Raw genomic sequence first — 72089 nt, forward strand, 5'->3', positions numbered from 1 at the left:
CCAAAGCTTGACTTCTCAGCAGAACACATAGCATGTGCAGAGTCTGCAGTGTCTGACATTGAAATTGTTGCCATGGGTATTGTTGACATTATTATGGGCGAACTTGATGTAACGGAGGCCTCAGATACAAAAAGCAAGTCTAGAGCAAGCCAAAAGAAATCAGAGTGTGCTGCTGGTCTCGTCACTGAGAATAAAGCATTTCCAATTTTTTAAAATGTTTTCCATTTAATTTTGAAATCAGGAATTGCAGTACAATTGGGCACAGCTCACAAATCTAATTCAGATCCAACTTTAAAGAGCCCTCTAGTAGTTCAGGATTTATCCTATCCAAAGTCCTCAGAGCTCTCTATGCAGTTGTTGTATTCATGTACTGAGAAATCAGTGAAAAAGCTGTTGAAGCAGTGCCTCAGTTTTCCTGATTCTCCAACGTTTGACGAAAATGAGAAAGATGTTTCACTTTTTCAAGATTGTGATACAAATACGGAATTTAAGTCTTCCCAAAGGATTTCAGAGAAAGTGTCTCTGACTACCAAGGATCACAGACCACAGAAAAGTACTGAACCATCAGTGCCCAGTTCACAGATGTACCATGATGCAATTAATCAGCTTTCCAGCTTGCTTGTAAAGTCTGTCATGGATGTTTTGTCTGCTGCATGTGATTTATCAATGGAGCCTGAAGACAGTGAAAATCAAGGTAAGAAGGAAATCAAATCAAATCATTTAATAGTGTATTAACCTTTTAGTTGTTATGAAGTACAATTTAAAAAATGTAGTGACTGTAATAAATATACAGTACCTTTATTTTCTATCTGTTGTATCTTTTAAATGTTTTTGATGTATTTAGACCAAGATAGTGTAGGCCATGACTATGAATGAGAGAATGAGTGAATATAGCCATATATTCAGTAGCCATATATACAATATCTGTGAATATGGCTGCTTCTTTGTATGTAGTTACCTGAGCTCCAAGATGTAATAGTTTTACAGGAACATGAAGCTTTATACTCAAATATTTTGTGATGCCTGTCATTCATTACTTCTCAATATAATTTAGTTTTTGTTTCAATTGTACATACTTTCTGATATTTTGTTTTACTATCATTAAATGAAAAGCTCTTTGTTACCATAGGTAATATACCAGCAGCCAGGATGACATCAGAAATTGAGAAGAGTTCTTCTGAAGAACTGAAAAGAGACTCCCACCTTGAAAACAGTTCTGAAATCAAACCACTCAGTGTCCCTGTAGAACCGTTGAATATTGAACTGGTTTCCTCAGTTGGGCTCCAGGAAATTTCTATGGCTAAATCAACAGAATCACTTAATATGACTTTAGTGTGTACTGAGACTGTGGAAAACATCAAAACACAGCTGCTATTGCAGATATACCCTACTTTGATAAAAGAGGAAACTTCTACAGAAATCCCAGGGAAGATGTCTGTGTCTTTGCTGAGTCAGCTAGCTGTGGACCTCTTTGACAGTGTGTTGCAGGACTTGTCCGAAAACCAGGAGATAACAGTTGTGAAACAGGATAATGATGTGTTTCATGAACCACACAAGATTCAGCAGGTTGCCAGCTCTGTTCACAATGAATTGCTGTGTCAAACTGGATCCCAACAGGTTCTACAGAAAGCTGTAGCCTCCAGAAATGAGACAGTGGTCAAAACCATAATCAGTTCTATGGTGACCAACATTTCCAAGCTGACACATTCAGCTTCCCGATGTTCATCCCTTTCACCAGAGACCAGTATTAGTAGAGAAGCAAGTGAGATCGTTGATGAGGTGATGGGTGATATTAAAATAACTAGTGAGCACAACAAAGAGGCAACACCCAGTGCTCAGTCTTCTGAAGTTTCTCTTGTTTCTTCTGAAATAGTACATGGAGTCACAGATAATCTGCTAAAGGAAATTCAGCTAAACTGTTCCAGCCCTGAGTCCAGTACTCCTCAAGTTGCCATTGATATGGAAACCTGGAGCACTGAGCAGCTCATGTGCACCAAAACGGACCAGTTAGAACCTTCACCTGTTATTGGTCGAACAGTCAGAAGTAAAAAACTGCAGTCTTCTATGACAAAGTCTCCAAAAGGCTTTTCTCCAACAGTCCCAAGTGGTTTTGAAAACAGTTTCCAGCCAGAAGACACTATGGATAAGCCCTGCTCATCACGTTCCCTAGGAGAAGCTGTTGGTGTGATACCTTGTTCTAATAAGAAAAAAGATTGCTTAGCTTCTGAGACCCCAGACAAGCCTGGAGATTATCTGGTTCAAAGAGTCCAGGATCTAGAAGGAGTACAGCAGTGTAAGGCTTCAGAGAAGACAGTAAAGAAGACTAAGAAGAGCTCCTTGAGGCCAGACTGTATGAAAACACAACCTCTGGAGTCCTCTTCGCATGATGTGAAGGTTGATGAGCTGATGAGTGATATTAGAATCACTAGTGAGCACAACAAAGAGGCAATACCCAGTGCTCAGTCTTCTGAAGTTTCTCTTGTTTCTTCTGAAATAGTACATGGAGTCACAGATAATCTGCTAAAGAAAAGTCCAGTAGAGTCCAGTACTGAAGATCTGAAGAGACCTCTGCAAACCTTGAGTGAAATGGTTATATTACTGAATCTGTGATCATGCAGTTATCAGCTGCTCCAGGAATTAATATAGGCACAGCTGAGCATGACAGATGCATCTTTCTTCAGCCTTCGGATGCAGACCAAATGATTGAAAAAGTGTACAATGACTTGCTGCAAGAAAATGGCTCCCTTATTGCATTATACAAAGCAGTAATGTCCAAAAATCAGGAAGTGTCCAATGCCATTTTTGTATCTTTGGTTAAAGAGCTCTCAAAGCTCTACTTTTCAACAGCTGAGTCTTCAGCCTCAGGTGTTGGACGCGTTGTGCAGTTGACTGTTCATTAATTGTATGTCTGGCAGGATGGTGGCACTACTTCACACCAGAGAAAATGATGGAAGGCAACTCAGGGGTAGCACTAGGTACCTGTACATCTGGGTTGTCCTGGGGTGGCACCCTTTGAGTCTGCTGAAGCTCGACAGGTGCAGTTGGAGGGAGACATTCTGTCTGTGGAAAACCAGGTGTCAAATAAGCTTTCAGACGGTTGTGATGAACAACTTGGGTAGGTCCATCAGGGGAGTCTTTCTGTCTAATGACATACAGCACCCCATCTCCATCAGCAGGACGTATTAACTGTATGATACAGTATGGCCCTTTCCAACGTGGCGCCAGTTTACACCGTAAATGAGCTGGATCGTTCAACCAAACTAAGTCTCCCTTGTGGTAAGGTGAGTACTTTACTTTTTTGTCATACTGGGTCTTTTGTTGTAGATGTGCAGCTTCACAATGTTCCTGGCTGGACTGATAAGCATGCTGGAGTTTACGACAAACAAATGCAGCATATTCAGCTGGTGTTCCTGGAGATGCAGATGATAGTTCAGCCTTAGGCAAAAATAACAGATGAACTGGCAACCGAGCCTCACGACCATGCACCAGATAGAATGGTGTATACCCAGTGCTAGCATGTACACTTGTATTGTAGGCAAACTGAATGGATCTCAGCAACGTGTCCCAAGCTTCATGTGTCTGATGATGGCCTGACACCTGCCGGTCCCAGTGTAAAGGCTCATGATAACCGTGGTGTTGTTGGTATGACCTGGCACCAGGACTGGGGCTTGCGAAAAGGTCGGCTTTGACTGATGCAGCTGTGTGAAGGAGATCTGCCTCTGCTGTGGTCTGGGGACTGGTCTCCTACGTGCAGCAGATGAAGACTGGACCTCCGGGAAATGAGAATGGGTACATGCCTGGGTGCGAGTCAGTGATGTTACAGCTGACTGCAATCTGTCCACTTGAAGTGTAAGTTTGTCTAGCTGGGCTGCTAGCTTGTCAACACTGGTATTAGTCAAGCTATGGACTGGGGTGGAGAGAGCAGGCGGTGGAGTAGTCATTGACACTGCTGCTGGGAAGATGCCATGGAATGTGGAACAAGCTCTCTCACACTGGCCAGCTACCTTAAGAGCTTCATCAAGAGTGGTAACGCCAAACTCGTACAATTTTGCTTGTAACTCAAGGTCAAGTCCAGCAATGAAATGCCTCAGGATTTCTCCTATAATGGCAGTTTGCCCATAATCTGAGAAAGCTTGCAGTACAAGGCGACACAACTCTGCTGCATACACCTCCAAAGGTTCATTAGGCTGACGCGGCCGTGCATTCAGATATGTTTGAAATGTCCTGAGTTCCTGTTTTTGTCCGAAAACGGATTGCATGTGCTTGCAAGTGTTATCATAATCACATTTCACTGTATCTGGGAGACTGTCCCAATAACTAAATGCAGCACCCGCCAATCTCGATGGAAGAATTTTAGCTATTTGTGTTTTATCCATACCTGAAGTCTCACAGCACACTTGAAAACGTCTAACCCACTGTGAAAAACTTTCGGTTCCTTCACCAGTGAAACCCGCCGGCAAAACGGCTTTCAAGTGCACCACAGCAGTGAATGTGTCATCGTCAGACATGTCTGTAGACATTCTCAGTTTCAAAACTGTGACTTTCTCCTAACGGATTCACTCCAATAATCTTCAGAAATATTATAGTGATTTTGGCCGGACGAAAAAAAAAACCCCAACAAATCCGTATGCAAAGTACAGAATAACACAAAGCCAAAAAAAAATATCCAAAATGTGATCGGAGATGGCAGTATTAAAGTTAAAAGTTCTTAACTTGAAGATTTTACTTGAGGCGAACAAGTAACGAATTGCAGTATGTTTCGTTTCAAGGTAATATTGATAAAAACATATATCCTAAAGTCATTAAAATAATCAGTCAGATAATGATGCTCATCCTACTGAATCCATGAAATGCCAAAGCAGTGTAGTAAACTCACGTGTAGTCCTTTTGCGAACAGCGAATCATCCAAAAGAAATGTCCAAACGGCAAGGCACGGTGCTGAAGTTTTTGTCCGTGAAGACCACACACACACAAATAAAATAAACCCGCCGCTGCCACCAAATATGTAAAATCCTGGGTTCGGTAAAATGTTTCGGGCATTCAGGTGAAGGACAACAGAGCTTTTACTGGCCGATTATCAAACTTTATTGGTAAAACAAAAAAAGTAAACTAGCCGATCAAGCAAGAAGAAGACAAAGAATCAAAATAACGGACACAGCGCGAGCCTGCATTCTGTCCTCAGCCGTCCACACCACACTTTTCCCTGGGTCAGAGATTAAATAAGACTTCACTCGCACCAAACAAACTACCACACACTGAACACTGAACATGTTAAACCAAATATGTCTCACATTAGACCCACCGTGGAAAAAGAAACGTCCACGTTTCTAAGTAACATTCCTATAAGTAAATAAAACCTTTATTTTATTTTAAAACCTAGGGGGGACCTAGGTGGCAGATGAAGAGCAGCCCTTTCTGTATGTAAACCATTTTGGGATCTCTTGGATGAAAAGCACTAACAAAGACATTATTTATCAAGTAATAATTGCAGTAATAGTAATTAATTAATGCAGAGCAAGAAAAGATTAAGTGACAGCCATATGGATATTAGAGCTGATATTGTTATGAAGTTCTCTGTATTATAACTTCTCCAGAACACTGTAATTTGAAGCTTAGGAGATACTCTTATCAAGGGTGACTTGATCCTTCTCCAGAAGGTAATTACTATACCGTATGTTTACTTGCTAGAGCTTTATTGCCATTGTCTCTTCAGTTTGACTTTTACATGTCCCATGGTAGCATCTTTTAATGCTTATAATGTGAAACAAATGTAGTGGTGACTTTTAAGTTCTATGCTGTTAAGATTTGTCTGTTCTGCCTCTTGCATTTTTAACATACATTTGACAAACATTGCTTTAGTATTAAAGAGAAGCTCGCTGCCAACACCAAGGTTGAATTTGATACTCAATGTAACTCAAGGTGATACTCAACGAGACATTTTCAAGAAAAGTCAGGAAAAGTCTCAGACCTCATAACCTCAGTGAGCAGGTGCCCTATCCCATCTGGACAAGAAGAACTCATACACAAGACTACTATTCATCGACTTCAGTTCAGCTTTTTACACTATCATCCCAGAGAAACTAGTCAAGAAACTCAGTGCACTGGGTCTCAACACCACCCTCTCCAACTGGATTCGGGACTTTCTGACAGGCAGACCTCAGGCTGTCAGGCTTGGAAACCACACCTCCGGCACACTAACTCTGAACACTGGGGTCCCCCAGGGGTGTGTGCTTAGTCCATTGCTCTACTCCCTCTACACCCACGACTGTAAGGCCAAACACAACACCAACTCCATCATCAAGTTTGCCGATGACGCCACAGTTGTAGGTCTGATCACAGACAATGATGAGAGGGCCTACAGGGAGGAGGTCAATCTCCTTACAACGTGGTGTGATGACAACAACCTCACCCTCAACGTCAGCAAAACCAAGGAGCTGATCGTTGATTTCAGGAAACTGCAAACCGGACATGCCCCTATCCACATCAACGGGACTGAAGTGGAAAGGGTCAGTAACTTGAAATTCCTTGGCGTCCATATCACCGAGGACCTCACATGGTCTCTCAATGCCACCTGCCTGATCAAGAAAGCGCAACAGCGCCTGTACTTCCTAAGACGGTTGAAGAAAGCTAAGATATGTCCCCAGATCCTCACTAACTTTTACAGATGCACTACAGAAAGCACACTGACAGGCTGCATCACAGTGTGGTATGGCAACTGCAGTGCTGCTGACCGCAAAGCCCTACAGCGGGTGGTGAGAACTGCCCAGTCCATCACTGGGGCTGCCCTCCCATCTATACAGGACATTTATGAGAGACCGTGCTTGAGGAAAGCTCTAAGCATCATCAAAGACCCCACACACCCCAGCTACAGACTTTATGATCTGCTACCATCTGGAAAACGGTACTGGAGCATTCGGGCCCGGACTACCAGACAGAGACAGTTTTTACTCCCGCACTATCAAACTATTAAACTCCCAGCCTCTCTCACTCTCACCTTACCTCTCACCCATGATCTGAACCTCACAGTGCCTTCTTTCTTTCTTACCAAAAACCACAAACACACATTGAAAATCTACCTCTACCATACATCTCAAAAGCTCACTCCCCATAATTTCTATCCCTTTATTTCATTCTGTTGATGCATGTTTTTGCACATAACCGGTTACCTTTTTGCTGTTTTGCACATTGCCTGTTGTTGTTTTTTTGCACACTGCCTGTTGTCTCTGTCTTTCTTTTGTTATACAATTGTATTGTTGTTGTTGTTGTTGTTTTTTCTTTGTACTACTTATGTCTGAGAGCTAGCTAAATAGCATTTCGTTATACCATATACCTGTATATGAGTATAATGACAATAAACTTGAACTTGAACTTGAGGTACTGAGGTTACATGCTGAGCAGTTCTGTACTGTATTTCATTATGTTTTCAATATGTGTATGAATCAGCAGAAATTACCCAGAATTGGGGAAACAGGTAACAGTCATGCCACTTGCAAAACACAAATGCCCCAAGATTAAATGATTTCAGAGCAGTGGCATTGTCCTTTTTAGTTATAAAATGATTTGAGTAAATTGTAAAAAGGCATGTTCCCCACCACTTAGAGCACCTGCTGGTCAAAGATGCTACCCTAACATTACTGAATCTCTTATGAATTAATTCACATTTGAAAGGTCCCAAGACACATGCCAGAGATTGATTTATACAGTAGATTTCGGATCAGCCTTTAGCACCATTCAACCATGCTTGTTAGTGGAGCGATTACTCTCAAATTTTAATCTGGACTTTAATATTGTAGTCTGGATCTTAGACTTTTTGACCAACAGATCACAAAGAGTGAGGGTAAGTGGTCTTGTATCAGGGCAGCTTTGTTCTTCCACGGGGTCTCCTCAGGGCTGTGTGCTGTCCCCTATCCTGAACTTTCTGTATACAGACAGCTGTAGAAGCCCTTTAGTGGACAGGCACATCATTAGGTTTGCTGATGACTTGTCAATTTCAGTCTCCTCCAAGACACAGACACTGATCATTGGCCTGTCGTGGGTTATTTTGTTGATTGGTGTAACAGCTCCTTCCTTCAGCATAGTGTGTCAAAAACCAAAGACATGATCATCAATTAGAGAAAGCAACCACCAGCTGCAAAACCAACAGTTATTGAAGAGCAAGAAATTGAAGTTGTCAACAGTTACAAATATCTTGGCACTGTTGTTAATTACAAACTAACCTTTGAGGAAAACACAGATTCCATATGTAAAAAAAAACAACAGTGATAGTTCCTCCTAAGAAAAATCTGCTCTTTTAATGCGTGTACTACAACAATGACTTTGTTCTTTAGAACTTTCTTTGAATCCGTCTTAACATTCATTCATACAGGTGTAATAAAACCAAACTGAGCAGGATTGTGAAGCTAGCTAACAAAATTATTGGTGTACAACTACAGCTTTCAGACAACTACATCAAGCAAATAGCGCTAAAGGCCAATATAATCATTGATTGTCATGACCACCCCTTGAACAGTGAATTTCACTTCCTTCCATCTGGATGTTGATTTAGATGGCCCAGATTCTAGACCAATAGAACTAAGTCATCTTTTATTCACACAGTTATCTACCTGCTTAATTTAGATAACGCACTGTACATTTATTTTATATATAATACAGTCCGTAAGTATTTGGACAGTGACAATTTTTCTTGTTTTGGCTCTGTACTCCAGCACATTGGGTTTGAAATGAAACAATGGATATGAGGTTAAAGTGCAGGATGTCAGCTTTAATTCGAGGATATTTACGTCTATATTGGGTGAACCATATAGGAATCACAGCCCTTTTTATACATAGTCCTCCCATTTTAGGGGACCAAAAGTATTTGGACATTTGGCTGCTCAGTTGTTTCTTGGCCAGCTGTGTGTATTTGCATCATTAGTTCATGCGCAAGAGAGCTAACAAAACGTCTAGAGCTGGTTCTAGATGTAGCATTTGCATCGAGTCTGTTGCTGCTGTCTCTCAACATGAGGACCAAAGAAGTGTTAATGCCATTAAAGTGGGTCATCGTGAGGCTGGAAAATCAGAATAAATCAATCGGAGACAGTCTTAATTTCAAAGTAACAATTTTACATTTCAAAATGAAAAACTAATTGAATACAGATGCAGCCATTCAAAGTTCACGGTACAAACCCCATACCGCACGCAACTATGCACAAGCCCCCGCGCCGTAGCGCGGTACGTGATTGGCTGGCCAAAATGCCCAACAGGGGCACTCGTGGGGCATTGATCGGTAGTGAAAAAATGTAATCATTTCATCTCTTTACTGTGCACGTTTTAATCCGCTTAGTATTGAATATTTATATGGAATTTAACCACTAAAGGGAAATTTTAGTAGCTGAGCATAAAAAAAATAGGAGCATAATGCATCTGGTTATAGGTCATAAAAGATATTAATTTAGTAACATAAACATTATGTAAAGTGTATATTGCTGGTACTGGTAGTTTAAAGAAAAAATACACACCAGTATTCCATTTCTCCCTAAACATTTTAAGCATCAAAGTCTTACATGTGGTTATTTCGGAAACGTTTTTACGTGCTCCTTCTGACCATATTGTTTATATACTTTGTGAGAAAAGTGATATTTTAACCTTTTCTGCGAATACGCTCGCTATCGGAGTAAACAAAAGCATACTTTCAGAATTTGATTAATAGGGAATATAATATGGATTCACGTATCTAAATAAATTAATAACTATACTCATGTACTGTTGCAGAAACAGTAGTATAAGACTTTCTATTGGTATGTGTATGGCTCAGAGCACTGGGGCCATGAGTTCGTCCTCAGACCTGGGGTTTGTATGTTCTACATGTGTTTGCTTGGGTTGTCTTCAGCTAATTGGCTTTTGTGAAAATTGTCCCTGGTGTGAGTGAATCCTGCATCTGGCTCCCCTGTGTTGGATAAAGCAGTTAGAAAATGGATGGATTAAAACCTTCATAACCTTTAGAGAATTCTTTCCTTTTAACACTAATTTTACTACTGGAAACCACTGTAATTTTAAATCATATCCATTCAGCTATCAACTATTTTACCACAATATTACATTTTACCTTTTGTACTGTATATCCTTCTGAAACAGTGCTGCTGTGCATTCCATTGCAAAAAACACCACATACAGTACATTCTGCTGCCCAAAAGTCTCATTGAAACACTAAAGAAAACATGCTCATTAAGTGCAATTTGAGACTTTACATCTCATTTAATATGGAGACCGTAGACTGACACTGACTCAATACATACAGTGAAAGTGGTTCAAGCTTTTAGAGACAACCTGTAAAATCTCACTGTCAGTCTCCGAGTCTGCAGATTGATTAAGACGCACAGTCTTTGGGGTGGGAATTCTTTCGTATTTGCTGACAAGGGAGAGTTGACACATTCAAGAACACCATCCACAATTCAGAGGCAAGGTTATTAGATCTGCAGCAGGTGATTAAGAGACTCTTCTCCGGCTCCTCTTTTCATTGTACAGGGAGATGGCTGGGAGCAGCACTCCGATAATGGACACTGCCACCCACGCCACTATATTCTCCGCCATGTCATTCAGTTCTTCCATTGTTATCTGTTTTAAAGCAACAGCATAAATGTTGTTAACCACGGAGGACTAACATTGTCTTTTATTGCTTTTAACAGGGTGTCAGCTGAGCATTAGACAGGATTCATCCATTCTCCCAGCAAACAGTGATAGGCTGATTTCTTTTTAAGGTCTTATTTTGTTTCGACTTCTCCTTGGAATATGTCATATTCTATTCACATTTTTTCTACAGCCTACAGCCTATTCTGGACTTTTCTTTCATTTGCTTTCCCTTCTTACCTCTCTCCCTCCTATTCCTTCTCTCTCCCAAAACCAAACCATTGTGCATTTTAATACACTGTATTACAATTAAAACACGAGATGAAAGGTTCTTATAAAATAGCTACAAATTATTTGTTTCTGGTACTAAATCTGTGTTTTGAAAATCATACTGCTTTGGGGCACATTGCATTCTCTTCTTCTGAGAAGATACCAAGGGTTTTGAGTCCCAGCTGGGTTTCTTCACAAGTCTTTTTCATAGGAACCCAATTCGAACAAATTACATACAGTAATTTCTGATTTTCTCAGGCAATGCAATAGATGCTGTTAATGGAATACAAGTACATTTTAAAGACAACCTTAGATAATGTGACAATCAGTGCACTTCTTTTCAGTCCTTCAGATATCCCTTGTGGTGCCTCCGGGGGAAAGTTTATCTAAATGAGAGAAGTACTCACACCACACTTTTCTTTCCTGAGTTTCGTGGCGTTTCTTCCTCCAATTATCTTCCAAATCCAGTCCGTAATCCGCTCTCTTAATCCTGTTCCGATCCGAGTTACAAAAGTCCGTAATAAAGCCAATCCGCGATCCAAAAACCATAAACCTTTTCTCCTTTCAGTAGTCCGTTATTCCTTAGTCCGATCTTTAACATAAACCTCTCTCCTCTCTTCTCTCTTCTCTCTTCTCTCTTCTCTCTTCTCTCTTCTCTCTTCTCTCTTCTCTCTTCTCTCTTCTCTCTTCTCTCTTCTCTCTTCTCTCTTCTCTCTTCTCTCTTCTCTCTTCTCTCTTCTCTCTTCCTCCAAACCGCATTCACCTGATCGACTTCCGCCTTGTCCACTGCCTCCGGGCCACTTATATTTCGGTTCCTGATGCGGCTCAGCTGTGTCTCATTGTTTCTCAGGGTAGACCCTTTCCATATACGGGTCAGCTGGTTCTTTTTGGCAGCCATTTTACTGAGGTCCATATCTAGTATTTTAAGTAGGTTATTCCGAAAATACCTGTTATGAATGACCCTTCCCCTGGTCATCTTACACCCTTTACTTGGCTGGCCTGTAATGTGGGTGTTATATTCTATGATTTTCTCCTTGTTTTATTTATTACCTTGTCCAGTAGGTGGCAGAATTAGCACAGTAAGGAACTAGGCTTAAGGAGTAATATTTTTTTAATCAAGCTGACATCTTCCTCTAAAATATGTTTTTTTTTTCGGTAGTGGTATGAAAAACACAACGTGAAAATATAGTAATGAAAATGAAAAGTCAAAGCTTGTGCAACCAGGTGATGAGCAGCTGGGCCCGGGAATCGGGAACAGCGCCTCGTGCAGGCTGGTAGACCCTCGCTACCAGCCTGCTGTACGCCTGACTTGTACGTATCTCTGGAAACTCTCCCATGGCTCTTTCTAATTTTTTAGGTAAGATCTGAAGTAATAAGGTTTTTTTAAAAGTAAATTTATGTTTACTGATGTCATAGTTTCGGTTTAAGGTTTACGCGTTTATATTTGTTTTAAGAGTATCAAAAGTGTATTCGGGCTCTGCGGGTTATCAGAGACGAAATTGAACTTCGTTAGCTAACTGTGTGAAGTCGCTAGATGAAAACTGTCTGTGTGTTGTGAGTTGAGTTGTTATGTTGTGTCGCGTTTAAATGGTGTTATAGTAAACGTCTTAAACAGGGGAAAACAACATGTATGAGGGTAGGAGTCAGACTCTCGCTTCCAGCCTGCTGTAAACCTGACTTGTACATATCTCTGGAAACCCTCCCGTGTTTTTTTCTATTTTTTTAGAAAATAAACTTTAAAAAAGGGAGCCGTGTGTGAGTTCCTCTTGCGCGCGCCGGTGAGTGCACACGATCAACGGTAAAGCTGCCAGAACTGAGAGGGCCCCGCTAGAGGTCACCACAGCCAGGCAGAATAGGGACTGTGACGTAAACTTGAGCAGTGCGTTATGGGAGTTGTAGTTCATAAAGACAACGCGACGTCCGTGAGCAACTATAGCCAGTTCTAAAACCCGGCTCCCCTTAAGTGAGGATTACACTTGCATTCCAGGCTTTTCAACCATCTTGCATTTCCTAAAATATTGTTTTTCTTTTTCTAGTGCGTTTGATTGAAATAGTTCTTACATAAAAATAACACAATTTTTTAAAATCATTTAGAATTAAATTTTAATAAACACGAGGGTGCATTCATCATTTATCATAATGCAGAAAGTTATCTTTTTAGAAATAAAATTGGTGAACGTGTTTGGGGGTCATTGAATTTGATTCCAGACGTGTGCACCTTATGTAGGGGGTTTGCGTCTTCTCCCTGCTTTCACATAATCTTCCTTTGGGTGATTCCCTCCATCTTCCATCTTCAACACATGCTTGTTCGGTTCACTGGAATGTCTACATCGCCCTGTGTGTTTGTGCATGTACCCTACAAGGGGACAAGTATACTACTAATGCCGAGTTACACCTCTGATATTCTGGGATAGACTCCTGGTCAGCAAACCCTTAAACAGGAATAAGTAGCCTTCTGATAAAGGGTGGATAAAAGACAATTAATCAAATAGATCTTAATTTCATGACCTGTTGTTCACCAGACTGCAGAATAAACACAAGCAGGACTAACAGTTCCCAACAGACAGTCAAGTAATGAGAGAGACTACTGGAAATGAATCAGATGCCAGTTCTTCAAAGACAAAATATTATAGAAACGGAGTTCTCGTATCCTGCAGGTGATCAGACCAGCAATGTGATTGTCAGTAAGACTAGGCTAAAAACAAGCATGTGCTCATTTCATACATTCAGGGTATTAAAATAATAATAATAATAATTGCTTACACTTATATAGCGCTCTTCTGGACACTCCACTCAAAGCGCTTTACAGGTAATGGGGACTCCCCTCCAGCACCACCAATGTGCAGCCCCACCTGGATGATGCGACAGCAGCCATAGTGCGCCAGAACACTCACCACACACCAGCTATCAGTGGGGAGGAGAGCAGAGTAATGAAGCCAATTCATAGATGGGGGTTATTAGGAGGCCATGATTGGTAAGGGCCAATGGGAAATTTGGCCAGGACACCGGGGTTACACCCCTACTCTTTTCGAGAAATGCCCTGGGATTTTTAATGACCACAGAGAGTCAGGACCTCAGTTTTACGTTTCATCCGAAGGATGGCGCCTGTTTATAATATAGTGTCCCTGCTTAGCTTCAGTAGGTTGCCAGTTGTGAGTTGTAGAGTGATATGGCTGCTGGATAAAATGGATTGTATGCTCTTTTTTTTTACTAGGGGTGTGAATTTGAAGGACTGTATCCACATCTTATTGCACCCAGCCTGACGGCGCGACTCTGCAGATCAATCAGTGAACACACATTCAGTTAGCTAATTTGATCCCTCTGTCATCCACTGAGTCTTTTTCAGACGTTCCGAGCTTTGGCATTTGTATTATGTAATCTTGGTCACAAATCCGAATGCATATTCTGTCCAAAAGAAAGGATAATCCTCTTGCAACTAAACAGATAAGCAGTATAATTGTTGATGACTGTAATTTTCTTTGCTCTCACACTGCAACAGAAATGAAGAAACTGACCTCTGGTAATTGCAGAGCCCTTCTCCACAGCATTGAATTGGATCAAGTGATTAGACAATGGATGGATAATATTCCATGTGTCATGCTGCTGTGACTGAGAATATTGAGGACAAGACCTGTATAACTATAAATGGCTGCAATGCCATAATTGACCATAATTAAAATTGCATTTCTACACTTCTTTTCCATCCCAGATCTACAGAGCTACAGATGAAAAGTGGTTGAAAAGTGAGAAATTTCTTCACCAATTGTTTTAAGGAAAAACTTTAGGAAGGCCAGATTAAGAATTCCAGAGTGAAATCTAGCCAGAATACAGAGGGGTTAACACACCTGTTCTTATAAACAGGGATCTTAAATAACCAAGTATGAAATTTAAAGCACGGCATTGCTACGGTACAAATACCTTCAGCCGAACCGAAAACAACCAGAACACATCTCGAGGCTGAGGAGTTAGGAACCTCGTGAAATGGCCGTTCCGTTGTGACGTCATCCTACCGTCGCGCCCAGATTTGTTTTTAAAAAGTTTCTGTCGGTGCGTTTTCAATCCCTTTCTGCAGCTACCCAGCTACAGATACCAGTTTACCAATTTAACAGCTTCTTCCTGCAGATTAGGTGCCGTTTTAGACATATCTAGAAAAGACACATCAACCGCCAAAAAGCAAGACTGGGCAGAGAGAGGATGTTTTCATCCTTATTTCACCGGTGAAGCCCGACTGAAAGGAACGAGGAGACAGCAGAGTGCAAGAGTAGCGTTATAAAACGCTTCGAAAAAAAGGGTTTTATCAGACTGTAAAACCTACTGTATATACAATATACTTATATAAGAAATTAAGTCTGAAGGTGAACCGGACCCCTCGTCACATTACGGACACTACAAAAAGTAGTTATTTTTAGGATATTTTCTTCAGCAGCGCCACTTGCTTTCTATAACAAAGTAAGGAATTGAAGGGCGTATCGCGGTAGTCACTGAAAACTAGGTCTTGATATACAGAAAAAAGATACAGTTTTTAAATATAGTATAGTTGGAGATTTCCGTATGTACTGTGGCCACTGTCTTGTTATGTTGCTCTGTACAAATTACTAATCAGTCCGCGCTTTTCAAACAAGGTGTTTATTACTTTGTATTATTATTATTATTATTATTATTAATAAAAATATTATTAGAGGTGTAATTTATTAAAAGGCAAAACGTGTGTTATATTTTTGGGGTCTCCAGGCTCCACTGGCAGAGCCAGACTGTTTGGGACGTGCGACCACACAGGTTTGATACCGTGAAGGCTTTGAGTTAGAATGGCGACATTCAAATTAAACATTAAATCGGACATCGCCCTTTTGTCTGGATTTTCTAATGAAAACCTAATTATAAATATATATATATAAAAAACAAGTCCGTACAGGGACGAATACTGTAGCTTCCCTGCGGCAGCTTTTAATGACGTCTTTACTTAACTTAACTTAGCTGGAAACGTCAGATAAGGCAACTGCTTTGCAGATCTGACGTAATAATAGACAACATTTTGGTTATACATTGGTTTATGCTCAAGTCCGTATTATACAAAATAAAGTTTAAACGCTCACGAACACGACGGAATTGTTTTCTCAAAATAGATTAATTGATTAATGGATTAATGGATCGAGATCAGGGATAAAAATGGAGAGAAAGAAACCGGGATCTGGAGCTGTGAGTGTACTATCCATACGTTTATATATTTCAACTTTTAGGTAGTGAATTGTAAAAAAAAAATCAGCATTAGTTTAGCTTTAAAATGTAAGGTTTAGTAAAACAGTAAAAACGTAGTAATATTTCTAATACTGTTTTAAAAGCTCTAGAAGGTAAAATAAATGGAACGTGATTTTAAAATTCCAGCTATGTGTTCTATTTCTGAAATCGTGGGTTAATAATTTATTGTTAACCCTTTCTGTATTTTATGGGAATATACGTACTGTACTTTTCTTTTGTTGTCTTAAAATGTCTTGCATGAGAATATGCCTTCCCAATCTAAAACTCTAAACAGACTTAGATCCTTAGCCCAGATGTAGAGAATCAACTCGTTTGTGCAGAAGAAAAAAAAAAGAATGTTATGAACTGATTTAGCCCTCTAAACACCCTAGGGTAACTTTTCTTACCTATCTATAAAAAGATATGTCAGGAACCGTGACCCTTAAATGCAGGGACTGCTTTTAAAAGTTAGTTTTGTAGCTGATTATGCCACCTAGCAATTCTAAAGACCTTTTCCCCCAGCAACAAGTTCTTTTTATCTTCCAGAACCACCAGTGCATCCACAGACCAGACAAGACAGTCATCCTACATAATTTCCATTTTTATTACAGTACTTTGCAATTCCAGTATCTATTATAGCCTAATCCACAGAACACATATGACAACTTATCCACTAGAGGTACTTACTTACTCACAGAACACATTGCAGACCAGCTCAAGAGCCCCATTTGAGCCCAGTTACCAAAACCAGAGTTCCAAAGGAAAAGTCCAGCTGCAAATATTCTCCCAAACCCAGTCCCAGCTGGAGACCTGGTGTGCCTGCTTCTGTCATAGCAAAGACACTCTGTGTAGTCTTAGGGATCCTCCTCAGTCCTGGCTGAGTCTGGTTTTTAATATGCCCCCCCCATTTGTCTCTGAGTCAATTTTTTGAGTAGAGAGGGGAGGAAGACAATGCTAAAGCCTTCCTCCCTTGCTCACTGTAGAGAGTCCCTGGTGTCCAAACCCTCTCCTGGGTGCTGTGGTACAAATTGGTTATTCCTGTTTCTTCTGTTTCTGTGTGCTCTGTCACTGGGGTTATTAAAGCCCCCCTACCTTTCTTGGGGGAGGTGGGGGTTGATAGTTTTGGGTGTAAGCAGAGCTAACTTCTTGGGGCTCATTGATCAAATGGCTATATACAGATGGCCAGGTGTAACATTGCTCTAGAACATTCTAGATTTTCTAGAATTGTTATGTTCTAGACCCACCTCCTCAGTCTGAGGCTCAGCTAGGCCAGTTTTGACATTCCATGTGTCTTCTCTGAACTGTGTGGTAATTAACAAGCATCTTTGATCAGTAGGAAGCCCCAGAACAAAGAAAGACACATATTACCACCCTCATTGAAGTCACTAGTCATTCTATACAAACTTCAAGTCAACATTGTCCTTGATACCTGCTGTTGCCCCCACAGCCATTTTATTTCACTCTGTGACAGATGAAATAATTTCTGCCATCAGCTCTGCTTGTTTTTTCTGGCGTTTTGGCTGTGGTTCTGTGAGGTACGATAGCTATGTTCTGTGTTTCAGGGCTGCTACACCATGCTGTATGCACTGCGGGGAGAGCAGCAGCTGTTGGAGAGACCTGTCGGCACTAAACTGCCGTTAATCCCAGGGTCTAAACCTCAATTTTGCAGGACTGCTCTTTTGGAGAAAGTAAGTGTAACCTAAAATGAAAAGCATGAATACATTTATTCTCATTTAATTCTAAACATTTAAATTGTAAAAAATGACATGTTTATTCATGGTTTTCTTTCTTTTTAGGGGTAAACCAACATGTAAAATGTTATAATATGAAATGATACCTGGGACACATTAACACATTTCTGTGTGTGTTAGTATAATGTGGTTGCTGCAATGATTAAACTGTAAGCAAGCTGTCCTCCCTTGGCATCTTTGTGCATATAACATCAGAAGTAAGGTTATATATTTTTCTAGACGCAGTATATTGATCACATTATTGAAATTCAGCTGTACTGTATGCCTTAAAGCTTATTGTGCTTACTGTCTTTTTGCAATTCAGTCATTTTTAGTTGGCTACAATGACTGAGAAATTGGAATTTGATGTTCAAGAACGTAGGAAAAATGGTAACAGTGATTCTGGAGTAGTCTTCCAAGAAACTGGCGACAGCCTTCGGAGGGGGGAGAAAAAAAACATTCTCATTTTTATGTTCAGAAACATAGGGGGATACATATCTGTGTTTACCTATACATATCATGTTTTAATAAAATACTTACCTTCTATTTCAGTTGCACCAGCCATCTCCTGACTTCAGTCTGACTGATCCCCGCGGTTTCCTTTTGGATTCGAAGTACAACAGCCTCCATGACCCCCACCTGCGCACCTATTACCATCGCAAGGGCATGCAGGAGTCTCTGCAGAACAGAGGCTTAATCAATGAGCAGAAGAAAGTAAGGCTGTTTGGAGTTTGTGCAAAGAATGAGGCTTTTTTGGTATGGTGAAGGAGTGAGGTGTTGTCAAAAAAAAAACATAGACCAGGTTCTAGCTCATTTAGCTGTAATAGTTTCCAGTAGTGTGATTTAACTCATGTCTGCACTACAGCATAGATGTATTCGGTGTGCAGGCCTATGGTTGTAATCAAAGCATGTAATAGTAGATGTAATCAAAGCAGGCCTATGGTTTGTGCTAAAGTCCTTATGCTCAATAAATATTCAAACACAGAGTACTTGACTGTGCTCTAGATTTGTAAAATAAAAATAAAAACATTTTCTTTAACCTCCTAGACAGTACTTGAAACATGTTTTGTCTGTTTTCAGGTCCTCTGCTCTTTGAAAGAATACAATCAATATCATAACTACCTAAGCAATGTGAAGTTGCAGTATGACAAAAATTATGCGACTAAACAGGTAAGTGTGATGTTTTTAAACAACCGTCCATCTGATTCTGACTCTTCATCATAGACTTCTGCCTTTATCCAGCCCTCAATCAGTAACGTTTCTGGATGAAGGCTTCCATAAGATCTCTCCATTATGCACCTTTGAATATACTGCTGTCATCATGTCTTCTTCAAGGAGGTCTCTACCTTGACTGTGTTTGTATTCTAAGGATCAATTTCAGTTTTTTCTTTCAGTTTCTTCTCTAATTGCTATAAAGCTCATTTCTGTTTTAGTGTTTTGACGCTCTGATGTTGTTGCTTATGTTTGTCACTGCTCTAGCCTATTTTAGCTTCTTCTTGTTAGTTCAACCATACTGTACATCTTTTCATGCTACTTTGTGTTGTTTATAGCCCATATAGTCCTTTCTGCATGCAGGATATGGGTTTCATATCATAAGAATAGTTACGAATGAGAGGAAGCTCTTTAGCCTGTTTGGTAATTACTTGCTAATTGGTCTGTGAGTCTCATCCAGCTGTTTCTTGAAAGAAGTCAGCGTTCAACAAGCAGACTTGTCTGTGAGGATTTTGAATATTTGAAACAGGTCTCCTTGTAGTCTTCTCTGTTCAAGATAACAGAGTTAAAAAAGAGAGTTTTTTTTATTCATTGAGGCTGGGCAATATATCTGGATGTCTTTCTTTGTGGTAAACCACTAATTGTACCACCCCAATCGGAGCATTCAGTGCTTATCTGTACTGCTCTGTAGAGTTTAATCCATTTTCAGTGCAAACAAACATATTTTTCCAAACACGTTAATACAGGCAGCTTTTGTGTGTAGTCCAAAACAGAATTTATAAGTCTTCTTTGCCAGACAAGGCTGAAAAACGACTTGAACTTCCATCCATCCCTTTCCATCCACATCATCTAATCTAACCGCCTCATCTAAGGGCTGCAGGGAGCCGGGGCCTATCCCAGAAAGCAACGGGCTTAAGGCGATATACACCCTTGACCAGAATTTAGTCCATTGCACGGCACACACAGACACAAATTCACACTAGAACCAATTTTCCTAGAAACCTTTTTTTCTACCAGTATAGTATGGCTTTGGACTGTGGGAGCAAACCAGAGCAAACCGTGAAAAACCCATGTGAATATGGGGAGACCATACAAACTCCACACAGATAACACCTCAGGCCCAGAATAGAGCCCCTGGCCCCAGTGTTGCGAGATAACAAAGTTAACCACTGTATCCAAGATGTACATCTTAAATCGAAATGTTTAGATCAACAAACTACAGTAGCTCAGCCTTCACTCTTATACATATACAAACACATTCTATCGGTGTGAGTTCAAATGAAAAATCTAATGGAAAAAGTCAGTGTTGGTTTTGAAGTGCACACTCGGCTATAATAGTGCTTAGGAGAACTTTGCAATGAAGGGAGTGTGGCGCTCTAGTAAAAGGCTGTGCTGGCTTTCAGAAAACAATAGTGAAGAAGTTCTTGGAGCTCCAGGAGCAGAACAAGATTCCCAGGGATATCAGCTTCACCGATGTGAGGGAATGGCTCCTGGAGGAAGGATCCAAGAATATTTCAGACCAGATTATGGCTAACAGAGACAGGTAATAACATACGGAAGGTCCTCACTCTTTAACAGCAAGTTCCTGCCTTTTAGATTCCCTGATTTGTTATATTTGTATCACTTTTTTTTTGTTTCGCTGTAAATATTACTGTTATGTGGAAACATTGGATGTCAAGAATACAACTGTAAGTAAAGGTTTGCCTTAAGTGAATTAATTGTGCAAGCAAGTGGAAGTCTTGACTGAGTCAAAGTTTTCCAAAAGATGAACATTTGCTCTACGGAAATACCACATTCACAAATTCCTCTGCTGCTGTCTGACATTTTGACCTTACCTTGTGGATTAAGCTTTCTTTGCTGTTGTTGTTTATGAAGGCACCAGGCAGGAGCTCTGAAAACCGAGGAGATATGCAGTGGTGAAATACAGCGTATGAAAGGTCTGCAGTACACCGGACAGGACAAGGTATGAGAATACAGTTTGATCTGTTTTGACCCAGGGCTACTCCTGGTCATCACCTGGATGGGAGATCTTTAATAGCTGGTTTCCTTCTGCATCTTAAACTGATTAGAGACATTTATATCTACTCTGGCAAGTGACCTTGTGACACCTCTGTAAATACAGCTTGATTGGGGAGCAAGCAAAAGAAAACAGGATCTCTAGCATAACTATTTTAAAAGATGTTGTCTTTCTGACAAGTAATTAAGCATTAATGTTGCAAAATGCTAATTAAAAAAATTCTCTCACCTTATTCTGTATATGCCTCTTCCAGCCGAACAGATTTCTGCAGAGTAGATACCCTTAGTAAATCATGTTACTTTATTGTCACACTTAGACTTCAGACACTTTTCATATGCTTTTATGAATCTTACATTTCACACTGTAGCTTAACTCACTTTTAAAACACATAGTTTATTCACCCCTTTCATTGATTTATCAGCTTTCAAATCACCAGCATTATCTATATACAGTATTTAGCCTCATCGGTTTTCTACATCAGCTTAATCATGTTTCTTAATCGTGTTTTTTTTTTCACATTCTCACTGTACATTACTGTATGGTATGTTATTTTCCCAGTTATTTTGTCTTTGGGCTTCCCAGACCACATTCAGCTGCTGAATGCTTCTAATATGCTGACAAATACCCAAAGGCCTCATTTGCTAGATTGTAAAAAGGGGAGAGATTCAGCTCCACATGATCTAACAGAATCCTCAATATTTAATGTACCACCTATAAGCAGGTGACATATATAAATATAAAAGTCTAGTAGCGTAGCTGTTTTGTGCTTAACACAATCTAGCTTTCTGCTGTTTCTCATCGGCTTTGCCTTTTCACTGACGGCTCTACAGATGTGGAAAATCAGAGAGAGAGCTTTTCAGATGAGGATAGAGGAAGATGCCCGGAGGGAGGTGCGACAGGCCCAGCAGAAGAAAGAGATCAGAGCTAGAAGGCACAAAAAGGTACTGGAGTAATGGATGTTTGGATTCATCCTCTTAAGGTGTACTTTTCTTTATGCAAATTCCAGACTTGACACTGAGCTTGCAGCTATATTTTGTTGTATTTCCAAGATGACCACCTATAGGTTGAAATTAATAACCTAAACTAATACTTTTTGGATCCTCAGTGTCCACAATGAGCGTGGTATGTTGGCACCTCTTATATTGTGCATCTTCTCTAGGGTGGTCATGCCAAGATATGCTACAGAGGTGCCAAAGCACCATATTCTGGTAGTGTTTGGTGCCTCCAATTCATGGTTATAGCACTGCATCTCCAAAGCCCATGGTTTATCTCCAGCCTTGGGCACCTGCCTGTGTGGCATTTATTCTGCGTGTAGTGGGTTTTAATTCCAAGTACCATCCCAGAGACATGCTGCTTTGCATAATTGGCTGTTCTAACGTATCCCTCAGGGGTATCTCCCCAAGAGGATCCAAGAGGGTGGTTGATGATCTCTCCTCTTCATTACCTAAGCATTAGAGGAGAGATGTTGCTGCTTCAGTCTCTTATACCCAGCCTGCAAGGTTCTGAACTACACATAGAGTCTTTCATCCAAGTAATGTCGGACCCAGCCTTTCTTCTTCTGAGCTCTGACCAGACCCAGCTTCCCAGCTTCAGGGTGCTGTAGATTGAGATGAGATTGGAGTCTCCTGTAGTTTTTACTTGAGCTGGAATTTCAGTGGTGCCCAACAGCTTCTGTCTGATACTAAATTAAAATGTGACCTTATGGACGGGAAGTTTTCTACTAGCAACATGTTGGGTTGCAAGCTAGTTCATTTGTCATTAAATACTAGAGTAATGGAAAAACATGTGCTTTTTAATACAAGATGTTCAACAATGAGATGGACCTTTTCATCTTTTGTTGAGAAGCTTTCCTTTTTCTTTAAAGAATAGCCACTTGTGAAAGGTTTTCTGTCATTCCCAGGCATTTGAACTCTATGAAAGGAAGGTTGCTCTCCAGCAGCAAAAGCTAAATGAGAGTTTACAGGAAAGGAAGGATTTTGAGAGAGAAATGCAAGACAGTATTAAAAGGCAATATTTTAATGAAATACTTCAGTCTGGAAAACAGGGTAAGCTTCTAGATCCAATAATTTGCAGTGGTACAACTGTGATTGAGTTCACAATTTAATGTGTTTTAGTTTGTTGGCCAGAAGGAATGATGCAGGTTGACAACATCTTCAGGTTTACTACTGATTACAGAACTGTAGAATTTGTTTAATAAACACCTACAATTACAAAATTCCAAAGCTTTTCAATCATATGGCTGTTTGAAAAGAATAATATGTATGTACTGAGATCAAAACTTTTTAAAGGGAAACACGCAATAAGTTGCAGGCATCATAAAATAATACATTAAGAAGGAATCCTTCATTATCTTCAGATTGTTTAATTTCCAGCCACAACATGTAAATACATTATATTCAACATTTCTGAAATCCACATTTTGTATTTTGTGATAAAAACATTTACAGTATCTATTGATCTAAACTATCTGAAAGGACTGTTCAACTAAAATGATGTTTTCTTTGTGGCACAGCTTCAACTGAGATCATTAGCAAGGAGAATAGAGATGTTACCATTGCTAATGAGAAGAGTTCTAAAATCGCCAAAGGTCAGTATTTTAATTTGTTTCTAGAAAAAATAAAGGTTTTGAAAAAAGTTATGTTTTGACAAATTTTCCAATGCAGCTGCAGAGAAATTCAGTGGGTGCTGATATACTGAAAGATATTGTGAAAGACAATGGAACATATAATCCCAAAAATCCGTTTAATTCAATTCAGTTTAATTTGTATAGCTTATTCAGATAAAAACATGTCAATTGTTTTGTGTCATTTAATCAATATTAAATGATTAATGCACAAGTGTTGGGTTTTGAAAGCTTGGTAACATCTACTGTTAAGGTTGAAGAAGGTTCCAATTAAGTCTGGGGATCTCTGGGCAGCCATTGTGCCACAGTCTGGTGCAGTAAAATTGTTGTGAGCTAAGGTGTGAAAATGATTGAAATTATATGGGTAAACAGAGAAATAAATCCTAATCGGCATCCTATTTTTTTCTATGAATAAATCCATGTTTTCTGCCTTTTTTGGATGTTAATTGGATTGATCACTTTTTTATGCATGTCATGAGAATTCTAATGCGACAATAATTCTTTTCTCTTGGGTCAGTTCATATTTCACCTGACTCCACTGAAGAGGTGACTACTGATTCCAAATGGTTTCATGAAGTCCCTCTGATCAGTCAGCTGTCTGATGGGTAAGTCCTACATTCTGCAGTTGTGGTATGTTAAGCATCAGTGCGTACATAAAGTTTTTATTTTAATCATTTTAGTATGGTGATATGTAAATGTTAAGAGCAACTGTTTTCTGTTTTGAGCTCACTTCTCCAGCTGAGTTTGTGAAATTGCTTTTTCTCTCTTTGCGAATGCGTGAATCAGTCTGTTAACAGTACAGTACATGTGCACATCTTTGTGTTAGCTCATGTGCATTTTTTCCAAATCCTAGATATAGTTTACCATAAACTGGCTTTGTAGTAATGACTAGAACATTGACATTGAATATTGATATTGACGATGACTAGAGCAGCAGTCAAAATACACTAACTGAACCTTCGCAAAAATAAACTGTTGTATTGTACTTATGTATAACTCTGATCATACTGCATTACAACAATAATATATTAGTCATATTAAAACAAATTTCTATCATAATAACTAACAATATGTTGTGGCACCGGTATAAAATGTGAAGTTTTGCTGAAGTATTGACAGTGGGAGAAATGTCTGGTCGTGTTTGAATGGATGTTATGTTTCAATCAACAACCACCAGAGGGCAGTAACAACTAAGTAACACTAAGTCATGAAATGTGTTGAAAACGCATTTTGGGCTTTGTCCTGAATGATGCAGCAGCAACATACAGTTGTATGCAAAAGTTTGGGCACCTCTGGTCAAACTGCATGTTTCACAGAATCTCTAAATTCTCTAAGGTCTAATCTCTACGAAGTTAACACAATGTCTGCAGGGTACAAACATAAACATGACATATTTCTGAATTTAACTGTATTTGTCATGTGTCAATTATGAAGTACCCAGTATGAAACTGGTTAGATACATTGCGCCTGACCAAGTAGTTGTTGTTGAAAACACAATGATGTAAATTAGCAGTGATCTTGCTTCACATAGGAACACAATTGTACCATACTTGCTAAAGTGTTATGGAACAGTTGCAGTTTGAAGTTTAAGATTTATCATTTCCAATGTGCTATTTTGTTGTGGTGATTTTTATTTTATAAGCCTCTCATATTAAAGTGAAAAACCTAAGCAAGTTTTAGACATCCAGTAGGTAAATTGAAAAAGTACGAACATAATCATGGTTAGGAGGCCATCTTTTTTACACAGGGATGTGCTTTAAAATAGATTAATTGTTCTGCCACTAGAAAAGATGCCTATATATTGTTAATTAGTCACCATTTTTTAAGATTGCAAAATATAGTTAGTATTTTGTCCATGTAGTAGCAATGTCACACTAATTAATTTTTATGATAATGTTTTTTAGTGAAAGAAAGGTGATTCAGGACAGTTTATATGGACAGGTAAGGTACACTGCTGTCTGAATGTAATGGATGCATTTTATTTTTCCAGATAGCTCCTTGAGGTTAAAATGCACAGTGTCATAACTAAAGAAGAAATGTAAAGAAATATGTTAATTTGTTCCTTCAGTACAGTAAATCCTGAAATTTAGTCCACCTAGCTGTTGCTTAGTGGCTCCTTCCCTGACATGTTCAGCTCAGCTCCCACTAGGTTTTGATTGTGGCTGCCCTGGCGTCAGAGCCACATAGCCACTCCTCAGAGCAGAGATATTCCACTATGCCAAAGGTCTGCGCCTCTTTGCCAGAGAATATTAAGCTGTCCAGGTTCCAAGGGGGTGACTTCACTTTCTACCATAGACTCGATGCCAAAAGAACCCTTTGACACTGCCTCCTCTGGAATGAAACAGGGGTCTGCACATTTAATTATTTATAAATTAAGGAATCCACTTAAAATATGCAATACTGACCATTCTATTTCTTTGGTTAGACTGGTATTCTGTTGTTCTTGCTTCATTTATATATTAGAAATACTGTACTGTATATATTTTTCTATACATACAACAGTATATCTATAATAGATTTTTACTATACTGTATAGACAACAGTATATTTGTATTAGTTGCATCTGTGCTGGCATTCAAAATTTGGTTGCAAATTTCTAAATGTTAACATGGGAAACAATGAACCCTGACAAGTAAGTAAAAGTAGGTCTTATATTGATAGGTGTACTGTATATTGAACATTTAAGTGCTCTGTGGTTACTTTTGTACTATTGCTTTAAAACAGATAACAACAGAAGAACTTAATGGCATGGCGGAGAATATAGTGGTGTGGGTGGCAGCATCCATTATCAGAGTGCTGCTCCCCGCCATCTCCCTTTACAACGAAGAGAGGAGCAGGAGCGTGTCTCACTGCTCCTTTGAGTCCCCGGTTTACTTCAGCAGTAGTGAGGAGACACTACAGGCCACCCTGAGTTCTCATTCTCTGCTTGGTACTGAGTCGGGGTCCACATGGCAGTCCCAGAGTAGGAGCAGTAGCTTCATGTCAACGAGATGCAGGATCTCCACTCCCTTCCCTTCACCCCTCTCGTCCTCGGGTAGTTCAGGAGAAGAAATGGGGAAAAATACACCCTGCAGATTAAAATCCAGAACACCCTCGAAGGAGATTGTGGTTGCTGATGGAGGAGAAGATGCTGGAAAGCCCCTCTCGGAACCTTTGAAGGACCTTTTTGGAATCACTAAGTCTAGTATAATTACAAAAGCAGAACGTATAGTACAGGATGTCCTTAGCAGAGCCTTCATTGAAGCACAGCTTCCTGCTCAGCTGATGGAACCCCAGTGTTGTGCGTTAGGTGTCTTGATTACCCACTACAGATCCAATAACCTTGCCACTGAACTTGTGGATGGTGTTATTGCACGTGTCAAGTCTGCCTTGTCAGAAAATAAGCAAAGAATTCCCACCCCAAAGACTGTGCGTGTTAATCTAGAAGCACAGACAGAATCTGTAGCCTCAGAGGTTGCCAGTGAGATTATACAAGTTGTCTCTGGAAGACTCCAGCCTTTTTTCACAAGCGCTGTTGAGTCAGGGTCAACCTGTAGACTCCTGGGTGGCCATGGTGGTGACCTACATGCCTTAGGACAATCCCAGAGACTCCACTCAGAAGAATATGATGAGGCGGAGTTAGCGGTTACGGCAACAGAAATAATCAGTACTGTCTTACAAGAAGTCAAGAGTGAATTCTGCAAACCAAATACTGAAAATGAGATGAGTGACGTGAAGGAAACATATTCAGGCGATAACCAGTCAATGAGTGACTTTGTGTCAGCAATTCTGAAAAATTTAGAAACGATTTCACCCTCCTCCAGCTTATCTGTGGAGAAGAACTACCTTCTTCAGAGTCCTGATGCCCAGCAGAATGAGAGAGATGAGGCAAAAGTGACTAAGAAAAGAACAAATGGCAGTAGGCCCCCATCTGTCAAATTAAAGTCTCACGCCTCGGAATCAAGTGTGGGAATGAAAAGAGCAAACAGTGATATTGCTTTTGGGATCTCTAAAGCCAAAATCATTGAAATTGCTGATCAGATAGTATCTCAGATCATTGAAAAAACAAAGCGGGATTTCACCCCTGTGGGTAACAATTTACATGAGAGTAACTCAAAAGAGTCATTATTGCTCCCAGAAGCTGCAGAAATCTCCATTTTGGAAAAAATAAGTCCAAAATCTCAGATTCCCAACAATAGGGTCACTGTTATTGCCAAGGACATTGTAAATTCTGTTTTTGAAAATGTTTCGTTTGCACTGAATTGTATTGAAACAAATAAATATCTGCAAGAATCCAATAAAAATGTTGCTGCTGCTCCTCAAACTTCTAGAGGCAGCACAGAAACAGGATCCATTGATGATACTTTTGACTTTAGTTCAGTTGCAAAAGGCATTGTAAGGACTATATTTGGAAAGCTCAAATCTTTACTCACCCAGACTGAAGAAGATGTATCTAGTTCCAGTTCTCCTGCTCAAAGCAATGCAAAGAGCTCAAGTGTCAGCTCTTCACCAAAAAATTCAGTGTTTTCTGATTCTGTGTCAGATATTTCAGATTTGTTCACCTATACAGTAGAAACTGCTGGAGCCATTTGTGAAGCAATGAAAAAAGAGTTAGACCAGGAGATTTATTGCACAACAGTGGCAAAGAAGGCTTCAGATGAAAGCCTTCTGGCTAGAGAGGTTGTTACTTCAGTTTTGGAGTACCTTGAAGAGCAATATATTTTAGACACCATTAAAAGCCCTTCACCATATCCTAAAGACTGGGAGAGAGATGCTTCTACATTTATAAGAGAGGAGAGTAATCCAGATCAATCAAAATCCCAGATATGTCCTGTTGAAGAAATCATATTATCTGATATTGATAAGGCAACAGGACAAGTCCCTAATCAAATTACAATGGAGATTTGTAGATATCCTCCAAAGATGGTGTCATCGGAGAACATTTCTTCAAAACAGCAAATTGGGCAAATGGACATGAACTTGGTTGAGGACAATTTAAGTGTTTCCTCTTCTGGAGAGAGCATCATATCAGATGCAGAAAGTGAAGGATCAGAGAAGATGCTGAGGACCTCCAGCTCTGTATTCCATAGTACAGCAACAAGGATAATAAGTGAAATTATTGAAAAAGCAGCTGCAAAATGTATATCTTCTGGACTTGCCCATCTCCCAGAGCAACCAAACAGTACAGCTGATGATGTATGTAAAACACCAGATGCAACAAAACATGCTCAAGAAGCAATGTCCTCAGACTCTTTTTCTCATATGCAAACCACTGAACTGGCTTCGGAGATTGTTGTTGATGTTTTAGAAAAACTACATTACGCTACATGCTTTGAGAAGATTTCTTTCTCAACAGACTACAAAAATAAATTCGAAAGTTGTGATACAGCCCTGTTACCAGGAACATCAGGAATTAAAACTGATACTAGAACAGCTGAGCGCCTTAGGACAATGACTGAGGAACTCTTCAAAACTGTGAAGAACAAACTGAAACACTTTTGGAATCAGAAGAGCCTGTCTTTGTTCAAAGCAAGGAAAGTTTTATCTGCTAAAGAGCAGAGATCAGCAGATTCACTTGAGATGTTTCCTCCTTCAGTCCAAGTTTCACACCTGAGCTTTAGTGAACCACACTTGACTAAGAAAAGCATGTCAGTATCAAACTCAGCACCCTGTAAGCATCTTAGTGAAGATTCAGAACCTTTAGGTGTGTTAATGAACGTTGATTTCTCAAGGCAAAGCAGGACTAATCAGGAAAATCAGGCAAATTTAATCATCTGTGCCAAGGATGTTGGCAGTCAGATATTGCAAACAATCAGGAGTGAAATAAATAGGGGTGATGACAAAGGATGTTGCTCAGGAGCAAGAGCAAAACCCTCAGAAGAAACCCTTCAAGCAAGTGAACTGGTGGATTCTGTTTTATCTACATTTGAAAATCTTAAAGTTTCAGATGTGGTCTTAAAGCCAGATTATGAAACAATGCACCTCTCTGGTGAACAATATGGGAAAGACAGGATGTCTAGTGCAGAAGACACTGTCCATAAAGAGTACACTAAAAGTAACCGTAGAGAATATTCTGCTCAACGTTTCCCACCCGTAAATGTGCCTGGGATGGTGATTGATTCTTATACAGATGACACAGAAGTCATGAGTCGGGACAGTCCCTATAGAGCCCTGACTGATGCTTCATCAAAGCTTCAGCATCAACCTACACCTACAGCAGAACAAGAAAATGAATTGACATGTAAAAGCAATCGAGTTCCCCGGTCCCGGGTTTGGAAGAAACCCTCTACTTCAAATGACATGGGACTGGGTGAACAAGAGTTCATGGAACTTCCTTGCAGAAGCAATGTGATAGAAGGTTCATTTACAGATCAAAACAGCTTAAATACCGCAGAACAAAAGAGAGGCTCAGAGAAAACAACACTTGACAATGTTGAAGAAGGAGACCAGCCAAGCCCTCTCATTTCACCAAAGCTTGACTTCTCAGCAGAACACATAGCCCGTGCAGAGCCTGCAGTGTCTGACATTGAAATTGTTGCCATGAGTATTGTTGACATTATTATGGGCGAACTTGGTTTAACGGAGGCCTCAGATACAAAAAGCAAGTCTAGAGCAAGCCAAAAGAAATCAGAGTGTGCTGCTGGTCTCATCACTGAGAATATAGCATTTCAAACCCACTCCAATAATGTTAACTTAAACATTGAAAAGCTTTCAGCTGAAGAGGCATCCTGTGCATCTCAAGTACCAGGAGCCACAGCAAAGCACAATCTCCCCCCACTACAGACAAGGGTTTCAGAAGAGCCTAAGGACCACGTCAGGACCTCCACAGAGAGTTCTACAATGAGTCCTATTGAAAGGAAAGTGGAACAACTTGTCTCGAGTGGATCTCTGCGTGTATTTTCAGAAGAACTTGTCAAAAATGTTTTCCATTTAATTTTGAAATCGGGAATTGCAGTACAATTGGGCACAGCTCACAAATCTAATTCAGATCCAACTTTAAAGAGCCATCTAGTTGTTCAGGATTTATCCCATCCAAAGTCTTCAGAGCTTTCTATGCAGTTGTTGTATTCATTTACTGAGAAATCAGTGAAAAAGCTGTTGAAGCAGTGCCTCAGTTTTCCCGATTCTCCAACTTTTGATGAAAATGAGAAAGATGTTTCACTTTTTCAAGATTGTGATACAAATCCGGAATTTAAGTCTTCCCAAAGGATTTCAGAGAAAGTGTCTCTGACTGCCAAGGATCACAGACCACAGAAAAGTACTGAACCATCAGTGCCCAGTTCACAGATGTACCATGATGCAATTAATCAGCTTTCCAGCTTGCTTGTAAAGTCTGTCATGGATGTTTTGTCTGCTGTGTGTGATTTATCAATGAAGCCTGAAGACAGTGAAAATCAAGGTAAGAAGGAAATCAAATCAAATCATTTAATAGTGTATTAACCTTTTAGTTGCTATGAAGTACAAGTTAAAAAATGTAGTGACTGCACTTTAACTTGTTTCTTGAATATACTGCGTTTCTATACTGTAAATTGGAACAATTACAGAAATGGACACTTAAAAATTGTGTTTATACACATAAGATTATTAAAATATAGCTCCCAATATATGTGTTATTTCAAAGATATGTGTAATATTGAGCAATTTCTCATAGAAAGATGTGAAAACAGAACTGAAACTATGAACGATAGAAAAAAATACAAATGTATTGATTGCTACAGTATATTGTAAGATGTTAACACAATATAAGTTGGGGGTAATTCTTGTGTTGTATTGTAAATATACAGTACCTTGATTTTCTATCTCTTGTATCTTTTAAAAGTTTTTGATGTATTTAGACTAAGATAGTGTAGGCCATGACTATGAATGAGAGAATGAGTGAATATAGCCATATATTCAGTAGCCATATATACAGTATCTGTGAATATGGCTGCTTGTTTGTATGTAGTTACCTGAGCTCCAAGATGTAATAGTTTTACAGGAACATGAAGCTTTATACTCAAATATTTTGTGATGCCTGTCATTCGTTACTTCTCAATATAATTTAGTTTTTGTTTCAATTGTACATACTTTCTGATATTTTGTTTTACTATCATTAAATGAAAAGCTCTTTGTTACCATAGGTAATATACCAGCAGCCAGGGTGACATCAGAAATTGAGAAGAGTTCTTCTGAGGAACTGAAAAGAGACTCCCACCTTGAAAACAGTTCTGAAATCAAACCACTCAGTGTCCCTGTAGAACCGTTGAATATTGAACCGGTTTCCTCAGTTGGGCTCCAGGAAAGTTCTATGGCTAAATCAACAGAATCACTTAATATGACTTTAGTGTGTACTGAGACTGTGGAAAACATCATAACACAGCTGCTATTACAGATATACCCTACTTTGATAAAAGAGGAAACTTCTACAGAAATCCCAGGGAAGATGTCTGTGTCTTTGCTGAGTCAGATAGCTGTGGACCTCTTTGACAGTGTGTTGCAGGACTTGTCCGAAAACCAGGAGATAACAGTTGTGAAACAGGATAATGATGTGTTTCATGAACCACACAAGATTCAGCAGGTTGCCAGCTCTGTTCACAATGAATTGCTGTGTCAAACTGGATCCCAACAAGTTCTACAGAAAGCTGTAGCCTCCAGAAATGAGACAGTGGTCAAAACCATAATCAGCTCTATGGTGACCAACATTTCCAAGCTGACACATTCAGCTTCCCGATGTTCATCCCTTTCACCAGAAACCAGTATTAGCAGAGAAGCAAGTGAGATCGTTGATGAGGTGATGGGTGATATTAGAATCACTAGTGAGCACAACAAAGAGGCAACACCCAGTGCTCAGTCTTCTGAAGTTTCTCTTGTTTCTTCTGAAATAGTACATGGAGTCACAAATAATCTGCTAAAGGAAATTCAGCTAAACTGTTCCAGCCCTGAGTCCAGTACTCCTCAAGCTGCCATTGATATGGAAACCCGGAGCACTGAGCAGCTCATGTACACCAAAACGGACCAGTTAGAACCTTCACCTGTTATTGGTCGAACAGTCAGAAGTAAAAAACTGCAGTCTTCTATGACAAAGTCTCCAAAAGGCTTTTCTCCAACAGTCCCAAGTGGTTTTGAAAACAGTTTCCAGCCAGAAGACACTATGGATAAGCCCTGCTCATCACGTTCCCTAGGAGAAGCTGTTGGTGTGACACCTTGTTCTAATAAGAAAAAAGATTGCTTAGCTTCTGAGACCCCAGACAAGCCTGGAGATTATCTGGTTCAAAGAGTCCAGGATGTAGAAGGAGTACAGCAGTGTAAGGCATCAGGGAAGACAGTTAAGAAGACTAAGAAGAGCTCCTCGAGGCCAGACTGTATGAAAACACAACCTCTGGAGTCCTCTTCGCATGATGTGAAGGTTGATGAGGTGATGAGTGATATTAGAATCACTAGTGAGCACAACAAAGAGGCAACACCCAGTGCTCAGTCTTCTGAAATTTCTCTTCTTTCTTCTGAAATAGTACATGGAGTCACAGATAATCTGCTAAAGGAAATTCAGCTAAACTGTTCCAGCCCTGAGTCCAGTACTCCTCAAGCTGCCATTGATATGGAAACCCGGAGCACTGAGCAGCTCATGTGCACCAAAACGAACCAGTTAGAACCTTCACCTGTTATTGGTCGAATAGATGTATTGAAAGATATCATTGCAAAACTGCTTTTGAAAATTCGCCCTGGATTCCCCAAAGCAGAAGATTATTCAGGGGAAGTGGAAGAGCTGTCCGAGTCTCAGGTCAGGGACCTGGCACTGAAACTCACCAAAGATGCGCTGAAGGAATTGTCAAAGGTTTCCACTCTAACCATCAGTGAACCAAAGGCTGAAGGACATTTTCCATCACAGCAAGCCATCAAGAAAACTGTTAGCTCTGTTTACAGCAAACTGATGGAATCCAATGGCAACAAGAAAGTGTTACAAGTAGGAATTGCCTCAGAGAATCCAGAAATGATAAAGGAAATGGCCTGTCGTGTGGCTAAAGAAACAATTGCAATTCAAGGTTTAAGAAGTGGGCATTCAATTCCATCTTCACAATCTCTCATTTCTCAGAAAACCAGTGAGTCCACACAGGACAAAATTGTTGATACAAACGTAACTACAGTCAGAAGTAAAAAACTACAGTCTTCTATGACAAAGTCTCCAAAAGGCTCTTCTCCAACAGTCCCAAGTGGTTTTGAAAACAGTTTCCAGCCAGAAGACACTATGGATAAGCCCTGCTCATCACGTTCCCTAGGAGAAGCTGTTGGTGTGACACCTTGTTCTAATAAGAAAAAAGATTGCTTAGCTTCTGAGACCCCAGAGAAGCCTGGAGATTATCTGGTTCAAAGAGTCCAGGATGTAGAAGGAGTACAGCAGTGTAAGGCATCAGGGAAGACAGTTAAGAAGACTAAGAAGAGCTCCTCGAGGCCAGGCTGTATGAAAACACAACCTCTGGAGTCCTCTTCGCATGATGTGAAGGTTGATGAGGTGATGAGTGATATTAGAATCACTAGTGAGCACAACAAAGAGGCAACACCCAGTGCTCAGTCTTCTGAAATTTCTCTTGTTTCTTCTGAGATAGTACATGGAGTCACAGATAATCTGCTAAAGGAAATTCAGCTAAACTGTTCCAGCCCTGAGTCCAGTACTCCTCAAGCTGCCATTGATATGGAAACCCGGAGCACTGAGCAGCTCATGTGCACCAAAACGAACCAGTTAGAACCTTCACCTGTTATTGGTCGAATAGATGTATTGAAAGATATCATTGCAAAACTGCTTTTGAAAATTCGCCCTGGATTCCCCAAACCAGAAGATTATTCTGGGGAATTGGAAGAGCTGTCTGAGTCTCAGGTCAGGGACCTGGCACTGAAACTCACCAAAGATGCGCTGAAGGAATTGTCAAAGGTTTCCACTCTAACCATCAGTGAACCAAAGGCTGAAGGACATTTTCCATCACAGCAAGCCATCAAGAAAACTGTTAGCTCTGTTTACAGCAAACTGATGGAATCCAATGGCAACAAGAAAGTGTTACAAGTAGGAATTGCCTCAGAGAATCCAGAAATGATCAAGGAAATGGCCTGTTGTGTGGCTAAAGAAACTATTGCAATTCATGGTTTACGAAGCGGGTGTTCAATTCCATCTTCACAATCTCTCATTTCTCAGAAAACCAGTGAGTCCACACAGGACAAAATTGTGGACACAAATGTAACTACAGTCAGAAGTAAAAAACTACAGTCTTCTATGAAAAAGTCTCCAAAGGGCTTTTCTCCAACAGTCCAAAGTGTTTTTGAAAACAGTTTCCAGCCAGAAGACACTATGGATAAGCCCTGCTCATCGCGTTCCCTAGGAGAAGCTGTTGGTGTGACACCTTGTTCTAATAAGAAAAAAGGTTGCTCTGCTTCTGAGACCCCAGAGAAGCCTGGAGATTATTTGGCTCAAAGAGTCCAGGATCAAGAAGTAGTACAGCAGTGTAAGGTTTCAGGGAACAAAGTTAAGAAGACTAGGAAGAGCTCCTCGAGGCCAGACAGTATGAAAACACGACTTCTGGAGTCCTCTTCGCATGATGTGGTTGATGAGGTATGACCAACAGTTCCAAACCTGTAAAAATTTCTCTTACCAAAGTAGGATGGACCTGTTCTGTACCTAATTAACAGACATTTGTGTAGAAAGTACTGGAAGATGGAACTCATTTTGTAAATATGATTATAGTTATGTTGTGCATTTTCCTTTACAATGCAATAAAACTACAAATCCAGATTTGTTTTCCCTAATATTGTATAACATCTCAGAAATATCCCTATTGTCAGTTCATAGCGTACGTACAGTACCAAACTCACCTGTCTGTGGATTTCAGCTTTATCACTTTCTTATTAAATTAGTACAAAAGCAATCAGGTGAGTTATTGCTATTATAGAGAGACTTGCTCACAGTATTGTCTACATTTCCAAACTGATGTCTGATTATTTTAAACTGATTATTTTATATTTCATTGTTTGCCTTTATTCTAGTGTTAACGTCAGTGCTAAAATCATATACACACCCCATAATCCTTATCTTTTTTTCCGTAAGAGAAGTGTTACTTGTTTTGATTTACTTCTAAAACTGAAACAACAATCACTGAACTGTAACTTTTTGTTTTTTTGTGACAGGAGTTGCCTGGACACTCATCTTGGTATGTGTACAATCCCAGCCTTAATAAGGACAAAAATGTCAGTCCAGCCCAAAGCAAGAGTGGTCTGCGCATTGACATAGCAAAACATTACATGACCCCAATGCAACTGACCAAAACGTCTGAGAGCGAAGGGCTTCTCTCGCTCAGCAACATCCCCTTTGCAGTTAATACGCCGGATGAAGATGTGAATGTGAGCCAGAAAGTCAAGAAACATCCTTTGAAAAAGTTTGGCTCCATGATAAAGCATAAGATCATGGGTAATAGGTCAAAAGACTTCAGAATTCAGAATGAAACAAATCCATCTTTGGAAAACTTAAGAGCCCAGGGAACATCCAGTGGACGTGGGAGCTGTGAAAGCTTTGGACCTTTTAAAGTGCCTGATGAGTACAACAAGCCTCAAAAACACAAGGTATGGATTAGTTACCCAAACTTTAATTATTAATTAATTTGGGCATTATTGTATTTTTAATATTAGCACTACAGAAATTATTGGAATAGAATGACATTTCTATTAATTGCAATCAACAAGAATAGCAACTGCTATGGTGGCCAATGCTGAATATTCTGTATGAATAATGACTACAAATTTATCAAGATCAATACAGTACGTAACAGTTCAATTATAATACCTGTGGAAGAAATATTCCTTAATTGTTTTCTTTGTGTGCTCATAGTTCTTCAAAAAAGAAGTTTTTAGTTTGGACAGATTCAGTAGGAACAAGCCTCAGAACACTCCAGATGGTGAGTATTTAGTTTGTGACTGTGATTTTATTTTGTGTAGCACATTAGTGACCAGTGTGGTTCAGAATTAGACATTGGATGGAATTTATGTAGAATGGGGGAATTCATCCTAAATTTAGAATCCTTTAAAAACAAACTGATTTTTACACAAATTGGCCTTAGTCTTCTGCAAATGTCACTTTTTATTGACACTGCTACCTCCATGGGAATGGTGAGGCAGAACTCTAAACTCCACTCTGATCTAGTGGTTAACTGTGCAGCTCTACTCTTACCTGATCTCTCTTCTTCTAAATAGTCCATTGTCCAGTGCATCAATCTTTGGCAGTGCTCTTCAACAGTACTCTGTTTTCTCCATTTTCAGTGCCCTACCTCATTCCCTTCTACAGTATCTCTCGGTATAGTAAATATGACTAAATGTGACTTATATGACAAGATATAAGCTAATACGTCTTACTTCTTTTACAAGTAAAGTTATGAAAACCACTTTAGAACTAAACAACAGGATCGCTCATATGAAGACCCTAGCAGTAGTCAATATGGTTTTAGAAAAGGTCATTCTTCCTTTACCAACTTGTTAAAATTCTTCAAACAAGTCACAGCAGTAAACACGCAGAACGTACAAAATGATATGATTAGATTTTAAAGATGCTTTTGATAGTGTTCTTCTTAAATTAAAGGCAATAGGCATTTAGGGAAATTCATGTATTGAACTGGTTAAGGGACAGGTAATAGTACAGATCAGGGGTGAATAGTCCAATAGAAGATGAGAGGAATTAGAGTTATGAATGTGATTGAAATGACTGAAAAACAGTTGTCTAATAGCCAAATTACCACACACCTTTAATCAAATAGCTTCTTATTGAATAAACCTGACATTAAGATGCCGCTGGGAAGAACTGTATCCAAAGTCTATCTGACCCGCTGCCATGGAATAAAGAAACTCGAACAGTGACATGTCAAACCACTCTGTGTTTCCAGGGATCCCTGTAATTCCAAACTCCAGGAAGATGCCAAAAAAACCATCTTTGCTGTCGAAGATGTCGACCGCTTTATCCAGAGCCTTCCTGTAAGAATCAAAAAAGGAGTTCTAATGATGGGAACCTCATTTGCCTAGCTGATCTACTGTTTCTGAAATAAAAATAATTGCATTCATGTTTTTGTATAATGTTGTGTTATTCAAATAGGTGAGCACACTGCCACATCCATGACCAGACACTTTTCAACTAAATCACAAAATGGTTTGTTAGTTTTAATGTTGTCTGTAAATATCTTATTGGTGTACTACACCATTAAAAAAATAAAACAGTCTTAGCCTTCATAATTCTATTCATAGTTATAGCAAGTAACTATTCAAACTATTCAAAATCCTCAAAGCTACTGACCTACAGTAGTGCACTTCATAAGATTGAGTAGTGAAACACGAACTAGGGGAAACTATTTGAATTTTTTTAAATATAAGAGGTTTAAATAATCTACCAAACAGGGAAATGCATATTTTTATTCAAAGGGTTTGGGGCCTGGAACAAACTACCCAACTATGATGTGGACGCCGATATCCTGATGTCCTTGAAGAAAGGGTTAGACGAGTTACGTGAATGACTTAGCCACTGAATTAGCTACTGAAAAACCAAGCAAGCCAGATGAACTATCAACGTTCTACTGTGCAACAACAAGTGCACCTAATGAACTTTTGTGTGATTGGCAAGTTGCAATGCCTCACTGCACGAGCTGTATTGCTGGTCAGAGGGCTTAAAACAAATTGACAACTTTTTGTGAAAGTACATAAGCTATAACTATAGTATTCTCATTCCAGAAAATGTTGCGTTTCTTTTTTCCATCTATACTGTATATATAGAACTAGGAACTTATGTACTCTGCGTCTTTGGTTTCCCTTCGGACCGCTTAGGGGAGCGAACGGTAAACGGACCGCGGTGAGCAACAAGTTTTTTTTTTTGCTTTTCTTTTAAATTTTTTTAAATTTTTATTTATGCTTAACAAAAGAACAAACATTACAACACAAACAAGAGTACATATAACAATTCAAAACAAAAATAGCATCAGGGGTACATACTACTACATCAATTCAAGTTATGAAAAAAGATTAAACAAATTAAATAAAAATAATGTCCGCACCGCTTTCATATTTTTGCATTTCGAAATAGTCTGCAAATACCCCTTTACTTCCATTTTAAAATACTCAAACACAGGGTACCTCCCAGACCACTTCATTTTATGTATGTGATAACGTGCCAGTATAATAATTAAATTTATTACAAACGAAATTTTTCTATTGTTTTCACTGGGGCTGAAACTTAACATAATATCTTTTTCAACAAAACAAATATCAATATTAGTCTCTTTTTTAATATAATTCTGCAACTTAGTCCAGAACATTTTTACCCTGGGACATAACCAAAACAAATGCTGAATAGTTTCAGGGCTATTGTCACAAAAAACACATTTGTCATCTATATTAATTTTAAATCGTTGGGTAAGAAGAGTTTTAACTGGGTAAATTTGATGAATTATTTTGTATGAAACCTCCTTAATTTTACTGGTTATACAATATTTATTGGGCATCATCCAAATTTTTCTCCAATCAATGCGTTTTCCAAATGCAGAATTCCAATATATTGTAGTCGCAAGTAAATTATCATTTTTTAACAGGGATCTCAAAAATTGGTTATTACATCCACAATTCACAATATCCTTTCCTTGTAGTCTAACATGAGCTGTAAATTCTTCCAATGTTTCTAAAGGACTACTATTACAACTCCTTAAAAGAGTTCATATTTCCCCAGAAATCGCATTAATTACAGTAAAATACTGATCCAAAGTAATAGAAATATTGTATCTATTAACAAACTCGGTGTAACTATATATTTTACCATTAGCCTTGATTAATTGTTTAATCCAAATTATATCATTCTTGACCCAGTTTTCAAAAAATAAGGTTTTATTTCTAATTTTTATATATTTGTTGTTCCAGATAGTAAATCTATGTGGGGAAAAGTTATGTTTATACATAAGTGACCACGTCAGAAGTACTTGTTTATGAAAACTGGCAAGTTTCAAGGGGATTTTTCCAATGTCAAAGTTACACTTTAGTAAAAACTCTAGACCCCCTACTTCTTGAAATATCAGATTGGGGATTATATGCCATATACTTTGCTTATTTTCTAAATAGTTTTGTATCCATTTAATCTTAAAAATAGCATTAGATGTCCTAAAGTCTAAAGCATTTAAGCCCCCTTCTGCCTGTGGACGACAAATCATTTCTCTTTTAAGATAATGGGGTTTATTCCTCCAGATAAATTTGAAAAGTTTGGAGTCAATTTTCCTAATAGTTGCAGGTGGTACGTCCAGAACCAGTGAAGCATAAACTAATCTAGATAAACCCTCAGATTTAGACAAAAGTATTCGACCATTTAAAGAAAGGTCTCTTAACAACCATAAGTCAAGTTTTTTTTCAAATGAATGCATAATTGGAGAAAAGTTTAGATCATTTCTAATTTTTGGATTTTTGGAAATCTTCATACCTAGATATTTAACTACATCTTTTACAGGAATATTACATAGAGATGAAACATCACAGTTCCCAAGAGCCATCAGTTCACATTTTTTTAAATTAAGAGAAAGACCAGAAACAGAGGAAAAAACATTTATACACTTAATTGCCTTCTCAATCTCTGCATGGTTTCTTAAAAATAGCGTTGTGTCATCAGCTAATTGGGAACACTTAATCTCTCTATCCTGTATTTGAATACCCTGAAACACATCTTGTTTTATATGAATAGCCATAACTTGTGTGACCAGCAGGAATAAGAATGGGCTTATGGGACATCCTTGTCGAATTCCCCTACCAATTCTAAATCTATGAGAAGTTCCATGAGCCAATTTAACAGAGCTGTTACCTTGATTGTACAAAATTCTAATTACCTTTTGAAAATACTCACCAAAGCCAAAAAAATTTAGAGTTTCAAAAATAAAAGAATGTTCAATTGTGTCAAAAGCCTTATAAAAGTCCACAAATAGAACAAAGCTATCCTGACTAATAAGTTCACCATAGTCTACAAGGTCCAACACCAAACGAATATTATTACATATATGTCTTCCTTTCATGAAACCCGACTGTGACTCATCAATAATTGAGTCAAGGCCTGTTTTCAGTCTCTCTGCAAAAACAGAAGCAGGAATCTTTCCATCATTATTAATCAAAGTGATAGGCCGCCAATTATCTATCAACAAATGATCTTTATCTGGTTTTGGAGTTATGGTTATTAAGCCCTGAGTCATCGAGGTTGGTAAGACTCCCTTGTCAATTGACTCCTTAAACACCAGAAGAAGAAATTCAGCCAAATCATCTCGAAAGGTCTTATAAAATCCAGTGGTAAGGCCATCATTACCAGGAGATTTGTTAACCTTGAGCTTATTAATAACTTTCTTAATTTCAAAGATGGATATCTCTTTATCACAGATGGCTTTAAACCCTTCGTCTATAGTTTTAAAGTCTTCTTTTAATGAGTTCAGAAAATCACACATTTTTTCTGTAGAACATGCCTTACTAGTATATAACTTACCATACAAATCTGATACATATCTTGAAATTTCTACAGGATTTTGAGTTTCACAGCCATCTATGTTAAGTTTACTAAGAGATGTATAATCTCCATTCTTTTTTTCCAAATTATAGAAGTATTTTGAGTTTTTTTCGCCTTCCTCCAACCATCGTCTCCTGGATCTAACAAAAGCTCCTTTTGCTTTTTCTATGTATAGTTCATCCAGTTCAGCTTGCAGTCCAATTAATTTACAAACATCTGTTTGATCAGTATTGCTGTCATCAGTAAGATCACAAATTGCCTTAATAACTTCCTCTTCCTTTATTTTATTAGAGCGGACAGCTTCTTTACTTCTTTTTATAGCAATCAATCTTATCTTATACTTCATAAATTCCCAGTTTTGGCTATATGAATTTGTTAATTGAGCTCGCCTCCAATATGTTTGTATAATTTCCTTCATTTCCATTTTAAAGCTGTCATTTTCCAAAATCATATTATTGAGTTTCCAATAAGTCTTAGGGACTTTAGAATCCTCATTGTTACTCAAGTTAACAGAAAGATAAATTGCTTTATGGTCAGATAGTACTGATGGTTCAATAGAAACCTTGTTAATCTGTCCTTCTAATGCATTTGAACTTAACCAAAAATCTATTCTTGATTGTTTAGATCTGTCCTTGTTACACCACGTGAACTCCTTTAGTCCTGGATGTTTACATCTCCATATATCACTAATTCCTAAGCCTTGACATAACCTGTGCAACTCCATATCAGGAGGGGGAGATCTAGCAGGTACAGGGTATCTATCCAACTTAACATCAAAGACTGTGTTAAAATCACCCCCTAAAATAATTTCAATATCCTGGAACTTGTCCTTCACCTTATTCACTTCTTCTTCAACTTCAAGAAACAAGTCTCTGCTATATTGTTCATTATTAAAAGCATATATATTCCCCAGCAAAAACATTTTCCCATTAAGAGCCACTACAAGAATTATCCATCTGCCCAAATGATGAACTCTACCACTAATAATTTTACCTTTAAATTTACCCTTTAATATTGCAACCCCCGCAGAATGATTACTACCAAATGATAACCAGACATCACTCCCCCATTGACTCTTCCAAAAATTCAAATCCGAAGAACAAGCGTGCGTCTCTTGTAAAAAATAAAAATCTGCATTAAACCTCTTGCAGTACAAAAAAAATAGCCTTTCGTTTTGTCAAATCACGAAAACCCCTGACGCCCTGCCCCCTGGTACAATGACCATCTGCGATCCACGAAGGCAGCCTCTCGCAAACTTGAGCGTAGGTGGCGTCTTTCCGGCCTACATGTACATTATCAGGTTTGGAGAGATTACTTATCTGAATATAAGGTTACTATAGAGTCTGCTAGATCCACCTACTTCTCTCACATCATTGAAAATCACCAAAACAATCCCAGACATCTTTTCTCCACCATCAACACACTGCTCAAGCCAAACTGCCCCACCACATTACCTGCCTCATCACAACTTTGCAACACATTCTTACATTTCTTTAGTTCTAAGATTGACAACAGTATGTGTGCATTTGTTTTAACCACTTCCTTCACTGCTTTCATATCTGATCTTAAGTCTCTCACCTCCTCCAACGCGAAGTCCACTGACTTTTGTAAGGCAGCAACTGTCATCGTGTTGTTTCGAATCAATGCCTCCAGATGATCTGTTCTCTCATTAATCTTCCTGGAGAGAAGCACCACGATGTTATTCTGCATTTCCAGCAGAGACGGCTCGTCTTTCATCCTCTTCATGAGGGGCTTTTCCGGAGTGTCGGGCTCAATGTCTCAGTCGGAGTCGAGCAGCTGTTCCAGCTGCGTCTCTCCGGAGCTCCTCTCGCTGTCGAGGGCGGACGAGTGCTCGGCCTCGGGGGCGCCCCGGCTCCGCCGCTCGCCCCTGCTGCAGGGTGCACCTGCCCTCCTGAAGACCGCGGCATTTTCGAAACGTCCTTCTCTTTTCGCTTCTTTCCACCAGTGCTTTTTTCAGAGATCGAATCCATCCTAAAATAACGGGGTTTTTTTTTCCAGTAGTGCAATTCAGAGGAAAGAAAAAAAATCGTATCCAAGTTTTAACTTTTTTTGGGTTAGAAATAAAATTAAAACTCTCCAAAAATTGACATAAAGTTAGTCAAAAATCATAGACATCCAAATCAAAGCAAATTTTCTCCTTTCACCAACAGTTTAAGGGAAAAAGACTCCAAATTTTTCAGCGCTTAACAAAACACGTGCGAACTGGTCGCCATCTTGCCGACCTCCCCGCGGTGAGCAACAAGTCCTGAAACGATTAGCCAGCATCTTGGTACTGTCTGCATGAGAGAGTAATTTTAATATAATTTGTGTTCCTGGAGATCGATTTAGATTATTCGAGAAATACAAACTACGATCATAACATTTATATTTATAGCACATACTCCAAATATGGCGTCTCGCTCTCCATCGTCTTCCCCCGACTCTGCTACGGGTTCAGGTACCGACCCGGCTCGGCCAGACACAGGAGAGCCGCTCGGTGGTTCAGATTCGGACTCAGACGGGTCTCGGGGAGGAAGGTTGCGGTGCTGGTGACCTGGGGTATCGCCTGGAAGAGACAGAGCTCGAAGCCGAGTTTGAAGCGGCAGATGAGCGGCTCCGTGGACTGGTGCAGACAGCGAGCAGAGAACAGCTGCTTTACCTGTACGCCAGGTATAAACAGGTAAAGCAACCCCAAACCTTTGGCAACTCTTTAATAAACTGAAGCAAAGGCGTGTTTGATGTGTTTTCGGGCTCAGGATCAATTAGTTTGAAACCTTACAAATGTGCACTCAGCATGTGCATAATCAGTTGCTGTCATGTAGTTGGTGACAATGAGGGATAACCTTCGTGTTTATAAAGTACTGAGTACGTTTGGATGGAGAAACCACTAGCAATATTTTCTAGTTTCCCAAGGGATCGTTTTAACTGACGAACGTTGAATAGAAGTGTACAAAACGACTTTTCTGAAGTCGCGATTTGTGCGCAACAACGGGTTGGCTTGTTGTTGCTTTTCTTGAAGTCTGTGACGGGGGAAAGTTCCCACTTTACATCTTCAAGACAACAACTGGCAAGAAGCAATTTCCTCATGACATCTTGAAGTCGTCAGTCAAAGACTTATTAGGACCAAGATCTGATCGGCAGAAGACTCGGATGATACCTGTTTAAATTCGCAATTTTAATGTAAGGAATATGAAAGTGCTTTAAAAATCGTTAATGAAAACAAACTCTCGCGTGACATCAGATATATAAAAGTGCAGAAATAAATACTTTACACAGCCATTTTAAAAGATACTTGTGTGGACACCAATAATAGAGTTTTCACTGGCATGATAAAAACATGTGACACAGGGATAAGTACTATGATTGTAAGCTACTAAATGTGTATGAATCAGATTGGAAAGCAGCTCTGGTCTGGAGAATTTGGAAGTAGCAGTAACAAGATGTGAATCCAGTCTGTGAATGCAAATTCATATTTGAACGTTAATCCTTATTTGAGCCAAATACGCCTATCTGAGACATGCTGACCTATTTAAATTGAATAAAATGAGCAACGATAAAGGCAATGACACCACACACTGTGTTTCCAAGGACACATTCTCATTTTGAGCATAATCTCAAAATGTTCTATTTCCGTGCTGCTGATGGCAGCAAGCTCTTGTGACGTACAGAATAGAAGTTCAGGACTTGCTCTGCTTCATGAGATCGACATCGCTTAATAAATTCTTTAACCAGTTTTGCCTTGAATAATTATTGTTATATTTGTTCACTTCAGTGCTTATTTTTTCTTTCTCTTAATTCTTGAAATTTGTAGAAAGTGCTTAAAATAAGTTTTTTAAAAAAAGTTTTCACCTTCTTACTGCCACTTTTAAATTCAGTCCTGTATTTCCTGCAGAATGACCTCAAACATTGTTTTCATAATCTTGATACAGTACAATGTTTGCCGCTTGGACTAAAATATGTTAAGCACTTTATGATGATGCTTTCTAGCAAGAGAAACTGTAAATTCATTGTATGTGATAAAACTTTTTTTCAGATTTCAAATTCTGTCTGGTTTGACTTTTCAGGTCAAAGTTGGAACATGTAACACAGCAAAACCAGGCTTCTTTGACTTTGAAGGACAAAGGAAATGGTAAGTTAGAATGAATTACAGTTAAACTGGTTTAATTGGAAACTGTCTTCTTAGATAATTGTTTGTATAACTACGTTGTGATTATAAGCATAATCCATCTACAGTACCTCCTTGTAGTACTACATTGCACCTGTGACATTATTTCTCCTGGTAGTCTCCAAACATTTTGTATTTCTGACAAACCTACTGTCCACGTATACTGGTTCCGATGCTCTGGAAGACATCTTGCCTGGTGCCAGTACCCAGAAAGGGGCACCTTAAAGTCTTGAATGACTACAGACCAGTGGCACTTACATCACACATAATGAAAACTCTGGAAAGGCTTGTACTGGACCACCTCAGAACCCTGGTGAGTACAGCACTGGACCCCCTGCAGTTCGCCTATCGGTCACACCTGGGAGTGGAGGATGCAGTCATCTATCTGCTACACAGAGCTAACTCTCACCTGGAGAAGACGGGGAGCATTGTGAGAGTTATGTTCTTTGACTTCTCCAGTGCCTTTAACACCATCCATCCACCTTTACTGAGAGATAAGCTAAGGGCGGCACAGGTGGACACTCCCCTGCTGTCCTGGATTCTAGACTATCTGACCTGCAGGCCACAGTATGTACGGCTACAGAGCTGTGTGTCCGAACAGATTGTTAGCAGTACTGGGGCTCCACAGGGGACTGTCCTTGCTCCATTCCTGTTCACCTTTTACACCTCTGACTTCAGGTATAACTCTGAGACATGTCATCTGCAGAAGTTTTCGGATGACTCTGCAATTGTGGGGTGTATTAGAGAGGGGAGGGAGGAGGAATATAGGAGCTTGATTACCAGTTTTGTGGAGTGGTGTCATCTTAACCATCTCCAGCTTAACACCAGCAAGACCAAAGAAATGATTTTTGACTTTCCAAGGAATAAGTCTCCGCTGAACCCTGTTTCCATCCAGGGTGAGGCCATAGAGGGCATACATTCCTACAAGTACTTAGGGGTACACCTGGATGATAAGCTGGAGTGGTCTGGTAACACTGATGCCCTGTACAAGAAAGGTCAGAGCCAACTCTATTTTCTTAGGAGACGCAGGTCCTTTGGTGTGTGTGGAACACTGCTACACATTTTTTATGAATCAGTGGTGGCGGCGGCCATCTTCTACGCTGTGGTGTGCTGGGGCAGCAGCATCATGACAAAAGATGCAAATAGGCTCAATAAACTCATCAAGAAGGCTGGCACTGTGCTGGGGATGAGCCTTGACCCCATGGAGGTGGTGGCTGAGAGGAGAATGCTGAACAAGCTCACAGCCATCATGAACAACGCCTCTCATCCGCTTCATGGGACTGTTACTGGGCAGCGGAGCACATTTAGCAACAGACTGCTCCAGCTACGGTGTTCAAGGGAACGTTTCCGCAGGTCTTTCCTCCTGGCGGCTGTCAGGGTGTATAACGCTGCCCTAGGCTAGGACTGTTAGCCCTTCATTTGCTCCTCTATGGACAGCATGGTGCACCATTGTACTTTTTGGACAATCAGTCTGTATAAACCTATGCACATTTTGCACATATTTTATTGTTTTTACAGCGACTATGATCTGGACATTTTGCACACACCTATGTATTTATTTATTTTTATTTATTTTGTTTGTCTTTTGTTTTATAACTATTCTGATGTCTGTTTTGCTTGTCTTGGGCTGGACTGCTGTAACACATCAATTTCCCTACGGGATTAATAAAGTATTATCTATCTATCTACTGAGTTACATACATTATGTATATACAAAATTTAGAAATAAGCAGTCGGCATAAATGAACAGGGTAATAAAATGATCAATTTCATATCGAGCAATTTAAAAAAATAAATGGAATCATTTTCCACACAGTGAGCATATTGCCACTGTGAATTTAAAATAGGAATACAGTTAAATTCCAGTGGATTTGCTGTTTGAAACAGCCATTGTTATCCTGTGTTCACATGATGACTAGCTAATCATATTCTTATAGTTTGCTTCTTCTCATTGATACCTTTTCAGTTTGTTGAATATGTATTCCTTTTAGTAAGCGATAGCTAAAGTATTGTGCACAAACTCATTTTAAGTTACACGAGGCAAGAGACAAATCTGTGCGAGTCCACAAAACCCACACTAAATATAGGTTTCAGTGTTGTCCAGAAAAAAAGAAAGGTAAATGTGCGAACTTTTACAGTGATTGTAAGAAACCCAACAGACCAGGGACTGTAAGTAGGATTTCAGTTGTTAAAGGCTAAGTAACATCCTAGGCAAGTAACATCTGTCAGTCAATTTATGGGATAGACTGTGACTAGATTACGTACCCGAGAAGATGAGTTCTAGCATTGACAGTCTCCTTGCCGAACTGTATCAAAAATAGAAAACAAAACATTTGCCCTACTGAAAAGCGGTTAAGAGTGTGGTTTCTACCAGCTGGGCTCTGTAAGGCTGCCGATGGGTTACACATTGTGCTGTGATGTTGCAGGCAGGCCTGGAAGCAGCTCGGGGACATGAGCAAAGAACAGGCCATGCAGGAGTATGTAGCGTGTGTGCATTCGCTGGACCCAGAAGGAGGCCAGAAGGTAGGGACTTCTGACTCAATATCACTTTAACCTGCTATTTGTTTGGTGTCAGCTTTTGGGCGCCAGGATGACGACATGCATTGAGAGGGTGAACTGTCTCTGGGACAAGCTGTCAGATTTGTTCTAGAGATAAACCTGTTCCTGGGATTCCTACAGTACAAGAGACAGTTTCACATGATTCATCAGTAAACTACTAGCTACTAGCAACCTAATGAATACGGTCACTTGAGCAGCCCACTTGTGTCTGTAACCTCTCTTGCGTTTTTCTGTTCTTGGTAGTTTGTATACTGAAGAAATTCTGGCAGTAATTTGTAACATTAACCTCTCTCAACACAGCAACAACGATAGTGACAATCATCTTACCTAAAACAAACGTGAATATTAATGATAAGAAACTTAGGCCCACTTCAAAAATCACAAATATGCTCCTTAAAAAAATCACAGAATCGGGTTCCAGATAGTAGCATGTTTTGCTTACTCAAAGAGCAAGAGGTCTGTTTTCTACCAAATGTTACCAAAAACATCCCTGCCCATTTGCAGCTGACAGGACTTGGCTGTTTCCCCATACATACTGTATGCCATATATATCCAGTGAGTATAATATGAAGAGGGGTGGATCAGGGATTTAGTGTTCACTGTTGTCCCTTTTGTGCTACATTTAAGAAAATAAAATAATTTTTCAGTATGCATTGTCTTACCTTTATGACTACTGAGAATAAGTACTCTGGAACACAATGAAAAAAAAATTAAAATCTATATAAAGGGCCAGCATGGCTGTGGAGTGGATAGCGCTTCTGCCATGTAGCACTGGGGCCCTGGGTTCAATTCCAGACCTGGGGTGCTGTCTGCGTGGAGTTTGTATGTTCTCCCCATGTTTGTGTGGGTTTCCCCCCACAGTCCAAAGACACGCTGGTAGTTTAATTGGCTTCTGGGACAGTTGGCCTTGGTGTGAGGTTGTGTGTGTCTGTCTGTGTGTGTCCTGTGATAGACTGCTGTCCCCTCCAGCGTGTATACTGTACCACCTTGCGCTCACTGCATGCCAGGATAAGCTGCAGCTCCCCTGCAACCCTGTATTGGAAAAAGCAGTTAGAAAATGGTGGGATTTATAGTTTAAACTGTGAAGTGTATGTAGATAGAACAGTTATATTTCAGAATAAACAAGTATTCCATGTCTATGTGGAACAATTATTTGTTTATATTTTGGGTATCAATTTTGAGGTGACTAAAGGATTTACAAAACAGTAGTGCCTGGACTTTAATGAAGAGGATATGGCATTAAGGAATTAGAATTGTTTGAATTCAGCATTAGCTCTTGTGTAGATTTAACAGCCCAGTTCATAGAGGCCACGCAGAGTGGCCTCGATGTGTCAGCGTCTCTTATGACCATTGGTGCTATTAGTTGCAGTTCATGCTTGGCAAATTTGCCATCTTGCCCAGAGTGGTGAGTGCAGTATTGCAAGATTTTCTCTCTTCACAATTCTCATGACTATGCATTGAAGGACAATAATAATAGTATAATGTTAATTTATGAGTGTTTTTAAATAACCCTCAAAGCTCCTTACAGTAGTAAACATAATACACAAAAAAATAATGGCATATATCAATATTATAGCATTAATTTTTCAGCCGTTGAGCTAATATCAGTCTTGTCACGGTTTGCTTTCAGAAATGTTCTGTTGTATCTATATGGAAAATCATTAACTGACTTAACAATGGTAGTTTCTGTACTGTGTATCCAAACTCCAACTGAAGAGGTTCAAAAAGCTCATTAGATACAAGACGCAATTAGAATTGAGTCGCATTGTCCATTTCAGAGTTTTTGTGAGAAAAGGCAACTTGAGCACATAGTGGTAGTTAAGTGCTTGAGGTCCTAGGTCAGTTTTTTTGCAACAGGTGTCTGTTTCAGTCTATGAATTGAAGACCCTAATGTCTTAATTTCACAGTAACATTCTAGAGTTTAAGGATAAGGACAAAAATGTACAGACAAACCTCGAGTTACATAATAGTTCCGTTCCAGAAACCCTTACGTAACTAGAAATTTACATAAGTCGAAATGCCCATTAATCACACCCCACGGGCTATGCATACATGTATACAGTACATCAATATGTCAGTGAACATATGATGTTATTTCGGTCAGTTTCTTTCATATGAAGCACACATAGAAAATTAAGTTCAATAATTATTAATGCAGTGTTCTATAAATAGAAAAAATATCTAAACAAAAAACTAAATTCCAGTACTGAATAGTACATCGTTATGTCAATGAACATATAGAGGTTTTCTGTCGTTTTTTTTCCATATGATGCATACAGAAAGTTAAGCTCTATAATTTATAACGTAATGTGATATCAATAAAAAAATTGAAAAAACCTGTTTGCCCGGATCACTGGTGACCACGGCTGTCCCCCCAGATGACACTTTTTATTTTTAAGATAAACGCAAGATAAAGAACGTTTTTTTTAACCGCTCCACAAATGTTCTCACATGCACGTAATAATTAATAATTGCTTACACTTATATAGCGCTTTTCTGGACACTCCACTCAAAGCGCTTTACAGGTAATGGGGACTCCCCTCCACCACCACCAATGTGCAGCATCCACCTGGATGATGCAACGGCAGCCATAGTGCACCAGAACGCTCACCACACACCAGCTATCAGTGGGGAGGAGAGCAGAGTAATGAAGCCAATTCATAGATGGGATTATTAGGAGGCCATGACTGGTAAAGGCCAATGGAAAATTTGGCCAGGACACCGGGGTTACACCCTTAGTCTTTTCGAGAAACGCCCTGGGATTTTTAATGACCACAGAGAGTCAGGACCTCAGTTTTACATCTCATCCGAAGGACGGCACCTGTTTACAGCATAGTGTCCCCATCGCTATACTGGGGCATTAGGACCCACATAGACCGCAGTGGTGAGCGCCCCCTGCTGACCCCACTAACACCTCTTCCAGCAGCAACCTTAGTTTTTCCCAGGAGGTCTCCCATCCAGGTACTGACCAGGCTCACACCTACTTAGCTTCAATGGGCTGCCAGTTGTGAGTTGCAGGGTGATATGGCTGCTGGTGCAATTCTCCACGTATTCTCCAATATCATCACAAGAAAACCATAAAGTTTGTTTCCACAGACATGACACTGTTATGCAATAAACCAATAAATTAATGAACTAGCAGAATCCCAGTAAAAATACCCGGCCAGCACAGCATGTCATTATCATACATTTTTACCAACAAAACCGCAAAAGCAAAAACCAGCAAATATATATATATATCCCATGTTTTTACCTTATTCTGAAGCATTATATATCCAAAATAACCCAGACTAGTTTATCTCCAGACCTACAGATGCAGCCATTCAAAATGAGCGGTAAAAACCCGCGGTACAGTAACCAACCCGCAGGGCACCGCGGTAAGTGATTGGCTGGCCAAAATGACCGACAGGGGCACTCGTGGTGCATTGGTTGGTAGTGAAAAGATTTAATCATTTAATGTCTTTACTGTGCACATTTCAATCCGCTTAGTTTTGAATATTTATATGGAATTTTACCACTAAAGGGAAATTTTAGTAGCTGAGCATAAAAAGAAGAGGAGCATAACGCATCTGAAGGTCATAAACGATATTAATTTTGGAACATAAACATACAGTATATAGCTGGTCTTAGTACTTTAAAGAAAAAAATACACACCAGTATTCCATTTCTCTCTAAACATTTTAAGCTTCGAAGTCTTTAACTAACGTGATACCGGAGTCAACAAGCATACTTTTAGAATTTGATTAAAAGGGAATATAATATGGAATCGCGTATCTAAAGAATTTAATAACGGTATGATTATATCCGTGTACTGCGACAGGGCTGTGTAGGGCTGTTTCGCCTGCCTGTTCATGCGAGCTGTCTTGTAGCCTATTGGTCTAGGTGTGTGACTACCAACTGGCAGGTTGTGTGTTCGAATCCAGCTGGTGCTGGACTCCTCTTTTAACAAACATTTCTTCGAAAAAATAGAATAGCGATATTATGGACAATCAATTGACTTTTATATTTCAAAATATCGCAACATGATCAATATTTGCGATATTTTGAACATATCTTCCCTTCTGACAGCGGTTCCTGCTTCTAGTGTGTGTGTGTGCAACAGAGTACATTTTTATAGAGAAATGGAGGCTGGACAGTATGCGTTACAATATAAACATTTATATTGATTTAAATCGTGTTCTGATTTAAATCGCAAACGCGTGTTTAATTATGTGTTTTTTAATCATAATCAGGCTAATGCATTTCTACATTTTCTGTATGAACCGGCTTAGAGGTTCATACAGAAAGACAGCTTGTGTTTAAATTGAGTGTAAGGTAATTTATTCTTCTAAAGTCATGGTCAGCATTTATTATTGTACTGTGCTGTAAACTTTTTCTGTGCCTAGTCACATTATTTTATAGCGTTTTTATTGCGTTATTAAATCCGGTGGCGCTGTGTGTTAGTTTCCTGACTCCCATGTCACATGGTCTGTGATTGAATCCAATGGAACTATGACTTTATTTTTTAACAAACATTTCTTTGAAAAAATGAAACGTTTCCCTTGGTCAGAGATTAAATAAAACCTCACTCGCACCAAACAAATTTATATTTCTAAATATCACAAAATACGTTCATTGTCTTCCAATCGAGTCGAGTTGACACTGGAAGCCTGCCACACCCGGACTGTTAAACCAACGCATTAGCACGTCAAAGCCCATCGAGGGTATTGAGCCAGTATTGGCTTTAGTATTCCCCCCCTCTCCCCTCAATTCAATTCAATTCAAGGTGTTTTATTTGCATGACAGATGGGTACAAGCAGTGTTGGGTATGTATATTGTAACGCTTACGGCAGACAGGCACTGTGTAAGAGCCGGCGCACCAGAGCAGCGCACCGAGGGAGCGTCTGCATTTATAACTTAGTTTTTAAAATTAGTCAAGCAATATGAAGCATCTCCTTTTACTTAGTGCCTGAGCATAAAAAGAATAGGAGCATACTGCAACGCGTGTGAAGTCCATAAACTATATTAATTTTGGAACTTAAACATACAGTATATGGCTGGTCTCGGTACTGACTAACGCGATACCGGAGTCAACAAGCATACTTTTAGAATTTGATTAAAAGGGAATATAATATGGAATCGCGTATCTCAAGAAATTAATAACGATATAATTATATTCATGTTGCAAAAGAACTGCAACGGACATAAAAACTCCCTTGCTTTTAACAGAGCGTTCCATAATTTCTAACTACGAAAATGCCAGGTGAAAGGATTTGTAAACATATTTTGTTAAAGCAAGTCAGTTTTTTCCGCAACACATAAAAGACATTTTTCCAAGAAAGTTTAGCCTTTGTCACTAATGAAACCACTAAATAAAGACATAAATATAGAAATCTTAAGATTTGTTTTATTTAATGTTGGTAGCAGGATGAACTGTCAGAGTGTATATTTTGTCGCAGAGTTGCTGCAAGATGTTAACAGTGAAAAAGGTATTTAGAAATGAGTTATTTCAAGATGAAAATTTTCAGAATAATTGGTACAAACATTTTCAGCATGGAATAAACCGTTACTTTAATGGTATAAACCTTAAATGGATTCATATTCTCAATAAGATTTGGTGCTCAGTAACATGACTTAGAAAATGACAGAAGACATACGTATCATGCTTATCCTTCTATTTTTCATAATCGTAAACTCCTTAAGGCAGTTACATTTTCTCTGTTCTGACCTGGAGTTACAGAGAAATTTAAATTCTAATAAGAGATTTGTAATGAGGAAAGTCATACCAATCACTCATACAGTACCAGGATTTGCAATTACAATACAAATATTTTCTTTCTGTATGTGATTATTTTGCAGTTTGAGTCTATGGCATTCCTTTGGGGGTCTATACTCCAAGGCATGACTTTTTTATGTATAAACATCAGTATTTACTGCTATTAATTACTGTACGATTTATAGTTGAAATCTGAGCCTAGATATAAAGTTAGATATAAAGTTAAAATCTCGACAAAGCAATGTAGGAAATACAGAGAAAATAAATCCTTTCTGACATCTAAAATCAGTTTCGATCAAGGTCTCTAAAACGAACAAGAAAAAGAGGATTTTCGGAGGGCAATTACGCTGTGTTTATATAGAATAAGTGATTTATGAGCAATCTAATTTCTTGTTCGTTTAAAACAGTGAAATGTCAGCTGCAAAAGATCGCACCAGAAACAGCACTCTCTCTGCCTGTCATAGACGTTCAGGAAAGGCTGAATGAAGTCATGTCAAGTACAATAATTCGGAGATCAATAATAACAGTTGTAGGACAGTATGTAAGGAGGATAAGGATTTTGAAGTTATTGCAGGATATTGCTGAGTTATTGCAGGATAAAAGACTAGAGATGTTGGCAAGAAGAAGATAATTTGGGGAAAGCTGAGGAATACACTTATAACAAGAACACTTCCTAATGGGGTTAGGCATACTTTTGATGAAGATGATGAAGTTAACAGACTATATTTTTACATAGATACTGAAATAAGGATTGTATTTTAGATTATGTGTAGTTGCTGGCATTGAACTGTGTGTTGGATGCACATGAATTGAAGGAATGGGCAAACATAGCTGATGCGGATCCACAGAGCCAGCATATTAAGATGTTTATAATTAGAGGCAATTTGTTTAAATAACTAGGTATGGATACTGATGTGCAAGAGAGGTGGAAAGGCTGTTTCCTTAAGACAGCACTATAAAATATTTTATTCTCAGTGAGATGCTGCCATTTCATAGTGGGTTTCTAACACTGTGTATAGTTCCATCCACACAGTGCCTTTACTTCCATTTCTAATCTCTTTATCCAGTACAGAGGATTTGGAGCCTATCCCAGTAAGCAACGGACACAAGGCAGAATACACCCTGGACATAGCGCCAGTCCATCACAGGACAGACAGACACAAACACACACACATCAGGGCCAGTTTTCCCATAAACCAATTAACTTACCAGTATGTTTTGGAGTGCGAGAGGGAGTCATATCACACATATGGAGAAAAACCATGTAACCCAGAGAGAACATGTAAACCCCACACACACAGGATGGCAGGAATTGAACCTATGACCCCAGTGCTGCAAGATAGCAATGCTAACCACTTTGCCACCATTATAAATGGATGGATATCTTAGTTATCTTTCTAGTTCACAGGTTTGCATGCATAATTTAATTTTGAAAGCCACTGAGACATCAGGTACTACTGTTGTATTTATGAAAAAGAAACAAAACAAAAAACATACTAACAACTGTGCCATCCTACTCCTTAGTTAATACATTTTATTATTCATAAACTGTTAACATTGTTAGCAAATTATTTTGAATTATATTTAACCCTATTTTTTCTTTAGTTTTGTATTTAACTTATTATATGATAGTCAGACTTAATGTATATTTGAACAATGAAAATATATTTTTACAAGATTTTACATTAAGCACTTAAAATTAATATGGTTAATAATAGTAAACTGTAACATGCTGTAACAAGATCGGTTAAACTGCGAAGAAAATGCTTTCAGAGAAAATGTTTCAGGTGTGAAGAACATAGATCTCCAATGCAATTTCAACCAAACCTGTTCCCACACACCCTGCCCCCACTACCATTAGAATATACACAAAGCACTCAAATCTTTCGAGCTAATGATCAGGTGACCCGAGAGAGAGCGAGAGAAACACCAAGGGGTGCGGAACCAGGGAACTATTTACATGGAAAATGGGCGATCTCCCCAGACTGTCCGCCCGTTTCACTGTTACCTGGATACCTCTTTATTTAGAACTCACTAACTGATTTTTAGTTTAGAAGGATTCAAGTAGGGTTTTAGATGAAAGGCAGCGACTTTAATCAAGCCCAAATCATAATTGAACCCATTCAGAGCCTACATTACATTTTAGCGTTTCATTCTGAGCAGAAGACCCTCACACCTGAAGAAGGGGGAGGTGTTTTTCGCTGGAAATCTCGCCTGCTTCTACTTTACAACTGGAGTGCTGGCTGTGACGAATTAAACCGGTTTTACAGGTTTCAATCACAGACCATGTGACATGGGAGTCAGGAAACTAACACACAGCGCCACCGGATTTGATAACGCTATAAAAACGCTATAAAATAATGTGACTTGGCACAGAACAAGTTTACAGCACAGTACAATAATAAATGCTGACCATGACTTTAGAAGCATAAATTGCCTTACACTCAATTTAAACACAAGCTGTCTTTAGCCCTCTAAGCTGGTTCATACAGAAATGTAGAGATCCAGGCTCAGAACACACAGCTTCATTAGCGAATACATATGCAGGACAACTAGAGAAGACGTTTTACAGAGGATGGATTTTTAGAAACATCCCATCAGTGACATCACTGAAGTCAACTCCTAGGTACTGTAACTGTCGTGTGGATAGTTTCACAAGAATCAGACAAAGGTTTAAGCATCGCTTGTTCTAGATAAAACTGCAAAAAAAAAAACAACAACCCATAATGTACTTCTTTGCGGCTCTGTTTGCCCAAATCATATATTCACAACGTGAAATCTAGAAAATAATATTACGTAACCAAAATCCGCAATATGGAAACAGAACCTGTGTAATTGTTGATAGATGATGTACTCGTAACATTTTTTCAAGACGAACTACAACATTTAAAAAATGACTTGTATGTACTTGGTATCTCTAATCAATCCACGGGTCCCAGCACAAAACGAAACTAAAACGCATACCGTTTCGCGCTTCTTATTAGTTGCTCAAAAGTAATTTGACCGTATGAAATGCATAATATAAACCTAGAAACATATACGTGAGCAGTACTTAAGCACTGTAGTATCGGTGTTAAGACATACCTCTCAAATACTGTAAATCAAGTTAAAAATATCTCAAGACCGATTCTGGTCATAATGAAACCATGTTTCGTGTATGTTTTCTTTAAAGTACCGAGACCAGCCATATACTGTATGTTTATGTTCGGGCACAGTTAAGACATTAAATATACATATACATACTGTATACAGTACAGTTTGCATACGGTAATATGTTTATGTTCCTAAATCAATCTCTTTTATGAGCATGTGAAAGGCATGGTGAATCACTGTACTTTGCATGATTGGAAACAAATGCGTGATTGCGAAATGCTGTGGTGTTACTTTTACAAAGACGGTTAATGAAAAAAAGAATGTTGACCAGGGCAATACTTTGAGTTTACACTTACAGCTTGTCCAAGGTCATTCATTATTAATACTATTAGTAATATCTTCGTTAAAGACTTTGATGGCCACAGCTCAAACATGAGAGGTTGAGCTTTATTAGCTCCACCTTGCGGAAATTCCGGATACTATTATTTTGCTTGTCGTATTATAGGAGAATTTACGGTAACTCGCGGTATTTACCGGTAGCTTGCGGTAGACTGCGTACAGCGTACCGCAAAATAATGCGGTATCGCCCGCGCATTTTGAATGGCTGCATCTGTATAGACTCTTGAACGTTATTGACTTCATAGTAAATGTTTGAAGAACGACCACTAGAAATAAGGCGATCTGATTGTATTTTCAGCCATTCAGAGCCCTTAGGGGGTAAGACTTCCTCTAGAAGCCTCGAGCTGCATTCCGCCTGCCTTTTAGCTATCAATCATTGACTCAGAAGGGGTAATCAATCAGTTTCTTATCAGTTCTCCTTTTTTTCACACCAGAAGGCAACTCTGAGGTTTTTTTCCATTGCATAACAGCAGATAAAGGCTCTCTAGCAGTGTCTAATGGTTTTTATAGCAATTGCAATGGTTATTATTCTTATTTTCAATATTTTTATGATTTTTTATTATAGGCGTGAAATTTCATTCCAGGTTCAGTCTTCACAAAACATGATGTAGAATTTTTTCTAATTGATCAATTTGTCCCTGATTTTTATCCAAGCTAGTAGTCACCTAGAACAAGGTTTCCAAATCATTCCCAGGCCCTTGACATGCATATAGTTGAAAAATCTGACCTCTGAAGACCAAAAAAACATTTTGGCCTGCTGTTTTTTGGGGTTTTTTTTCATATGTTTGTCTGCTGAGTGGACACATTAAGAAATATAAGAAATTTGACTGTTCACACTCAAAGCCAATGGGGTTACCTTCAATTTAAGACCTGAACCAGGCTCCTGCTATGTTCTGCTGCAGAGATATAACAAATGTTTAAGGAGGAGGAAATTCCAGGCAGAAATTGGCTAAATGTGTCAATGTTAATAACAGGTTAAACACAAATTGGAAGCGTCAAACATTTATCTCCTACATTTTTATGTGAGAAAAACAAAACAGAGAGTTTGTTACCTGTCAAGGTAGGTGGGGTGTTCACTACCTCATTATTTTTAAAGCAACTTAAAACGTAAGTGTACAAATGCATAAATTAAGATTCAAACAATCAAAAGACAGAACAACAATCAAACAGCAAACTGGAACTATTTCTGATCAAATAATCTGTTCTCTGATAATAAAATTGTTGTGAAAAAGTAATGTTACATTGATAGTTCAGGTGGGTAGCTGCGTCAGCATGCGTAGGCTACAAAGGAACAAGTAATAGGTTTATTCCATGCTGAAAAAAAGAAGAAAGAGAACAACGTTTCGGCCGTGGAACCTTCTTCAGGTGTGATTCCAGTATTCAATTATTCACCAGTTAAATGAATCTTCAATTCCAACTCGGCTCTTACCTACCCAATTAATCTAATTATTTGCTTAGCCACAACGGTTTAATGTCCTTCCCCAAATCTCTGGGTGCTTCAGAGATAAAAGCCATGTCCCAGTTCTCGACCTGCGCCCTAAGCCATTTCTACAAGTCCGCACTTCTGTGATGTAGCGCAAGTGTGGACTTCAAGTGCGCCAGTATTAAAGGGCGCACTAGTACAAAAAGGTAAAAAGCACCCTCGCGTGATGTCACTGTTTTGTCACACGGCTCAGGAGGGTCGAAATCCAAGTCGGCTGTTAATTTTTTCGTTGTCCGCTTGCAGTTTGATTAAATTGAATTTTATCTCGACACTGTGTTCATTCATGTTGAAAACTTAACCTCGATTCATAACAGGCGAAGTAAACTAAGGAATCACTGGCAATACCGCTGCTTATTCCAAGCTGTGTACCATTAAATACATTTCATATCGTCTGTCCCAGTACAAAAATGACAGTACGAGGAACATAACGCTTTCATTCAACTAAATAAGGTAAACTTGGCTATACCTCAAAGCTTGTACTATTAAATACGAGCACCATTAAATACTCCGTGTACAGAATACAAAGCAGGTAAATGAATAAATATACATCAGTCAAAATGGAGGTGACGAAATAAAAGCTTTATGTCAAAATTTCGTACGTAGAATACATACAGTTTGAATCTAAAGTAGCCTAATGAAGTTTGTTTTTTCAAAAAAATTGTAGCGCTCCGGTGTTCACGTGGGTATGCGCCCTCTCCTCTGCCGCCTCAGGTCGAACCCCCACCATCGGGGACTCGAACCCGGGCCTCCGGCGTCACTCAACAGGGACCCAGCCAGCTGAACTAAAGGGAAATCTCCCATCAGCCCGGCGGCTGCGGTCCCTGCTATTCACAGGGAAGGGCGGTGACGTCACCGCGCTGGTAAGCCGGCTATCACAACCAACGGTGGCCGTATGCGTTACAATATTATGAGTTCTAAAACTTAAAAAAAGTTCAATTTTACTAATACGTGGATATTTTATTCTCCATGGCAACTTCTCTCCGCCTTGATACGTTAGAATGTGGAACGTCACCATTCTGCGAGCAATTGGGGGTAATTCCCTTCAGCGGAGTCCACTCCAATGTGGACTTCAGAGAAGTCTGCCTTGGCGGCGCTGGTGAGCATCCTTGTGACAAATTTAGAAATGGAACACCCTAAGCCCTTGCATATTGGGACACGGCCAAAGCAACCCGAGATCTGCTGGATCATGGCATCCAGAACTATAGTTGGACACACATGCTTTAAGCCGGTTCTCTTTTTTCAGCTTTTATTTATTCTAAGTTGTAATGTTTAATACACGCAATGAAAGAATGTGTCCATCTACTGTTTATTACAATTTACACCTCTTTGCTGTTGCATGTATACTGGGGAATTAGTAAAGGCAGAAAAACCACTCACCAGTCCACAGACTCCTCCTGCTCGTTCCTGCAGGACACGGCTGCATCAGCAGTGAGCCCACTGTGTACAAATATCATCAGCGGCCAGATCAGCAGCATCCAAACGGCATCCTAATGGAAACAAGGGCTCAAGAAATCTGGTTTGTCCTTCTCAATTGTCTACAATCAAACCATCGAATTTGACAGAAAAATGCAATAATAAATCAGTACCAAACTGTTTTCCTTCATTATAAAATGCCCATCATTTTTTCAAACCTAGAAGCTTAACTTTCAAGACAAATTTGCATGTAGTAAGAAATGTATTCATGTTGAGTCAAACCTTTCCAGCTTGTACTGTATCTCATGCTTAAGGCTGGCACACAAGACAAAGTAATATTTGGTGAAGAAAGACATTTCAGTTCACACTTCACTTCATTCACAGCATTTATGGTCTATTTAAGTCTATTTATGGTCTGTAAGTTACAGTGCAGTTCTTTCTTGGATTAATGTGTAATTTATTGTAGTGCAATATGGATGTAGTGCTATGCGATCAGTCATTAAATGGACATTCAGCATTTTCTATTATGCTTTCATTCCCAACAAACAAAGGTAAAAGTGTATGTGAATTCTTGAGAGATTTCCAATAAAGCCATCCCATAGTCATTTTCTAGTTTTTAAGTCCAGAACTACCACAATGGTAGAAAATGAAATGTAGGCTTGATGTTAATAGCTGCAAAAATAATGCAATAATGATGGAGTAATAAGGGACTCAAAGGCTACATAACTAAAGGCTAAAGTTAGGAGCCCAGATGCCAACTTAAGCAAGACAATCCCCAACTCGTACTGCAGAGGGTGAGTGAACACGGCTTGTGAACGATACTTCTTGTGTGACTAAATTCAATCACGGAACATTCTAATTCAATTTTCAAAACTAATGAAAGAAAAACAGACACTTACCATGAGTGTGGCCTTGAAGCAGCTTTTAGTCTTTCAAGACTAAGGAGAGACAATACAGGCAGCTACTTCAGTTCACTTCTCCAATTCAGGCCACGAAACCCGAAAGTGTTGCCAGACCAAAACTTGCCTAAAAGAATGCACAGAATGCCAAAAAAGGCATTTTGCAATTGACCTTGAAAGACAAAGAACTATTTGCAGTTCTGATTTTCTGGTATATCCAGTATTAGATACGTGAAAGGACACTGTAAATCAGACTATGATCTAGAGCAGAATTTCTCAGTTAGGTACTTTGATTATTTTGACATCATTAAAGCAGTTTAAAATAATATCATCACAAAGTGCTATTGCTACATTTGTGAAACAAAATAACATATCAATGAGTGTTCATTTTATAACAGTCTTGATGTTCTTTCACCAAAACAGGGTTTTAATTCAATAAAAAAAAAATTCTGTGTCCTAACTCCCGACATACGAGGACATATGAGCATGGACAGTGATTTTGCCCGATCAGTGCAACTCACATAGGCTTAAAAAGACCTGCTGAGCGATTGCTGTATCCAATTGTTCTTTCTTTACATCTGTGCTACTATTCATTTCAGGAACCAAAGAATTTTAATAGGACAGTGAGAGCACATTTCACCTCTATTTAAGGAAGCTCTCAAATACAACAGTGTGGTGGGTCAGCAGTGTTGATGCACTAGTTTCAGCTGAGGGGGTTCAGGCCTCAATCATGTGTACATAGACCCACGTGGGGGTGAATTAGCAAATTAGTTAAGGGTGAGAGGCACATTCTCACATGGTGGCAATTAGCCTAGGTTTGGTACAGTTTATAAATAGTTCTATGGGAGGATTTTGTTGTTGTTGTTGGTGGTGGGGCAGCTTGTGACTTAACTTTTTTCTGCAGTATTTCCTTTCTGTTGTGGCTTGTCCATATGCTGGGGCCTAATGAGGTCTGAAGAGGCTGGCTTGTCTCAGACAGCTATTTCAGTCTTCCTTTTATTAGCTTGTATTCATATTGTTTTTTAATACAGAGAACAATGACTTCATTGTATATTGGAAATGGGCATATTGGAAAGCTAAAGATAAAATGTAGGAGTCCTTATATTAGAAGAGCATTACAATAATTGACATTGGAAACAGTCTAAGGAAGAGAAACCAGAATAACTCCCACATTGAAAGGTACAGTATTGTGTTGTAAACTGAGAGGTTAAAACAACTTTATCACTTTTGGCTGGAGGATTGAAGATGTGGAGACTTGAGTATTCAAAATCCTGAAAAGAACTGAGAATTTGGACTCGGGCAGCTACAGTACTTCACATTCAACATGGGGGGTGGGTAGAGAATGAAATTGAAGTCTGTGATGGAAAAGACATGCTGTGCAATCCAAATCACAGGAGTGTTACAAAGAATCTTTTATCAATAGTTACTATCAACCAAACAGAAAAGATGGGCAGAATATCTTTCTCTCACTTGTAACCTTTTAACACTCCTGGGCTAGAACTTTATCAAAATTGAAAGTTTAAAACCGCACATTGAGGAAGCAGCTGTGATCAAGGTATAAGTCCCTTCGCCCAGTTTTGCATAAGGGGAGTTTTTTCTGGGTTTACACTTTGTCAGACCAATATTTGAAATCTGATCCTACTTGGAATTTTGTTTATACAGACCCACAAAATGAAGCTCAATAATTAATTGCTTACATTTATATTGCACTTTACAGGTAATGGGGACTCCCCTCCGCCACCACCAATGTGCAGCATCCACCTGGATGATCTTAGCAATCATCTCCAAACAGTGCAAAGCGGTTTTCACTTTCTTCAAATATCAGTGATGCATTAAAATTGGACTGAACACTATAGTTCCAAGAACAGAAGTTAGTGTTTTGAGTGTTTTTCTTGGTGTGTAATAGTGATTCTATTTATCTAAGCAGGTACAGTGGGCTCAAGAATTATTGGCACCCTTGATAAAGTTGAACAAAACAACCTGTATAAAATACACAGCACAGATAATGAGTCTATCTTATGCCCAGACAATGGGAATTATTTCAAAACAAATATTTAAAATGAGTAATACATGTTTTTTCCAGGAACATTAATGTCACAATTATTAGATCCCCCACTTTCCTTTAAGGAAACTGAACAAAATAAAATCTGAAATGAAGTTCTGCTTTTTTAAATATAACTCAGTCAAAAGGAACATTTTCTGGACTTGCTGTTTCACCAGGGTATAAAAAGAGGTAAACACACATAATAAAAACTTTGGCCATCCACCACCATGGGGAAAGGCAAAGAAGTGACAAATTAAGAGACAAATTAGTATTGATCTTCACAAATGGTAAAGAATCCAAGGGTCACAGCTGGAGAACTGCAGAGTCTGGTTGCATCTTGGAGTCCTTGAGTCTCCAAATCAATAATTAGATGGTACATCCATGCTAAAAAGCTATTTGGAAGGGTTGCCAGAAGGAATTGATAACAAGAAACAAACTGAAGTGTCTGGAGTTTGCCAAATGCCATTGGGACTTTGACTAGAACCCAGTGCTATGGTCAGGTGAGACCAAAATTGAAGGGTGTGGCCACTCACACCACCAGTACGTTTGGCGTTGGAGAGGGATGCATACTCACACAAAAAAACGTATATTCACTGTGAAATATGGGGGTGGAACATTGATGTTGTGTTGTGGTTGTGATGCCACTGGGGCCCTTGTTAAGGACAAAGGTATCATGATCTCTACTAAATATCAGGATATTCTGGGCAAAAATCTGGCTGCCTATGCCAGAAAGCTACAGCATGATTTGGTCTCTGGTGGACCTCCCAGCATGACAATGATCCTAAACACACCATTTAAAAATCAACTAAGAAATGTTTGAGAGAAAACAAAATCAGTGTTTTTCACTAGTTTACCCAGTTTTGGGGTATATAAAATATAAGTCATTATCTGTGCTGTTTATTTTATATGGGGTTTTTTGTTCTTCATTAAGGGTGACAGTAATTTGTGAGCGCACTGTAAGGTGGTAGAAGAAAACGTGAAGAAAAACAGTGCCAACAGGAAAAATAAGACATTTGAGGAACACAGCACAAGATGCTAGTAGAAACGTTTTTTTAGAAGAAATCATGTTGTGCACATTTTTTCCCTAGGCAAATATGACCCAGCTCCACCAACAATGGAAGTCAGGAATATCTGCGTACCTCAGCAAATAATATGCTGTTATCTTAACTTATTGATTATAGATTAGATGCACACAACAAAAGAGTGCTGGTAGACCAGGAATTCCACTAATCTTAATATATTCAGAGCTGCGAGCACCATCATTTATTGGCTATAGATGGGATTCGCACAACAGAAGACAAAAGCACAAAATGAGGAAAGATTTCACAGAACTGCTGGTGGGAACCCAACCAAACCTACAGTATAAAGAAAAAACATTTGCGCAACGTAATCCTGATTGACATTTACAACCAGTGTCCTCTTATTTTAAATGAAGAGCTTTGCCACTACACTTCACAGGAACAAAAGCTACTTTCTGATAATAGATGAATGGATTGATAATTGCAGTCGTTGGGTGTTTCTTCTTTTGTGTTAGCCATCAACCCATGTTTAAACCTATACATTTTAGTTGTTCTGGAAAGAAGCACATTTGCATTTGAGCAACTTTTTTTCTTGCTTTTCAGCAAACATTAGCTTCAAAATATCAAACAGCATTTGCTAAACCTGAGCGCAATTAACACTGCTCTGCATCTGCAACAAATAGATACAGAAAGAGTCAGCGTAACTGAATTGCAACAACAGGGTCAAACATTCCCCCTCTTACAGTTTAAACATGTCTCTGCACCTAACAAACCAGGACACAGCCCCCCTGAAAGCGTGGTAGATAACAGGGTTTTGTGAGCAAATAAGTCCTCCACTTTTCCACTGCTGGCAGTCCTCTCTGTTTAGATCTCCAGTGCAGATCCACTGGTCTCCATCCTCCTGGGATACACACCACTTGGCATGATCAAAGTGAGAGCAGAACTCCACAGGTCCCGGCAGTTTAATTCTTTTGATATTTAAAACGTGTTCAGGAAGGGAGCAGTTTGAAGGCAGTTCATGCTCTTTTCGTTGCCAGGTTTCCGTCAACAGAGTAGTCTTTAAAACTTGAGCAGCCCAGCCAGTGTAGATGTCTGTAAAAGACAACCCTCAAGTATGTCAACAAAGTAGAAATATAAGGCATTTAACAGCATCTACAATGGCTCTCCAGACAGGGCTCTTTCTTGGTTTAAAGAAAAAGGAAACACTCTGTGAAAAGTAAAAAAAAAAGCTCTTACCGGTCTGGAATTTAATTTTACTGCCATTTTCACATTGTATAATGAAACATTTCCCCTTACTAAACGGTTTTCAGTGCTTTGTTTTCCAATTGAGTTCTTTCAGAACTTTTTATGTTTTAATAACAATCACAACAGAACAACATAAAAGAGCTACTGGTAGTGATTGGAAAGCCCTTGTAGCAAGACAGTTTTAGAAGCGCAACATGTGTTTCTGCCCTACAGATGTGAACTACAAATGTGCAGTTTGTATGTTCTCCCCGTGTTTGCAGGGGTTTCCTCTGGGTGCTCCAGTTTTTGGTCCCACAGTCCAAAAACAACAGACTAGTTGGGTTAATTGGCTTTTGGGAAAATGGACTCTTGGGTAAGCGCTGTGTGTTTTTGTCTCTGTATGCACTGTGATGTCCTGGCATCCTGTCCAGTGTGTATCCTGCCTTTTCCCCTTTGCTTGCTGGGATAGGTTCTGGCTCCCCAGTGACTTTATAGTGGATAAAGTGGTTAGAAGACTGATGTATGATTCACTGTAGGTGGAGTGGATTTTTCATCTCAAAACTATGCGAACTCTGTTAAATGATTATTTTGGACCTAGGTCTTGTTTTCTTGGGATGTTTTCTGCTTCTAGCAATATTACACACTTTACAGTTTATTGCTGGTGATATACTATCGAATATGATGTTTTATGTTATTGCAAGATTATGAAAACAGACACATATACTGTATGGTTTAAATATTTTTCCATTCTGATATTATTATTGCATCCAATCTGAAATTGATTTTTAACTAAGCTTAGTTAAAAATGATCAAACTAAGATTGTTTTTGCCAAATCTGAAAAGTTTGTTTCAGTTTATGTATTATATTGGTGGCTAATATACCATTATATAAACTCATTGTACCATGTAATGGATAGCTTTGAATAAAGTCAAGACCAAATTGTTTTCCCTTTTCGCTGTCTGCATTTTATTTTTAATGTTTGTCTGGGATGAAGAAATGTAATTTGTCTCATTCTTCTTTTGTCATTTTCATGTTTGGCTCTTAACAATGTGCGGCCTTTTGCAAACCTGTACATGCAACCACTGGCCAAAATATAAGCAAAGCCCGTCATCATGCTGTAAAGAGTAAAAACTATGACCAGGAAGTTGCATGTACAGTATCTCACTGGTTCTGAAATATCTGTAGCATCTTGCAGTCGCATTGCTTTACAGGATTTGCAATCTTTACAATAACAATTGCAGCAGAGGTTGTGATGACAGTAAGGTGTGCAGGACTGAGCTATGTTTTTAATAGGAGCAAAATCTGGGCAATTTTGTGGCCTGTGAAAGGTGATGGAAGTCTCTGTCATGCTTCTCAAGACAGCCAAGCCACACTTTTAATGTGAGAGCACAGGAATTCAAAGGGAATTTAGCTAGCTTGTTTTTAGGACTTAAAAGTGCATTTACTTGGGTTGCCTCCACACTTCCATAAAGAAGAGAATACGTGCTAAAAATGAATATGCATTTGGCAGTGGCCTGGCAACAGACGACTGCAAGGACAGAAGACTGTAATACATCGCTAAGACAACACATTAAATCTGAATAAGTTCAAAGGGGCCACTTGTCCACACTGGTGAATTGCAAATCACTGGAACGTAAGCATAACTACCATGGAGTATTTCAACATCTTTAAATGTGAATGTATTTCTGGACGTTTCGAGAGTCGGAGTCGACTGTTTTTATCCGACTCTTCTCCTCAGTGCAGAATGAAAATCAGTGCTGTCCAGGAAGGTTTCTGAACTTTAACCAGCTCCAGAATCAATGGGAAACCTACGTGACCAAACAAATGCTCAATTCCAGGAAAAAGATTCCAAATGCATATCCTGGTACAGAACCTTTGATAAGGACAGCTGATATGTCAGATTGTAGTTGGTGTTTCATCACAGATCTTTTTGTACAGTCTGCGTGGTTTTAAAAGAAAACCACTCTCACCATCCACAAAGAAGCGAGACTTGGCAAGGCTGAGGAAGGTTTCTCCCTGAGCTGACAGCAGTTTCCCCATCCTCCTTCCCTGCACCCAGGGCTTTACAGAGCCCTCACAAATGCAGCTCATTCTGGGCAGTTCGTGGCGAAAGACTTCAGGCAAGGAGCAGTTGTACACGTGGGGGTTATAATACAACAGCTGCTCGGCTGAGGAAAAAGAAAGGAAAACAACTTTATTGTTGCTAAATCGCATCCTCTCACTTGCAATGCAAACACCTTATGTTGTTACAACAGTAACCATTATACCCGGGCCGGAACACCCACAGCCCACAGAGGTGCTGGAGGGCTTCGGTTTTATTTTTTCATACCTTCATGTCACTGAACTGTGAGGAAAAATAAACTGTTCATTTTTGTATGATTAAAATCAATAAATACAAAACTGAGGAAGGTAACACTACAAAGCGTCTTCTGTGGAATAAGGAGGCAAAGAAGCTAGAAGGGGAAATTGTGTTCTCCATTGAGAAGAGAGACATTAAGTTTTCTGATGCAGAAGCAGTTAATTTGGATTTCCCCAGCTTCTTAACACTGCCTGCTATATCTGAAGACCCGCCACACTCAATAATTCCATTGTAGTGCTGGGCTACAGCACAAGTCTGCAGTCCTATGAAGCAAGGACTACACATTCAATTTACCCCACACATTTCATTCTATGGCTCGGCTCACGGTTAAAAAACAAAAACAAAAATCCGGCCCAACAAATATTGAATCTGGTAAATGGCCTCGCATTGTCGTCTCTTTCAATTTGAACTGAGCAATACAAATAAAAATAAAATGGTATTTTGCTATTAGCATAATGCTAGCTTCCCTATGTTGTGCACCTATCTGAGGGAATTGTGTAGATTTGTAAGTGATACAGAGCGCGGTCCGGCCGTTCAGTTTCCCCGAGGACGGCCAGCTGTACCCCCTTTCTGGGAATGGAGGGAAGTGGGGGACACTGTGACTGAGCCAGAAACCCTGAGTCTGGTCAAAGTGTAGGACTCCTGTGTGGACACACAAAGAGATATTACAACACACCGAGATAACAGATCACATTCTATTCATTCATACTTACAATGAACAGCAGTTATCGATTTATGAAGAGTCAGTAGATGATGGATTGCAAGTTATTACTGTTAACACAGTACTTTGAAAAGGTCAATAATAATAATAATAATAATAATTCCTTACACTTTTATAGTGCTTTTCTGGACACTCCACTCAAAGCTCTTTCCAGGTATTGGGGACTCTCGTCCACCACCACCAATGTGAAGCCAAAGTGTACACAGAACACTCACCACACACCAGCTATTTAGTGGGGAGGAGAGCAGAGTAATGAAGCCAATTCAAAGATGGGGATTCTTAGGAGGCCATGACTGGTAAGGGCCAATGGGAAGTTTGGCCAGGATGCTGGGGTAACACCTATACTCTTTTCGAGAAACGCCCTGGGATTTTCAATGACCACAGAGAGTCAGGACCTCGGTTTTATGTCTCATCCGAAGGACAGTGCCTTTTTAAAGTATAGTGTCCCCGTCACTATACTGGGGCATTAGGACTCACATAGACTGCAGGGTGAGCACCCCCTGCTGGCCCCACTTACACCTCTTCCAGCAGCAACCTTAGCTTTCGCAGGAGGTCTCCCATCCAGGTACTGACCAGGCTCACAGCTACTGAGCTTTAGTGGGCTGCCAGTTGTGAGGTACATTGTGTTTAATTTAGTAGTGGTAATGATAAAGATGATACTGATGTTTGTATCCCTGGAAGCCATGGGCACAAGGAAGGTGACACCCTGGACAAGAAGCCCACTTAATCGCAGGGCAGATACAGACACTGAAGCGCACACTAGAGCTAATCTTTTCTCAGAAGCCAATCAGCCAACCAGTATAGTTTTGGACCGGGGGAGGAAACTGGAGCACCCAGAGGTAACCCTGGGAGAAAAGACAATTTCTTCACAGATGGCATCCTGAGTCCAAAATCAAGCCCAGGGCCCCAGTGCTGTAAGGTAGCAATGCTAACCACTGTACTACTGTGCTGCCTGGTTAGTAGTAGTACTAGTAGTAGTGGCAATTTTATACCCACCCAAATTAGAATTGGCGATTTTATCTGTACATTTCTTCTCACGCCCATGACCTTTGACCCCAGGTTTGTCCAACCTCTCTTACACAGTCATACACCTATTGACCCTACACAGTGATGTACAGGACTTTTCCAGCCCATCAAAGAACGTGTATTCCCAGTGCTGAGCCACTTATACTCCACTACTTTCGAAATTCTAATTGCCATAACATGGTCTTTTATAATTAATAATTATAAGTCTTTAGCAGACATTAAATCTAATAAACAATAAATCCGTGTTAATTTTATACTGATTTTATTATAGAATTTTTATTATAGTTTAATATAGAAAAATTGATGATGTTTTTGAAAGAATATTCGTAATATAGTGATACAAATGCATCACTTTCTATGCCATGCTGTGCTGTTCTATGAAATGCTAAGATACACTTCTAAACAAAAATAACTAGTATCTAATTATCAGGGTCCTTACTAGTGTTATCTCGCTAACTTGCTAAAATATCCTGTAGAATTCTTTAAAACATCTTTCTCACAATGATTTCATTATCCTAAAAAAAACAACAATATCTCTTTATCAAAAGAGGGGCAAGATGAAAGTGATCAGGCAACTTTTTTAAGTTATTTAAAAGTGAGATGATTTGATGAGTTTTACCAAGAATACTTTATAAACAGTTCTTCTGATTGCTTTCTTACTACATAAATAGAAGCATATTACCAGGAATATATAGATACAGGCTTGCAAACACTTATATGTGCAAGTAGTTCAGGTGGATAGCTGCGTCAGCATGTGTAGTCTTCAAAGGAGCAAGTAATAGGTTTATTCCATGCTGAAAAGAGAAGAGAGAAACACGTTTCGGCTGTGAAGCCTTCTTCAGGTGTGCTAAAGAAGAAGGCACACCTGCACACCTGAAGAAGGCTTCACAGCTGAAACGTTGTGTTTTCTCTCTTCTCTTTTCATCATGGAATAAACCTATTACTTGTCACTTATATGTGCATGTGTGTTTATTTGCTTGGACCTCATGATACTTCTGTAATGGAAGGACAGTGTTAACCTTAGAAACAAAGGCACAATCCTTATAAAAGAACTCTGAAAGCAATCAAATCCAGTTAAAAGATGTTATTGTTATTCTGCTATTATACAGTGTATTGTAATTATGTGTTTCAAGAAAATTAGTTTGAAGGCTTACCAAACCACACGACAAGGTTATGATCTAGTGTTGCTTACTGTAGTAAACTATGATAAGAACAGTAGATTAACTAGGGAAGCATCTGGGAACTTATTTTAACTTGATTTATCATGTTAAATGCAGGATTAGAGCACAAAATATTCTCATGGATTTGCCTTCACAAAAGTCAAACTATTCAATACCATTCAACATTCCTCATTCACACCCGATCATAACTATCCTAACTTTCTGTAAGTAAGGATTCCATTGTACCAGTACATGTACATGCAATAAGGTTCAAGTTCTATGTCAATATGCAAGAGCAGATCAACTATTATCAAGGAAACAAGGCTTGATTAATACAGTGTAATACATTTAATACTGGTGTTAATTGAAGTCGCATACGTGCAGCTTTCAAGGGTGCCAGCCTGTAGAGGCAGCACCTGTATGGAGACTTTTCGGCAGCAGCGGGAGCAGTGCGACGCATTACTGGGGAGGATTGGGAGGTTAGAGACACTCGTGAAGATGCAGAAGCCGGAGACAGTGTGTACCGGCAGTCAAACGCTTGAGCAGCTGTCTCCCGGTGAGTGGCTCCCCCCACTGCGCAGGTTGCAATGCCTGGCGGAAGCTCTGCCCCCCCCAGAGCACACACCGCCTCAGAACACTCCATCTGGCTTCTCTGCTCACCACCGCCCAGGACCTGGCTGACGCTGTCCCCGCCGTCTGTCACCCCTCAGGGAGCACCGTTTACACAGCGGAATTCACAGACGCCAGTGGAACGAACAATTCTCCCAGATATCCAACTGTTGCCCATCACTCAAGAGAAGGAGGGGGGGTTGTACTTGCAGTGCATCGGTATAGATGGGAAAGCCAGAGCCGACCGCTACGCCGCCCTCGTGTTTGGGGTGCTTATCATTCTCAGTGCATAACAAGGAAGATTTATAAACATAAACATAATCTCATGGTTAAATAGTCAAGTCTAGCCATGTGTGAGTCTAGTCTCACAGAGCTTCAACAGCAGATGACAACTTGTGAGTTCGATTAAGAATGAATAAAAGCATTTCATTAATAACGCGTTTGCGTTTGTCTGGGTGCTGACAAAGTAAAACACAATTACTTTTTGACAATGAAGAACTGTGTGTGTGTCTCTCTCTCTGCTGGCATTTGTAATCGTTTTTATTTTTAAATACATTTTAGCAAAGTAATGTACCATAAAAGTATTGTGAGACATATTTGGGTTAACATGTTCAGTGTTCAGTGTGTGGTAGTTTGTTTGGTGCGAGTGAAGTCTTATTTAATCTCTGACCCGGGGAAAAGTGTGGTGTGGACGGCTGAGGAGAGAATGCAGGCTCGCGCTGTGTCCGTTATTCTTTTTTTCTTTTTCTGGTTTGGTCGGATAGTTTTTGTTTTTGATTTATCAATAAAGTTTGATAATCGGCCAGTGAAAGCTCTGTTGTCCTTCACATGAATGCCTGAAAGATTGTACCGAACCCAGGATTTTACAGTATTTTTTCTTTAAAATACCAATAACAGCAACATACAGTTTACATAATATGTTGATGTTCCAAAATTAATATTGTTTATGACCTTTATGACCTTCGTTATGCTCTTCG

The 72089-nt window shown here is 39.3% G+C and overlaps 2 protein-coding genes across 2 annotated transcripts; one reads left to right on the plus strand and one right to left on the minus strand.

Annotated features, from left to right (window-relative positions):
• Positions 1-32801: 32801 nt before the first annotated feature.
• LOC148823733 (uncharacterized) lies at positions 32802-37652 on the plus strand. The gene is made up of 4 exons (XM_088928098.1): positions 32802-33065; positions 35819-36250; positions 36516-36582; positions 37561-37652. Exons 1-4 carry the CDS (start codon positions 32802-32804, stop codon positions 37650-37652), a joined length of 855 nt encoding a protein of 284 aa, XP_088784224.1.
• A 21993-nt stretch (positions 37653-59645) lies between these two features.
• On the minus strand, positions 59646-70689 carry LOC148823734 (deoxyribonuclease-2-beta-like). Its single transcript, XM_088928099.1, has 6 exons — positions 70680-70689; positions 68077-68238; positions 67208-67405; positions 64777-65104; positions 60015-60074; positions 59646-59742 (listed from the first exon to the last, which is right to left on the minus strand). Exons 1-6 carry the CDS (start codon positions 70687-70689, stop codon positions 59646-59648), a joined length of 855 nt encoding a protein of 284 aa, XP_088784225.1.
• Between the last annotated feature and the right edge of the window lie 1400 nt (positions 70690-72089).

This window comes from Atractosteus spatula, chromosome 11, assembly GCF_055471065.1.
Source record: "Atractosteus spatula isolate fAtrSpa1 chromosome 11, fAtrSpa1.hap1, whole genome shotgun sequence".
NCBI lineage: Eukaryota > Metazoa > Chordata > Actinopteri > Semionotiformes > Lepisosteidae > Atractosteus > Atractosteus spatula.

Excerpts from the sequence above, each read along its gene's own strand:
- LOC148823734 (XM_088928099.1), bottom strand. Across the intron at positions 60,075-64,776 it reads GCTGTGTCCTGGTTTGTTAG|TGGGCTCACTGCTGATGCAG; the intron begins GTGCAGAGACAT and ends ATTTGTACACAG. Across the intron at positions 59,743-60,014 it reads CAGGAGGAGTCTGTGGACTG|GATGCTCACCAGCGCCGCCA; the intron begins GTGAGTGGTTTT and ends ATTTGTCACAAG.
- LOC148823733 (XM_088928098.1), top strand. The coding sequence starts at position 32,802 with ATGGATAAGCCCTGCTCATCACGTTCCCTAGGAGAAGCTGTTGGTGTG. Across the intron at positions 33,066-35,818 it reads ATGATGTGAAGGTTGATGAG|GAGTTGCCTGGACACTCATC; the intron begins GTGATGAGTGAT and ends TTTTTGTGACAG. Across the intron at positions 36,251-36,515 it reads ACAAGCCTCAAAAACACAAG|TTCTTCAAAAAAGAAGTTTT; the intron begins GTATGGATTAGT and ends GTGTGCTCATAG.